The sequence below is a fragment of the Triticum aestivum genome, chromosome 6D (genome assembly GCF_018294505.1).
Source record: "Triticum aestivum cultivar Chinese Spring chromosome 6D, IWGSC CS RefSeq v2.1, whole genome shotgun sequence".
Lineage (NCBI taxonomy): Eukaryota > Viridiplantae > Streptophyta > Magnoliopsida > Poales > Poaceae > Triticum > Triticum aestivum.
In genome coordinates this window covers 393555903-393627371 of record NC_057811.1, presented here as the reverse complement: position 1 = coordinate 393627371, position 71469 = coordinate 393555903, and the positions used below count along the sequence as shown (strand labels likewise).

The window sequence follows — 71469 nt, the reverse complement described above, 5'->3', positions numbered from 1 at the left end:
GGTGTAGATCGCGGTGATGATGATGGCCCCCGGCGGCGTTCCGGCGCCACCGGAAGCGAGGGGGAGAGAGCCCCCCTCCTTCTTCTTCTTCCTTGACCTTGTCCCTAGATGGGAGAAGGGTTTACCCTCTGGTCCATGGTCTCCATGGCGTGGGAGGGGCGAGAGCCCCTCCGAGATTGGATCTGTCTCTCTGTCTCTCTTTGTTTCTGCGCTCTCCTCTTCTGCCTTTTCACCGTTTCGTGTATATATGGAGATCCGTAACTCCGATTGGATTGAAACCTTCGCCCAGATTTTTCTCCGAAAATTAGCTTTCTTGCGGCCGAAGAAGAGCAGTAACCGCCTTATGGGTGGCCCACGAGGGTCAGGGGCGCGCCCAGGGGGGCAGGCGCGCCCCCTGCCTCGTGGCCACCTTGGGCACCGTCTCGCATTGATTCTTCTTCCGGAATTCTCCAAATATTCCAAAAATATTCTCCGTCCGTTTTTATCCCGTTTGGATTTCGTTTGATATGGGGTTTCTGCGAAACATAAAACATGCAACAAACAGGAACTGGCACTGGGCACTGGATCAATATGTTAGTCCCAAAAATAGTATAAAAAGTTTCCAAAAAGTATATGAAAGTTGCATAATATTGGCATGGAACAATCAAAAATTATAGATGCGACAGAGACGTATCAGCATCCCCAAGCTTAATTCCTGCTCGTCCTCGAGTAGGTAAATGATAAAAAAGATAATTTTTGATGTGGAATGCTACCTAGCATAATCTTGATCACATATCTAATCATGGCATGAATATTAAGACACGAGTGATTCAAGGCAATAGTCTATCATTTGACATAAAAACAATAATACTTCAAGCATGCCAACCAAGCAATTATGTCTTATCGAAATAACATAGCCAAAGAAAGCTGATCCCTACAAAATCATATGGTCTGGCTATGCTCCATCTTCACCACACAAAGCATTCAAATCATGCACAACCCCGATGACAAGCCGAGCAATTGGTTCATACTTTTTAACGCGCTTCAGCCTTTTCAACCCTCACGCAATACATGAGCGCAAGCCATGGACATAGCACTATAGGTGGAATAGCATATGATGATGGAGGTTGTGTGGAGAAGACAGAAAAAGGAGAAAGTCTCACATTGACGCGGCTAATCAACGGGCTATGGAGATGCCCATCAATTGATGTCAATGTGAGGAGTAGGGATTGCCATGCAACGGATGCACTAAGAGCTATAAGTGTATGAAAGCTCAAACTAGAAACTAAGTGGGTGTGCATCCAACCTGCTTGCTCATGAAGACCTCGGGCATTTGAGGAAGCCCATCATCGGAATATACAAGCCAAGTTCTATAATGAAAATTCCCACTAGTATATGAAAGTGATAACTCAATGAGACTCTCTATATGAAAAACATGGTGCTACTTTGAAGCACAAGTGTGGTAAAAGGATAGTAACATTGCCTCTTCTCTCTTTTTCTCTCTTTTTTTTATTTTTTTCTTTTTTTCTCTTTTTTTGGTGGGCTTCTTTGGCCTCTTTTTTTTATTTGGGCTTCTTTGGCCTCTTTTATTTTGATAAACTCACATGGGACAATGTTCTAATAATGATGATCATCACACTTTTATTTACTTACAACTCAATATTACAACAAGATGTCTAGAATAAAGATATGACTCTATATGAATGCCTCTAGCGGTGTACCGGGATGTGCAATGATCTAGCGTAGCAATGACATCAAAAAAAACGGACAAGCCATGAAAACATCATGCTAGCTATCTTACGATCATGCAAAGCAATATGACGATAAATGTTCAAGTCATGTATATGATGATGATGGAAGTTGCATGGCAATATATCTCGGAATGGCTATGGAAATGCCATAATAGGTAGGTATGGTGGCTGTTTTGAGGAAGATATAATGAGGCTTATGTGTGACAGAGCGTATTGTATCACGGGGTTTGGATGCACCGGCGAAGTTTGCACCAACTCTCGAGGTGAGAAAGGGCAATGCACGGTACCGAAGAGGCTAGCAATGATGGAAGGGTGAGAGTGCGTATAATCCATGGACTCACATTAGTCATAAAGAACTCATATACTTATTGCAAAAGTTTATTAGCCCTCGAAGCAAAGTACTACTATGCATGCCCCTAGGGGGATAGATTGGTAGGAAAAGACCATCGCTCGTCCCCGACCGCCACTCATAAGGAAAGCAATGAAAGAACACCTCATGCTCCGACTTCGTTACATAACGGTTCACCATACGTGCATGTTACGGGACTTGCAAACCTCAACACAATTATTCCTCAATTTCACAATTACTCAACTAGCACGATTCTAATATCACCACCTTTATATCGCAAAACTATTGCAAGGAATCAAACATATCATATTCAGTGATCTACAAGTTTTATGTAGGATTTTATGACTAACCATGTGAATGACCAATTCCTGTCATCTCTCTAAATAGATATAAGTGAAGCAAGAGAGTTTAATTCTTTCTACAAAAGATATGTCCACGCTCTAACAAATATAAGTGAAGCAAAAGAGCATTCTACAAATGGCGGTTTTCTATGTGAAGAGAAACAGGCAATCCAAACTTCAAATGATATAAGTGAAGCACATGAAGCATTCTATAAAGCCATACTCAAAAGATATAAGCGAAGTGCAAAGAGCATTCTATAAATCAACAAAGGACTATCTCATACCAGCATGGTGCGTAAAAGAAAAAAAAAGGAAAACTAAATGCAAAAGACGCTCCAAGATTGCACATATCGCATGAACGAAACGAATCTGAAAACATACCGATACTTGTTGAAGAAAGAGGGGATGCCTTCCGGGGCATCCCCAAGCTTAGACGCTTGAGTCTACTTGAATATTTACTTGGGGTGCCTTGGGCATCCCCAAGCTTGAGCTCTTGCCTCTCCTCCTTTTCCTCATATCGAGACCTTCTCGATCATCGAACACTTCATCCACACAAAACTTCAACAGAAAACTCGGTAAGATCCGTTAGTATAATAAAGCAAATCACTACTCTAAGTATTGTTTCAAACCAATTCATATTTTGTTTTGGCATTGTAGCTACTGTAATATAACTTTTTTATGGCTTAATCCACTGATATAAATGGATAGTTTCATCAAAACAAGCAAACTATGCATCAAAAACAGAATCTGTCTAAAACAGAACAGTCTGTAATAATCTGAACATTCAGCATACTTACGATACTTGAACAATTATTCCAAAATTAGGAAAAATAAAAAATTTGTACAGAAAGACAATACAAAAAGTTTCAGAACCGTTTGTCGTTCTAGTAAAAAATTAAAAATCGCGCACTACAGCCAAAGTTTCTGTCCTGCACCGTACAAACCAACAAGCATTGTAAACATCCTAAAGGCAAACCTTGGCATATTATTTTATTTTTAAGCTTTATAAAAGCACATAACAGAAATAAATGACTCTCTAAAACTTCCGGGTTGTCTCCCTGGCAGCGCTTTCTTTAAAGCCATTAAGCTAGGCATATAGTGCTCAAGTAATGGATCCACCCGGATCCCAAGGTATATCAAAGCCAATTTGAATTAGCAATGATTTGTAATTTAGTAATGAGCACAAAGCAACATATATCATGTAATGACGAAGTCTAACTCTCTTCCTATGCATTGGCATGTCATAAAGGAACAATTCATGCACACAAAGTAAAGGCCAATGCATAGTATAAACAGTTTCTTGCAATTTTATCGTGTTGGAAACATAGAGAGGTGGAGATATAATTCCTCTCTCATAATAATTGCAAGTAGGAGCAGCAAGCACATGCATATTATATTCATCAAAATCATCATGTGCAACGGTATAAGGCAACCCATCAATATAATCCTAAATAAGGGTAAACTTCTCCGATATAGTGTAGTTTGGAGAATTCAAAAAGATAATAGGACTATCATGTGTGGGTGCAATAGCAACAATTTCATGTTTAACATAAGGAACTATAGCAAGTTCATCTCCATAAGCATAATTCATATTGGCACCTTGGCCACAAGCATAGCAAGCATCATCAAAAAGGGATATTTCAAGAGAATCAACGGGATCATAACAATCATCATAGCATTCATCCTTCGGTAAGCACGAAGGGAAATTAAAAAATGTATGAGTTAAAGAGTTACTCTCACTAGAAGGCGGGCACGGGTAGCTAATCCGCTCTTCCTCCTTTTGTTCTTCGCTCTCCTCCTCATCTTTTTCATCCAATGAGCTCACAGTTTCATCAATTTCTTCTTCCATAGATTCCTGCAAAATATTAGTCTCTTCTTGGACAGCGGAGACTTTCTCAATAAGCGCATCAATATAGGAATTATATTCATAATTATCATAGCAATATTTCAATATAGCAAAATTTTCAGGTCTATAAATATCATCATCAAAAGCTTCATACTTTTCAAACAAAGATTCAATTTCATAAGCACCCTTAAAAGCAACAAATTCTTCTATTTGTTCCACATCATAGTAATCATATATACCATTAGCATAAGAAGCTAAGGTTTCATTATCATTAAATTTGCATGAAAAGGGAAGGTGTGGAGCCTTCATCCTAGAGCAACAAGTATAATCATATATCAAGCATACTTGCCGAGCATACCACTTCAAAATATAAATTTGATCCCATAATAGTTTCCCTTTTTGTGTCAAGCGATAATCCCTAAAGTATTCACGTTGATCCAACGTTACTCCCATTACCAAATTGAATGGGGTTTTCTCTGGATTATCAAAGTAGTACATAATATCTGTCACATAACGAGCATCGAGGGTTTTAGGAGGTTCCTCATCTCCATGAGCAGCAAGTACACCTAATTTTTTTTGGTATTTCGTGTTCCAAATCCATAACTAAAGATAGAGAACAACTAAGAACAGCAAATAAAAATTACTTAGTGATACAGCAAACAAGCACACACGAGAATATTCACCCCACGCTATTGCTCCCTGGCAACGGCGCCAGAAAAGGTCTTGATAACCCACAAGTATAGGGGATCAATTGTAGCCTCTTTCGATAAGTAAGAGTGTCGAACCCAATGAGGAGCTAAAGGTAGAACAAATATTCCCTCAAGTTCTATCGACCTCCGATACAACTCTACGCACGCTTGACGTTCGCTTTACCGGAAACAAGTATGAAACTAGAAGTACTTTGTAGGAGTTCTTGGATAGGTTTGCAAGAATATAAAGAGGACCAATAGCGAGTGTGGAAAAGTAGTGGTAAAAACTAGGGGTTGTTTAGATAAAGACACAATAAAGTAAATATAGCGAGTGTGGAAAAGTAGTGGTAGGAGTTGCGAAATTGTCCCTAAGCAATCGACTACTTTACTAGACCAATATCAAGTATTATGTGGGAGAGGCCACTGCTAGCATGTCATCCCTTCCTTGGAATTCTATGCACTTATGATTGGAACTATTAGCAAGCGTCCGCAACTACTAACGTTCATTAAGGTAAAACCCAACCATAGCATTAAGTTATATTGGTCCCCCTTCAATCCTGTATGCATCAATTTCTATGCTAGGTTGAAGCTTCTGTCACTCTTGCCCTCCAATACATAGTCCTATCAACATACAACTAACCCTATGGTGTGATCCACGCACGCGCTCACATGATGGGCACCAAAGGACAGCAACATAACCTCAAGCAAATTAAATCAATCATAGCAATTCATCAACCACCGATAGGACAACGAAAATCTACTCATACATCATAGGATGGCAACACATCATTGGATAATAATATGAAGCATAAAGCACCATGTTCAAATAGAGGGTACAGCGGGTTGCGGGAGAGTGGACCGCTGTATATAGAGGGGGGAAGGTGATGGAGATGTTGGTGAAGATGGCGGAGGTGTTGGTGTAGATCGCGGTGATGATGATGGCCCTCGGCGGCGTTCCGGCGCCACCGGAAGCGAGGGGGAGAGAGCCCCCCTCCTTCTTCTTCTTCCTTGACCTTCTCCCTAGATGGGAGAAGGGTTTCCCCTCTGGTCCATGGTCTCCATGGCGTGGGAGGGGCGAGAGCCCCTCCGAGATTGGATCTGTCTCTTTGTTTCTGCACTCTCCTCTTCTGCCTTTTCACCGTTTCGTGTATATATGGAGATCCGTAACTCCGATTGGATTGAAACCTTCGCCCAGATTTTTCTCCGAAAATTAGCTTTCTTGCGGCTGAAGAAGAGCAGTAACCGCCTTACGGGTGGCCCACGAGGGTCAGGGCGCGTCCCCCCTGCCTCATGGCCACCTCGGGCACCGTCTGGCGTTGATTCTTCTTCCGGAATTCTCCAAATATTCCAAAAATATTATCCGTCCGTTTTTGTCCCATTTGGATTCCGTTTGATATGGGGTTTCTGCGAAACATAAAACATGCAACAAACAGGAACTGGCACTGGGCACTGGATCAATATGTTAGTCCCAAAAATAGTATAAAAAGTTGCCAAAAAGTATATGAAAGTTGGATAATATTGGCATGGAACAATCAAAAATTATAGATACGACGGAGACGTATCAACTATCGCTATCGCTTAGTGATAAAGTAAAGCAATTACAGGGCGATTGCATTGCATACAATAAAGCGACAACCATATGGCTCCTGCCAGTTGCCGATAACTCGGTTACAAAACATGATCATCTCATACAATAAAATATAGCATCATGTCCTGACCATATCACATCACAACATGCCCTGCAAAAACAAGTTAGACGTCCTCTACTTTATTGTTGCAAGTTTTACGTGGCTGCTACGGGCTGAGCAAGAACCGTTCTTACCTACGCATCAAAACCACAACGATATTTCGTTAAGTATGTGTTGTTTTAACCTTCACAAGGACCGGGCGTAGCCACACTCGATTCAACTAAAGTTGGAGAAACTGACACCCGCCAGCCACCTGTGTGCAAAGCACGTCAGTAGAACCAGTCTCGCGTAAGCGTATGCGTAATGTCGGTCCGGGCCGCTTCATCCAACAATACCGCCGAACCAAAGTATGACATGCTGGTAAGCAGTATGACTTGTATCGCCCACAACTCACTTGTGTTCTACTCGTGCATATAACATCTACACATAAACCTGGCTCGGATGCCACTGTTGGGGAACGTAGTAATTTAAAAAAAAAATCCTACGCACACGCAGGATCATGGTGATGCATAGCAACTATAGGGGAGAGTGTGTCCACGTACCCTCGTAGACCAAAAGGGAAAGCGTTAGCACAACGCGGTTGATTTACTCGTACGTCTTCACGATCCGACCGATCCAAGTACCGAACGCACAGCACCTCCGAGTTCAGCACACGTTCAACTCGATGACGTCCCGCGAGCTCCGATCCAGCAAAGCTTCGCCGGAGAGTTTCGTCAGCACGACGGCATGATGACGGTGATGATGATGCTACCGACGCAGGGCTTCGCCTAAGCACCGCTACAATATGATCGAGGTGGATTATGGTGGAGGGGGCACCGCACACGGCTTGGAACAATCAGCTTGTGTGTCTTTAGGTGCCCCCCCCCCCGCCCCCGTATATAAAGGAGCAAGGGGGAGGCCGGCCAGCCTTGGTGCGCCCCAAGGAGAGGAGGAATCCTCTTCCTACTAGGAAGACGATTCATCCTTTCCTAGTCCAACTAGGAAGAGGGAAGGGGGAAGGAAAGAGAGGGAGAGGGAAAGAGGGCCCCCCCTCCCCTAGTCCAATTCGTACTCCTCATGGGAGGGGTGCGCCACCTCCTGGGCTGCTGCCCTCTCTCTCCCCTCAGGCCCACTAAGGCCCAATACTTCCCCGGGGGGTTCCGGTAACCCCTCCGGCACTCCGGTTTTCTCCGAAATCACCCGGAACACTTCCGGTGTCCGAATATAGTCGTCCAATATATAGATCTTTACGTCTCGACCATTTCGAGACTCCTCGTCATGTCCGTGATCATATCCGGGACTCTGAACTACCCTCGGTACATCAAAACATAAAAACTTATAATACCGATCGTCACCGAACTTTAAGCGTGCGGACCCTACGGGTTCGAGAACTATGTAGACATGACCGAGACACGTCTCCGGTCAATAACCAATAGCGGAACCTAGATGCTCATATTGGCTCCCACATATTCTACGAAGATCTTTATCGGTCAAACCGCATAACAACATACGTTGTTCCCTTTGTCATCGGTATGTTACTTGCCCGAGGTTCGATCGTCGGTATCTCAATACCTAGTTCAATCTTGTTACCGGCAAGTCTCTTTGCTCGTTCCGTAATACATCATCCCGCAACTAATTCATTAGTTACAATGCTTGCAAGGCTTATAGTGATGTGTATTACCGAGTGGGCCCAGAGATACCTCTCCGATAATCGGAGTGACAAATCCTAATCTCGAAATACGCCAACTCAACAAGTACCTTCGGAGACACCTGTAGAGCGCCTTTATAATCACCCAGTTACGTTGTGACGTTTGGTAGCACAAAAAGTGTTCCTCCGGTAAACGGGAGTTGCATAATCTCATAGTCATAGGAACATGTATAAGTCATGAAGAAAGCAATAGCAACATACTAAATGATCAAGTGCTAAGCTAACGGAATGGGTCAAGTCAATCACATCATTCTCCTAATGATGTGATCCCATTAATCAAATGACAACTCATGTCTATGGCTAGGAAACATAGCCATCTTTGATCAACGAGCTAGTCAAGTAGAGGCATACTAGTGACTCTCTGTTTGTCTATGTATTCACACATGTATCATGTCTCCGGTTAATACAATTCTAGCATGAATAATAAACATTTATCATGATATAAGGAAATAAATAATGACTTTATTATTGCCTCTAGGGCATATTTCCTTCAATACATACCATCAAAATATCAAACACATATCGAGTTCACATGATTACTTGCAACAAGATTTCTCTCGTGACCTCAAGAACAAAAGTAACTACTCACAAATGATAATCATGCTCAAGATCAAAGGCGTATTAAATAGCATAATGGATCTGAACATATAATCTTCCACCGAATAAACCATATAGTAATCAACTACAAGATGTAATCAACAGTACTAGTCACCCACAAGTACCCATCTATAATTTCGGTACAAAGATTGAACACAAGAGATGAGCTAGGGTTTGAGAGGAGATGGTGTTGTTGAAGATGTTAATGGAGATTGCCCTCCCCAAGATGGGAGAGTTTTTGGTGATGATGATGATGATTTCCCCCTCCAGCGGAGGGCAAAATTGCTCTTGCCCAAGTTCCGCCTCGAGACGGTGGCGCTTCGTCCCGAAAGTCCTCTCCTAATTTTTTCTAGGTTAAAATGAATTATATACCAGAAGAGGGGCACCAGAGGTGGGCCGAGGAGGGCACAACCCACCAGGGCGCGCCCAGGTGGGTTGTGCCCACTTGGTGGGCCCCCTCTGATACTTATTTGCTCCAATAATTCTTATATATTCCATAAAAAAATTCATGAAGTTTCAGCTCATTTGGAGTTCTGCAGAATAGGTAGCCTGACGTGGCTTTTTCGGGTCCAGAATTCCAGCTGCGGGTGTTCTCCCTCTTTGTGTGAACCTTGCATATTATGAGAGAAAGGCATTAGAATTACTTTAAAAAGCATTATTATGCATAAAAACAATATAAATAACAGTAGGTAAATATGATGCAAAATAGACGTATCAGTCACTTGCCAAATGGACTCTTGACATGGTGATGTCCGTAGGATGCTCCGCATCAGGGAGGGTGCTTCCGTGGAGCTCAGGTGGGTTTCCAGGATGGTCTAAGATAAAGGAAAACCGGTCGGGTAACCGGCAGTGCCCTTCTTGGGACCCAAGCGGCGACGACCCCCCGTGTTCTACTTCTACTCGATGATGACGACGGGCGCGGACGGGCGGGCCGCCACCTCGTCCACATCCGCGCAGCCGGCTTCTTTCTCTGCATGCATGGCGCCGCTATGCGCGTGCCGATGGCAGATGGCGTGGTCGCAGGCACTGGATGGGGCGATGCCCGTGCCGCCATGCTCCCCGTCGTGCTGGTGTGGAGCAACTCGCCATTCCTCATCGAGTTGGCCTGGAGTGGCAAGTTGCCGAACTACGCGGCGGCTTGGAGCGACGGCTTGCTTCGTCGGGTCAGGCATGGGAGATGGAGTAGCGAGCTGCCTCGCTCATATCCCGCAGGCTCGGCGGACCACCCAACCGGCTTGTAGGCCGGAGAACTGCTCTTCGGAAGCCATCGGAAGAGTGAAAAAAATGATGAAGGAGGAGATGGGGAAGCTGCGGAGGGGTGCAATTTTTCCCCGGCGTCTGGCTGTGACGCCCGGATAATTAAGCTACAGTAACTTTCTACTAATGATGCCACGTCACCTCGATTACTGTTGCTAATCTCATGTTAGTTCGAAACTGATTCAAATTCAAATTCAAATTCAAAATCAAGCAAACAATAAAAGTTTTCAAATATTAAAATTTAAATGTTCGGGGTGAGCCAAATAATCCATACTAAATATTGGTGTAGAAACCACACTCCTCTAAAGTATTTAAATGCACCGTAGTAGTTAAAACAGCGGCAAGACTGTTATTTAATAAATACTTTTAAATAATAAATAATTACAAAACTATTTTATTTAGGTGCCAAAGTTAATGTGGCAGTAGTATATTTATAAATACAAATTTAGGTGCTAGTGTTAATTTTTATAAAACTGAAATAAAAAGGAACAAAAATAAAACAAAAAAAGGGAAAAGTCTAAACAAAGAAATAAAGAAAAATAAGAAAAGGAGAAAAGCAAACCCCCCCTCTCACTGGGCTTCGGCCCAGCTGGCCACCGGGCCAACCAGGCCGGCCCAGCCGCCCCCTGCTAACCCCCACCCCACCCCGACCGAACCCTAGAGCCCAACCCCCCACTCTCCCCCCGCACGATCCCCTCTGCCTTCCCCCGACTTGATCCAGATCGGGGCAACGGCCTCCCGACCCCCATCGCCGATCCCGCCGCCCGTCGCCCCACCTCGCCGGCGCAGAAGGCCACCCCACGCCACGGCCTCCTCCCCGCTGCTCCCCGCGGCCCCGGCGAGCACGCCCACGCCCGAGGGCTGCCGTCTCCGCCCTGCAGCTCCTTCACTGCCTCGACCACCGCGCGACCCGACATCGCCGCCGCACGAGGACCCGAAGCCGCCTGACACTGCCCCGCCGTCGCCGCGTCCCCGTCCTCCTCCCCGCCGGACTGCGTCCGCCTCCCCAACGCGGCGACGACGCCTCGTCCCCATCCTCCTCCACAACGGTCGCCCCCGAGCCTCGCCGCCCCGCTTCTCTCCAACGCCGGTGAGGCCACCTCCGGCCTCCACTCCCTTCTCCCTTCCCCGTGCCGTACCCGCCCGCTGCCCGCCTCGCATCGCCCCACCGCGCCTATTCCGGTAGCCGCCCGTGCCGCCGCGGATGTCGACTCCGCCGTCGACGCCGGCCAAGTCCGGCCGCCCCGCGACCACCGGTCGACGTGGTCGACCACCAGCTACCCATCGGTCCCCTTCGCGCATCGAACCGACGCCCGTAGCGCAAGCCCGGTGGGTTCCCGCGTTGCTGTCGTCGCCGGCGCACTGTAACTCCTCGCCGGTGTTAACCACGATGACGTGGACGTCATTAACCCCCTAACCAAATCCCTAACAGCCACTGACATCGGACCCCACAGTCCTAATTAATCTCATCGGTTTTGTTTAAAAGTCTGTTAAACAAATCACTCAATGACACTCGGGCCCCACTGGGCCCTTTGACCAATCAAACTACTGAGTAGGACTAGCCCAGTCAATGGTAGGTGGGACCCCGTGGCCCACGTTGACCAGTCAACAGGGACCAGTCAACTGCTGACTGAGCAGTCAACTGGGACCCACTGTCATCCTCACATACAAATAGCTAGGTACACTCTCTATCTACCCGTAGCAATTTAACATTTAATTTCGAATTAAAACAATTTAGAAAATGTTTTAAAACTTTAAATATTAATATAAAATAATCTGTAACTCGGATGGAAAAACTTTGTACATGAAAGTTGCTCAGAACGACGAGACGAATCCGGATATGCAGCCCGTTCGTCCGCCACACATCCCTAGCATAGCAAACACGCAACTTTCCTCTCTGATTCATCTGTCCGAAAACGCGAAACACCGGGGATTCTTTACCGGATGTTTTCCCCACTTCACCAGTATCACCTATTACTGCGTTAGGTCACCTTTAGACCGCGTATTGCCATGTTACGTTTTGTGATGCTTTGATTGCTCTGTTATTTATTGTGTTCCCCCTCCGTTACTTCTTTCCGGTAGACCCCGAGACTGTCGGCGACCCCCAGTTCGACTACGGTATTGATGAACCCTCCTTCATGCCAGAGCAACCAGGCAAGCCCCCCCTTGATCACCAGATATCGCCTATTCCTTCTCTATACTGCTTGCATTAGAGTAGTGTAGCATGTTACTGCTTTCGGTTAATCCTATACTGATGCTAGCCTATCATTGTTGCTACAGTTGTTACCCTTACCTGCTATCCTACTGCTTAGTATAGGATGCTAGTGTTCCATCAGTGGCCCTACACTCTTGTCCGTCTGCCATGCTATACTACTGGGCCGTGATCACTTCGGGAGGTGATCACGGGTATATACTATATACTTTATATACATGACACATGTGGTGACTAAAGTCGGGTCGGCTCGTTGAGTACCCGCAAGTGATTCTGATGAGGGGGCTGAAAGGACAGGTGGCTCCATCCCGGTAGAGGTGGGCCTGGGTTCCTGACGGCCCCCGACTGTTACTTTATGGCGGAGCGACAGGGCAGGTTGAGACCACCTAGGAGAGAGGTGGGCCTGGCCCTGGTCGGCGTTCGCGGATACTTAACACGCTTAATGAGATCTTGGTATTTGATCTGAGTCTGGCCATTTGGTCTATACGCACTAACCAACTACGCGGGAACAGTTATGGGCACTCGATGTTGTGGTATCAGCCGAAGCCTTCGTGACGTCAGCGACTGAGTGGCGCGCACCGGATTGGACTGGAACGCCTGCTAGGCTAGGTCTGCTTCCGGCCGCGTTCGCAACGTGCAGGTGTGCAATGGGCGATGGGCCCAGACCCCTGCGCCATAGGATTTAGACCGACGTGCTGACCTCTCTGTTGTGCCTAAGTGGGGCTGCGATGTGTTGATCTTCCGAGGCCGGGCATGACCCAGAAAAGTGTACCCGGCCAAATAGGATCGAGCGTGTTGGGTTATGTGGTGCACCCCTGCAGGGAAGTTTATCTATTCGAATAGCCGTGTCCCTCGGTAAAAGGACGACCCGGAGTTGTACCTTGACCTTATGACAACTAGAACTGGATACTTAATAAAACACACCCTTCCAAGTGCCAGATATAACCCGGTGATCGCTCTCTAACAGGGCGACGAGGAGGGGATCGCCGGGTAGGATTATGCTATACGATGCTACTTGGTGAACTTACCATCTACTCTCTTCTACATGCTGAAAGATGGAGGTGGCCAGAAGCGTAGTCTTCGACAGGATTAGCTATCCCCTCTTATTCTGGCATTCTGCAGTTCAGTCCACCGATATGGCCCTTTACACTTATACCCATGCATATGTAATGTAGCTCCTTGCTTGCGAGTACTTTGGATGAGTACTCACGGTTGCTTTTCTCCCTCTTTTTCCCCTTTCCCTTCTACCTGGTTGTCGCAACCAGATGCTGGAGTCCAGGAGCTAGAGATCCCGAGGATGATTCTACATGGAGTTCGGCTTCGAGGAGTAGTTTGGAGGTCCCAGGCAGGAGGCCTTGCCTTTTCGATCGTTGCTACTTTTGTGCTAGCCTTCTTAAGGCAAACTTGTTTAAGTTATGTCTGTACTCAGATATTGTTGCTTCCGCTGACTCTCTATGATCGAGCACTTGTATTCGAGCCCTCGAGGCCCCTGGCTTGTATTATGATGCTTGTATGACTTATTTATGTTGTAGAGTTGTGTTGTGATATCTTCCCGTGAGTCCCTGGTCTTGATCGTACACATTTGCGTGCATGATTAGTGTACGGTCAAATCGGGGGCGTCACACTGGCCTCGTTTAAATAGAGGACGGACGGGAGTGGGTCGGCCGACGTTACGTTTAATGCCGGCCAGCTCATGAGCGGGCGTGTGGCCGAAGTAGCTTTCTCGGCTTTCGCGCGGGTGTAATGAAGGTGTATGAATGTGACGAGAAGCCATGTTCAGCCGGGCGTGCAGTGGGCGACGTTCTCGGCCGGTGCGCTGCTTCAATGACGAAAGCAATGAGAGGTCGCGTCCGCTCTGACCCGTCTTCAATGTAGAGCAGCGCGCTCGGCATAAATGCGGGCCGCCGGGGGAAGCGCAGCGAGAGAGGGGAAGGATTTTTGGTGGGGCAGGCGATCACAAGCGGGCTTGGAATCTGTCCGGACTCCCACAAATCTCCTCCATTTTTGTCTCCGGTTTATTTGAGAAATTGCATGCGGACCACTTCTTGAACCCGATACAGCCCCACGGGTCCGCCCTCGAGATGCCTTGGTGCGGCGCTAGGGTATGGGGAGATCGATCGAAACCCTAATCCCCAATCCCCACCAAAAATGTCCACGCCGCCGTCGGAGGAGGGAGGAGGAGGAAGCCTTCCACTACCGGCGGACTGCGAAGGCTTGATCAGCGAGAAGACGTGGGCGTTGCTGGGTGAGGAAAGGCGTCGTATGATCATGGATACCCTGCACCGGACGGAGGCGGATAACGTGGAGGCACCGCGGGGACGCTTCGACGGTACCCTCCTTCCTTCTCCTCGCCGCGCGCGCTTCCATTAATCTCTGATCCGCTTATGCGTGGATGGGCGCAGAGTTCCACTTCTCTCCTGTCTCTCCTGGCTTGGGTAAGGCCATGATGCCGTCCGATGGTTACTGGGAAGCCGTGCGCCGGCTGAAGGAGGAGGATGCGCGCCGGCAGGAAGAGGAGGATGATCGCCGCGAGAAGAGAGAGGAGCTCGCACGCCAGCAGAGGGAGGAGCTTGTGCGCCAGCAAATGGAGGAGCACGCGCGCCAGAAGAGCGAGGCGATGCTGCTGCAGACTAAGCCAGTCGATGACCCCAGCCATTAGCGACAGCCAGGTCTAATAAGCCGTAACACTGGAGATGGACCAGAGGAGAGGATCCATGTACGTCAAGTATGACTTGTTTAGGCTCGTTAATTGATTATTCTTCTGTGAACAAATTTCATATGTTCTGGGGATTATATAAGATTTGAATGTCCAGTGCAAATTTAATCTCCTTTTGGATTTAAGTGGGAGAAGATGGAGAAAGAAGAGGGTACTTTCATTTTAGTATGGAACGGTTTGTTTTTCTTGTCAATCTGTCATAGTTGCCATGTTTGCTGATGCGCTTATGCTCTTGCTTTTTTTATCAGGATTACAAGGAAGCTAACGGTTTACTTCTGTTTACTGCTTCGTAGTTGGCTTTGATTATATCAAATATGTGCTTACATTAGTGGGTAAGAAGTGTAGAACAACGTTTTCCCCCTTAACACGATTCACTACTATTTCTGGGATGGAAATCAGTAGTGAAAGATATCCCTGTCACCGGTTTGGTACGGATTGTTTTGTTGAGCAACGTTAGATGATAACAGTTTTCAGGCAGTCACTTTGTGCATTTAATTATGTATTGGTGCCATGCTGTGTATTGAAACTTGATTAGACTTAAGAATTGTTCATTTGCTCAATGCTTTTACTGCCAATCTTAAGTTTGATAATGTATAGAGAAGATAGCTGTAGTTGAGCTCAACTTTGAAAAGTAGACACCGCATGTTAACTGAAGTCTCTTTTCAACCATGAACAATCAAGTATGAGACTGGCATAACTTCTACTACCTCCGTCCCATAATATAAGAACGTTTTTGGCACTAGTGTAGTGTTAAAAACGTTCTTATATTTTAAGACAGAGGGAGTACCATACTATACACCCTTTGTTCCTAAATGTAAGACATTTTTGCAGTTTTTATGAATGGAGGTAGTAAAACACGTTTTTTTACAATGTGTGTCCAGTTAACCAAATTTTGGCTTGCAGTTGTCACATTAATGAAGTTTGCCACCTAAGAAACCCCAACATTCTTGTTAGATATTTTGGTCCTGCACTTGAAGTTCATGTTGTGAATGGAGCATGCCAGAACGGGCAAGCAATGTTGCATCCGTTTTTTGCATCCCATTGTTGATTGTAACACCAGTTCTAACTTCTAAGCAAGCAGCAAATAAATATGCCGTGCATGTACCTTTGGCTTCTAATAATTTTTACCAATTAGTAACATAAATCCGAAATCAGTTTATTGCCATGTTTAGACAAGAATGATTTAGCAACTGCTAGCATGCCAATAATTGCAAGGGATCATTGATCATGTTCGGATAAATAGGCAGTGCAGTCAGGCCAACTCCAACAGGCGACCCCATTTGGTCTGGCCCTGTCCGTTTGGGTCGAAACGAACAAATGGACGGCCTAACGCACCGGAGCAAGGCCAAATCTTGTCCGTCGCGACCCAAATTCGAAGCAATTCTGGGCTAGATTTGCGACAAACCGGACAACGAACGCGCATACTCTGCTTCTTCCTCCCCTGTTCTAATTTTACCAATATCATGTTGCCTGCAAGCTGTTTGCTGAAATGTGCATGGGATCTTCACCCTGATTCGCTCGAACCTCACAGCTGCGGCGCGCCATGTAGCTTGCGACGACCGTCGCATTCCCTGTGCTCGGCCGGCCGGTCACCATGATCCTTAGTTGAGCAGTGTTGGCGGTGGAGAGCAGAGGCCATTGAGTACTGTAGATGCCACACATAAATTGGTTGGGTATCTCTGCAAACTCGGTTGCATCTGATCTGACAGTCACTGCTGCTCTGAAATGCAGGGATGGAACTAAACATTTCTTGCGCTGCGCCGTCTCTTCTGTCCTCTGCTGACCATACTCTTAACCTGGTAGAGAGGTTTCTAATTTGGCAAAGTTTGGCACTGTAATCCTCAAGTGAACAGCAACATACGACGCTCAGTCAAGTCTGAACGACAAGACATCAGCCCACAATACCTGCATAGGGCGAAGATAAGAGGCCGCATTTAAATAGATTGATACTATTATCTACGCTTAACAGTCCAAATGGATTCCTATAGAAAAGGTCCAAATCAGTTAGAGTCCACGATGTCGTCACAGGAAAGCGACATCGTCTCCGCCTCCACCATCTCCACTACGGCTGCCACCTGCTCAAAATCGCCGGCTACTCGCAGAGCAAGCAGCTCGGCAATGGCGCGAAGCTGCGATCATGCGAGTTCGAGGCAGCCGGGTGCTCGTGGTGCATCGTGTACTACCCACGGCCCTTGAAAAACACCGAGTACGTCGCCCTCGCCCTCAAGCTCACCACCGAGCGCGTCAGCCAGCCGATCAACGCCGCCGTCCGGCTCACGCTGGTCCCTCACCACGGCAAGCCGGCGCCGGCCACGCCGTACCATCTTAGCCACCGGTCGAGCTTGGATCACACGGGCGATTTCTGGTTCTACCCGCTCATCACGAGGGAGGAGCTGGAGAGCTCCGAGTACCTCGTGGACGACTGCTTCTCCGTCCGGTACGACATCCATGTCATCAGCACATCGGCGGTGGCGGATGAGGTCGTGCAGGCGCATGACCTCGAGAGGATGGGGCTGGCCTGCGCCTGCACGGACGAGCTTTGCACGCGCCGCCACGCGTCCAGCTGGGCCTTGCAGAAGGAGAAGCCTTCCGCCTCAGGGTCCGCGACGACGACGTCGGTGCAGCGCCGCATTAAATCAAAGAGAGAATTTCTTATTTAACATTGTCTTAAAAAAATTTGCCCTATTCGACACTGAAAAACTTTTTCTTCCTTATATAACACAAAGTTTAAATTTTGTTTCTTTTGTGACATTTTCATCCATTTTGACAACTAACGGTGTTAAATGGCACCTGAAAATATGACTTTACCCCTGATGCAATTTGTGACAAGAATTATTCAAATGACCAAAGAAGCCGTTATTTACATGGTCGTGGAAGGTGGCGGACAAAAGCAGAGACGTTTTTATACCTGATGCACACGTACAAACACACGTACATGTGAAACTGGCATGTACTGCATGAACCGGATCCATGAGGTCGATAGCCTCGCTAGAGAGCAAGCTTAGCCAGCCCAGGCTACGTGCACGTATGCAAAGTTTATGATGTTGCTTGTGTGTGCTATTGATACAGAAATCAGTCAAGCTGCTTGCTAGTCTGCTTCTTTGAGCTAACTTTGCACGCACACAATTTCCAATGACTTGATTTAGAGTTTTAGAAACCAACATGCCCGTCCTCCGTCCGGCCGGTTCCTGTCCTTCTGTACGTGGCGGCAGCAACTATACGGTTCCGGCCACTATCGGCATTGTACATGGGACCGGGCTAATTAGGCCAACCAAGCTTAATAATGGCTATCGAAACGTGACGCCGGGCAGCTTAGTGGTCGAGTAAACAAAACAAAGTTGCCAACATAATTTAAGCTGGATGTTAGTTTTCGCGTGTGCAATCAGGCAGTCAATGCAGTACATTTCTTGTTGTTAATTAGCCGTTCAAAAACAAGTCAACCAACCTATATATTGGTGTCTTGCAAAGATGCAGAGGCGCCTGCATGCACCAAGCGACCAGCACATCAGTCCATAAGGGCAGGAGATGATAGAGCTCAAAAGGTATGCTCTACACTCGTAGAAAAAAAGGGTTTGTCTATTGTCCTATACTACCTCAGCATCTGCACATATACTCTTTCTCCATGTAGCTGAAATATCCGACGGTGTCATGGCGCACTGAAACTTCATTGTTCATGTAACCACAAAAAGTATATATTGCCTTTTTATTCCTGTGAATAATGCACTAGGGGTAAAAATCGTCTTTTCACATGTCAATTAACACCGTTAGTACTTAAAATGGATGAAAGTGTCACAAAGGGAACAAAATTTAGATTTGGTGTTATATAAAGAAGGAAAAAATTTCCAGTGTCAAATAGGGAAACAACATTTAAAATAGTGCTATATAAGGAATTCTTTCTTAAATCAATCTGGTTTCGCCTCTTCGGCCGTAAACATTAGTTTCTGTTTCCATGATACAGTACACGTTAGTAGTAATTTATAAGTATTATACACGGTTTATTTGGACGATGACGGTGAATAATGCATGAGATCGCTGTAATCAGAATCAGATCACCCATGTCTCTTGCTGTTATAGTAAAGACAGTAGTACTTGTCTTGCATTGCATGTACTCTTTCCGTTTCTTTTTTACTTTCATTGATCCTTAGTTGAGCAGTGTTGTCGGTGGAGAGCAGAGGCCATTGAATTTGAGTAGATGCCACACTAATTATTATTTTTTGAGACGGATGCCACACTAACAGGTATGTGGTGCATGTAATGGTTCTACCACATTAAGTTGGAGGGGCTATCTATACACCTGATTAAATGACAATATTTGTAGATACTTTTTGGATAAGATTCAATTTTGGGTGTGACTCCTGACCTTAGTTGTGCAATTTAAAAAATTTGCTCAGTTTTAGATAGGAAATATGTACGAGTGCTCAGGATGTGCACGTTTTGGATTCAATACATTGCGGTCCTAAATAGTTTCCCCATTTTCAGTTGAAAAGAGTTTAGATAAGCCAAGGTTGCTTTTGGGTCTCCCCGCAAAAAAAAGTTGCTTTTGGGTCTTAGTAGAAACAATATTGTGTGGATTCAGATATTCTTTGTAGATGCGAATTTCGATGGTTACTACATCATGTGTGGGTTCAGAAACTGTGATAAGAATCGGAATGTCGAGGCTTAAAAAAAGGTGTCTTTAGCATGATGCTCCCCTGTCATGTCATCGCCGTTAGATATACAATAGGAAAGCAACTGTGAGCAAGCATAACCATAAACCATAAAACTACTATGGTTCAAAAGTTATATTCTATAATAATTTTGGATGGATGATAGGTAAAATTTATGAATGTGTTTCTCTGCTTTTTTTTCACCAAGCTTCTCTCATGAACATCATAAATTTGTTCTACCCAGAAACTATCAAATATTGTGTCAAAAATAATATTCTCTATTTATTTGGTGTGGCTTGATTAATCAATATGATGTTGCAATGTATTATATTACTCTCTCCGTTCCCAAATATTTGTCTTTCTAGAGATTTTAACAAGTGACTAGATACGGAGCAAAATGAGTGAATCTACACTCTAAAATATGTCTACATACATCCGTATGTTGTTGTCCATTTGAAATGTCTAAAAAAACTTACATTTAGGAACGGAGGGAGTATTTGTGAGCACCACATATATGTTCAATTGTGTTTTCTGCACTATTAACTTCCAATTTGTCCTTTAACGACATTTTTTCCTCCAGTTTTTTTACTACATAATTTTCAAAGGTATTATTACTGTTCTAATAGTAAGGAAATTACTTGTTGCTTGTATATTGCAGAACTTGGATGGGAAGTTGAGCTGTTGTAGCGTACAAGGTGTCCTCGGGCAAGCTATCTCATGGCAGTACCCAAGTTCAACGCAAGCTATCTCATGGCAGTATCTCAATGCAAAGCGAGACATTTAAGGATAATAGGCAGACCACACATAACAGATCCAGAGTACAGGAAACAGTGCAAACATAACATATACAATGGAGGAGCCCCACACAACAAAATTTACAGCAGCAGCATCATGTATGCTACTCAACAAACAAATAGTTGCTACACCAAAGAGATCTTTTAAGGGCACATACAGAGATGACATTCATGTTTCCACAACAATGAAGTAAAACATACCCAACCACACACAATAGGAAAGGAAAATTCAGCAAGGTAAACTAAGAAGAAAGGCAATACAAGTCACCGAATTCAGTCAAATGAGAGGAACTTCTGAACCACATGGTTCATGCTCGGTCTCTGGCTCTTCTCCTTCTCCAAGCACATAGCAGCCACCTCCAGCATCAACAGCACCTCCGAACACATGGCAATTTATACTTTTCCATGGCAAATTTACGTTTAACATACATGTCGAAATTTTGCCATGAAAAATTTAGTTTAGTGGATCATGGCAAAAATAGTAATTGGCCATGGAAACTTTTTATCATCCCGAACATAGTACAATTATCTACTTTTTATGGGACGATGGCGAATTTAGTTGACGGTCATGGGCTCATGGCAAATTTATCTTATGCATCATGGCATTTTCTAGTGCATGGACCATGTCAATTTTTTTAAACTGTGGCCATGGCAAATTTATTTCATATATTTTTAATATACATATATCATTTTGCATTTTCTGGTGATGATTTGTGTTATGCTTATATGCATGACAAATTTCTTTATACAAGCATGGCAATTTTACTTAAAATACCATGGAAATTTTTAATGTCCATATGCCATGGCAATTTCTAGCTCATATTTTAATGTCCATACGCCATGGCAATTTTCATGTCATTTTTCTGCTTTCAAGCATTTTTTTGTTTTTTCCCAGAAAAAGAAAACAAAATGTGGGTTTTTTTTCTTTTTTTGGTACTGGGCCTTTTTTTTCCTTTTTGTTTTTATAGGGAAAAGGCCATGTAAGGGCCTTGGGGGAGGGCGTTCGTGATTTGGGCAATTCCACCCGAACGAAATCGTTCGTCGTAACGAACCGCTCGTTCGGTCTGGCAGGTCCCCAGACCGGACGTTCGGGGGATATGGACGTCCAAATTTTCTAGGCGAGTTTGTTAGATTTCGCGATCTTCCACCACCGTTTTTCTAGTCTAGGAATAAGGCATGCATGTGGACGTGCGTGTATATAAATCCACTACGTATATATCCTTATCGTTGGCATCTTGTTCGCCTTTGGGTTGGTAGAAGAGCCCACCATGTCGCCACAGGAAAGCGACATCATCATCTCCGCGACTCCGCCTCCACCATCTCCACGACGGCGGCCACCGGCGGCGGCTGCCACCTGCTCAAAATCGCCGGCTACTCGCAGAGCAAGCAGCTCGGCAACGGCGCGACGCTGCGATCATGCGAGTTCCAGGCAGCCGGGTGCTCGTGGTGCATCGTGTACCACCCACGACCCTTGAAAAACACCGAGTATGTCGCCCTCGCCCTCGAGCTCACCACCAAGTGCGTCAGCCGGCCGATCAACACCATTGTCCGGCTCACGCTGGTCCCTCACCACGGCAAGCCGGCGCCGGCCACGCCCTACTCTCGCAGCGACCGATCGTGCTTCAGTCGCACGGGCGCTTACTGGTTGTATCCCTTCATCAAAAGGGAAGAGCTGGAGAGCTCCGAGTACCTCGTGGACGACTGCTTCTCCGACCGGTGCGACATACATGCCGTCGAAACGTCGGCGGTGGCGGACGAGGTCGTGCAGCCGCATGACCTCGAGAGGATGGGGCTGGCCTGCGCCTGCGCCTGCACGGACGAGCTTTGCACGCGCCGCCACGCATCCAGCTGGGTCTTGGAGAAGGAGAAGGAGAAGGAGAAGGAGAAGGTGAAGGTGAAGGAGGAGGAGAAGCCTTCCGCCTCGGTGTCCACGACGTCGGTGCAACCGGGACGTCGGTGCAGCGCTGCATTAAATCAATCTGGTTTCGCGTCTTCGGCCGTAAACATTAGTTTTTGTTTCCAGGATACACGTTAGTAATTTATGAGTATGATACGCGGTTTATTTAAACGATGAGGGTGAATAATGCATTAAATCGCTGTGATCAGAGTCTCTTGCTGTTATAGTAAAGACAGGAGTTATTTATCCAAAACCACCACACTTGGGGCTAGGGTAACCACTTGATACCATATTAAAGGCAGATCACAAAAAACCACCGGAAATGTGCCTAATGCGTATCGCGGAGCACTGATAGTCGGATAACCTCGCGAAAACAGTCAAACTGACTGGTTGGGCCCACCTGTAAGGCTGACGTGGATTGCCTATGTGGAAATTTTGCTGAATTGGACCTAGGTCCCACCTGTCATTGACTTTAAGTGTTTTTTTTTCACATTTTCTTTTTATTTCTCTCTCTTTTTCTCTGTGGGCATTTGACCGAACAGGTTGCGGACGAGCATTGGACACAGACATCACCGGCGCCGCCACCACAGAGGACATGTGCAGCGGTAATGCCTGGCCAGCACCACTCCTAGCTGCCGCCGGCGAGCTCCTCCGGGAGACCAGCTCGCTTCCGCTGGCCGCGTCATGGAAGCCTGGCTGCTCGTCCTCCGGTGGACGCGGACATGGCTAGGGCGGGATCTCGCCCGAGCTCAGCGCACGGCCCCGCCTCCTTGCTTCCACTCCCGAGCGCCGCTGCTGCTGCGGAGCTCCACGCCGCCAACACCGACCGCCGCCACCGGCATGGAATGAAGGGACGAGGCAGAGACACAGCAAGCGGGAGCAGCGCCGGCAGCAGGACGTGCGAGCTTGCTCCGCGCTCGCATCGCGCTCTCCCTGCCGCGCGACCCTGCCTCCTCGCTCCCACTCCTGAGCGCCGCCGCCGCCGCGGAGCTCCACGCCACCAACACCGACCGCCGTCACCGTTCGGTGATCGGAGCGCCGCCGCCACGCGCCTGCCATACTATTCCTCTTCTGGCCAAGGGGGTGAGGCGGACGAGCACCACTCCACAACCAGAGTGGCCTGCTTTTTTCAGTTATGGGAGCGCGGTGGCCTGTACCGCTCCAGGCTGCCGCCGGCGAGCACCTCTCCACCGGAGCTCCCGTCCTCTGCTTGACCGATTGAAGAGATGGGGAGGAAGAAGACAATGGATGGATGACAGGTGGGACCTAGGTCCAACTCAGCAAAATTTCCACATAGGCATTCCACGTCAGCCTTATAGGTGGGCCCAATCAGTCAGTTTGACTGTTTTCGCGAGGTTATCCGACTATCAGTGCTCCGCGTTACGCATTAGGCACATTTTCGGTGGTTTTTTGTGCTCGACCTTCAATGTGGTACCAAGTGGTTACCCTAGCTCCAAGTGTGGTGGTTTTGGGTAAATAACTCTAAAGACAGTACTCGTCTTGCATTGCATACTCTTTCCGCGATAATCATCTTCTGAGCCCAGGCTCCTCTTTCCGTTTCTTTTTTACTTTCATTGATCCTTGGTTGAGCAGTGTTGCCGGTGGAGAGCAGAGGCCATTGAATTTGAGTAGATGCCACACTAAATTGGATGGGTATTTCTGCAAACTCTGTTACATCTGATCTGACAGTCACCGCTGCTCTAAAATGCAGGACTGGGACTATACATGTCTTGCCCTGCGCCGTGTCTTCTGTGGTAGAGAGGTTTCTAATTTGGCAAAGTTCGGCACCGGAATCCTGAAGCGAAACAGCAATGTATATTTATACGACGCTCTGCTAACTCGCTCAGTTAACTCTGAACGACAAGACATCGGCTCCTGTTAATAATCAAAAATTGAGATAGTGTGTGACTGTACCTTTTTTTTTATGCAATTGAGGAGGATGGTATTCCATACTGATCAATACCTGCATTTTGTGTAATAATATGGTCTTCAGTGCCTTGGTAACTTTGTTGGCCAGTACTATGTTGTTTTCAAACAGGTATGTGGTACATGTAATGGTTCTACCACATTAAGTTGGAGGGCCTGTCCACACACCTGATTAAATGACAATATTTGTAGACCCTTTGAGGATAAGATTCAATTTTGGGTGTGACTCCTGACCTTAGTTGTGCAATTTAAAATTTTGCTCTGTTTTAGATAGGAAATATGTATGAGTGCTCAGGATGTGCATGTGTTGGATTCAATACATTGCGGCCCCAAATAGTTTCCCCGTCTTCAGTTTAGATGAGCCAAGGTTGCTTTTGGGTCTTAGTAAAAAAAATATTGTTCTGGATTCAGATATTCTCTTTAGATGTGAATTTGGATGGTTACTGCATCATGTGGGTTCAGAAACCATGATAAGAATCGTAATATGTTAATATTTAAACAAAAGGTGTCTTTAGCATGATGCCCCCCTGTCGCCGTTAGATATACAACAGGAAAGCAACTCTGAGCAAGCATAACCATAAACCAGAAAATTACTATGCTTGAAGAGTTATATTCAGTATAATATTTTGGATGGGTGGTAAGTAAAACTGATGGATGCATTTCTCTGATTTTTTTTTCACCAAGTTGTGATCTCTCAAGAACATCATAAATTTGTTCTACCAAGACACTATCAAATATTCTGTCAAAAATAATATTATCATATTTGTTTGATATGGTTCGATTAACCAGTATGATGTCGTAATGTATTATAAGACAATATACAGATTATTTGTGAGCACCATATCTAGGTTTATTTGTGTTTTTCTGCACTATTACTTTCCAATTTGTCCTTTCACAACATTTTTTCTTCAAGTTTTCTTACTACAGAATTTTCGAAGGTATTATTATTTGTTTTAACAGTAAGGAAATTACTTGTTGCATGCATATTGCAGAACTTGGATGGGAAATTGAGCTGTTGTAACGTACAAGGTAGCTCAGGCAAGCTATCTCATGGCAGTACCCAAGTTCAACAAGGTATCCTGAAGAAATTGAACTATAGGTTTCAATGCAAAGCAAGATATTTCAGGATAATAGGCAGACCACACATAACAGATCTAGAGTACAGGAGGAGGAGAGGACAACAATGCAAACATAACACATAAAATGGGGGAGCCTCACATAACAAAATTTACAGCAGCAGCATCACGTATGCTACTCAACAAACAAATAGTTGCTACACCAAAGAGATTTAAGGGCACATACATAGATGACATTCAGCAAGGTAATAAGAACAAAGGCAACACAGTACAAGTTACCGAATTCAGTCAAATGAGAGGAACTTCTGAACCACATGGTTCATGCTCGGTCTCTGGCTCTTTTCCTTCTCCAAGCACAGAGCAGCCACCTCCAGCATCAACAGCACCTCCGAATACACGAAGTCACCCTCCAACCTAGGATCCACAAAGCCATCAATCCATGTCAGGTCGTCACTTTCCATCTTCTCTTTGATTGTCCACTCTAGCTGCCGCAGTGCAGCCTCTGCATCCTCGCGGCCATCAGTAGCCCGCTCGGATACTCGAGACCCCATGACTAGCTCCAGCAGCACCACCCCGTAGCTATAGACATCCACTTTTTCAGTTAAGGGGGCGGTGGACACCCATTCTGGGGCCATGTAGCCTCTGGTTCCACGAACCTTGGACATGCTGCCGGGATCGGCCTGGCCTCTCTGCAGCAGCTTTGCGAACCCGAAGTCGCTGATCTTGGGATCGAAATCCATGTCTAGAAGTATGTTCTCAGGCTTCACGTCGCAGTGAATGATCCAGTCCATGCACTCATGGTGAAGGTACGCGAGGCCTTTGGCCACACCAGCCGCGACCCTGTACCGCTGATGCCATTGCAGTGGCCCTTTGTCGCCGAACAAGAACATAGCCAGTGAGCCATTCTCTACATACTCGTAGACCAGCAGCCGGTGACTGCGCTCTGAGCATACACCCATCACCCTCACCAGGTACATGTGGTAGATCTTACCGATCACGCTCACCTCGGCCTCAAACTCGTCTTCACCTTGCTTCACGTCGTTGAGCTTCTTGACTGCGACTACACGGCTGTCGTGCAGAATCCCCTTGTACACAGAGCCATGTCGCCCATGGCCAAGCTCCTCCTTGAAATTCTTAGTGGCCCTCCGCAGTTCCTTGTGTGTAAAACTACGGAAATGGTCCGTCACCACCCTGTAGCCTTCCTCTGCTGCCCAGATCTCTGATCGTGCCGAGTGCTGTCTTGACATGAACCACCAGCCAGAACCAATGAAGCAGACCTCCACAAGAAAGAACACAGCGAGGAACCAATAGTAGTAGTGCCACATTGTTCCCTGTCCGTCATTGGTGTGTGTGGTATAGCTCACGGTCTGCTTGTTTGACGCATCACAAGCATGACCATGATGGAAAACAGAGTCAGATGTGTGCGGCTGCGACAGAAAGCTCTCGGGAACCTTGAGATATGCCGTGCCGGGGTATCCTGGAAGCGTCTTGCCATTGAAGAGAGCAGACTTGAGGAAGCAGGCGTTTGGGAACGTTTTGTACTCGAATGCCACACATGCACAACTCCCCAAGCACATCTCCTTGCAAGTGTGCATGGACGTTGACATGGTGTAGTTCAGATCGGAGCCCCAAAAGTCGGTCTCAGGAATGCGCACGAAGCCCGTACGCTGGCCGCAGGTGAGGTTGAACACCGGCTTGCAGCCCTTGCTCCAGTCGCTTGGATCACTGACCACATAGCCGGGAGGACAAGAGCAGCGTGGTGTTGGTGAGTACTCACATATTCCATTCCAACCACATAGGCCATGTATGTCACAGGGCTGGGAGAAAGCCACCCAAGAAACATACCAGCTCCGATCAAATTCATCGAGGCTGTAAAGCCTGAGATTACCATCATAATCTAGTGTTAGCCTCCTCTTGATCTCCAAGCCCCAATCAGAGGCACGAAAGGTGGTGTTGTCAGTAGCCACAAACTGACCCAGCTTATCAAGCACAGCCCTCCTACTACTGTTATAGGAGATTCTATAGTTCATCCAGCTACTGTGGTCAGGGTTAGGCCAGTAGTGGTTAGAAAGATCCGGCCCCTCATACGCGAGCGACAGGACATATCGGTTGTCGAAACACAATGTATAGTAACTTGAAGGGTGTGAGAGATCTTTTGATACCAGCTTTGCAGTGGCCGTCACTGGCTGGCCTGGTAGCAGAGTGTCGGTCGGGTGGTCGAAGCTTTGCCACAGTATGTTGCCACCTTGATCCTTCATCACAAGGTTCCCGGAGTCCATGAGCTCCGCGTGATCGGCCTCCGCGGACAGCGCGTTGGTTCGCCACACGACCGTGCCATCGTAGTCCGTGAGGACCATGCTTCTTCCATCGGTGTTCAGCTTGACCTTGGACCCGACCCCGTGTACGGGGCGGTCTCGGTTCGCGCTCCAGGCGACGGTCCTGTCAGCCGACTTGGTGAACCAGATCGACAGGGTGAAGGCAGTGGATGAAAGGTTGTAGAACCCAAATGAGAAGGTGCCATCAGGCGACTCTATGACATCGGAGGCATGCTTCACGGCTAGTGAAGATCCTTTGTGCAGGTAGTTAACACGGCCAACTGCTGCTATAGTGGGAGCTACTCCCTCCGTTCGGAATTACTTGTCGCGGAAATGGATGTATCTAGACGTATAGATACATCCATTTCCGTGACAAGTAATTCCGAACGGAGGGAGTACAATGGAAGAGACCAAAAGAAATGCGAGGTTCAAGATCCAAAATGAAGCTGCCATAATGGCATGAAAGGAAGCTGCTGCTGCTCCTGCTGCTTGATGATGAGAGAGGAGATAAATCACTTTCATGTATGGTATTTTCGTAGTTTTGTATAATCAAGTTGCATTCAAAGTGTTAAACAACACAGTCAGCACATGCAAGTGATTAAGAAGAGTAATTACTAATCATAACCTAATCAGTTGGACCGACTTGCAACATGATCATTTTGGACTATTGTCCCATTCAGTATTTCTCCCCTTGGATTTCCACAACCTCTGTATGATTGATTTCACACATCTCCATCATAACTATTTTTTTACTCGACCAATCCGGCAGCCCCCTAATAAGCGGTGACTTTTTAAGTTCAGGACAGTTTGGTCTTCATCTTGGTTCTACTTAAATACTCCCTCCGTTCCTAAATGTAAGGTGTATTAGTTTTTCAAAAAGTCAAATGGTGTCTATGTTTGACCAACTTTATAGCAAAACATATAAATATTTACAATACTAAATATACAAAATCTAAAAATACATTTCAAGGTGAATCTAGTGACAATGATTTGATATTCTAGATATTGATATTTTTGACAATCAACTTGGTCAAAGTTAGAGAAGTTTGACTTTTAATAAAAATAATACACCTTATATTTAGGAACGGAGGGAGTATATTATTACATTGCTATAGATCCAAAGGCATGGTTGGCTGATAGTATTGGAAAAGTACACATGATTTTATATGGGGAACGTAATATATGGAGCGGGATTAACAATGGATTTTTTGCGCTATCAACAAGTCACGATCTGTTTTAGTTTCTTCCATCCATTTTCGTTACTTGACTATTATGATGGTAGTCTTTGTGTGAATGTGTGACCGACGGATTTTGCATTCAATGATAGTCCTGTAATAATACATTAAAGAAGTTTAGGGGAAGATGGCTCACCTGTACGTCCATTGCTAAAAGTTTTATATACCCCATTGGTGCTGAGGTTGGTGGCAACCTCTTGCCATGGTAGTATGATATTCCCTCTGTTTATTTTGGCAATCAACTACAACTATTTCAACCTCACTCATTTTTAGTATGCCTTTTTTTTGTCAAACTCCCCCTATCATTGGCTCAAACGTTTGTTGCTCTTGGTGTAGGTTCAAATCGGTGGGTTTCACATTGGAGGGGATACTTCCTGCGATCGTGATGTATTAACATTCTCAGGGAATGCGATTGGTTGCAGAGATGCACTACCTTGTTACAGTTTGAAATAATTGGATGCTCCTATGGGCAAACAGCTAAAATGTTGCTGTGGGTTAAGCATTGATGAGAAAACTCCACCGAAGACGATGTCTTAAAAAAGCATTGCTCCTCTGTATGTTGCGCATATGCAGCTCAAGCATATTGTAGACTTGACCCTGGTTCTTGTTGCTTCTCATTGTCTTACTTACTTTGTTCCATATTATTCCTTGAACTACATTTAACTTCATTCTTGAACACACACTCTGAAATCTGAATAGATAAATCACCAAAATCAGGGTACAGATAGCATTTTGGAAGAAGCATGTCCTGATGATATCCTTCCCAAACTGCCAACGTTGAATCAAATAGGTAGGGGTTTGTTGTTGTTTTATGAAAAGTTGGCATGCCATTTTGCTAGAAATCTTTGGGTAGTTTGTGCCACCTTTCGTGACAATCCACTTTCTTATTAAAAGGTTAATTTGATTTGTTAAACATGATAGTATATATTTTCAAAATGCCAAAAAATATTACCGAAGATAACTGGAGACTAGAAACTGAAGATGTATGTAATTTAAGCACCGGGGTTAAGCCCATGTATGCATGAACGAGGAGATTTGGAATGACGCATATTCTTTCTTGTGGAGAAGCTATTGGATGGGTGTATGCATCTATTATTGTATTTATTTCTTGTTTGGCTACTTGAACTTATGTATGTGTTACGTTTCCGGTCGACTTTAAGAAAAATATCCTTTGCGGGCATTTCAGGTTTGGATACTTTTAATGTTTCATTTTTGTTTCCTAAATATTCATTCACTTTTGCAGTGCTGCAAAAATAAAACTATTAGGCAAGACGTTGCATTCATTTGTGTTGTTACTATCATAGAAAATTACTTTAACTGTGATGAAATAATAGCAAGTCCATGACATACTATGTTAATAATTCGATTCCATGTGGGGAAAAAAGACTTGCAACTACAGCAACACTGAGACCAAAGTATAGTTCAGCATATTTATTTTTTAAATGTTGAGCTGACATCACATCCTCCGTCTAATAGTGGATTTACAACATTTATCATATTATGCTTTTGCAGAGTCTGCAAGTTGTGTTGCTAAAAAGAAGGGAAAGGCGGGAGCGACAATTGAGGATAGGGTGGACAAGCTGCAAGGGAACGCTATGGCAGCGCGGAGCAACATGGCAGTGGGAGGAGGAGAGGGAGGTGGATAAGAGGGTTGGGTGACCGGGATACAGGGTCAGTTTGGTTCACATCCTGGGTATTTGATGCCTGGCCTGGGACCTCCCTGGGAGCTGCCTGGGTGCTGTTTGGTTGAGATCCTGGTGATCAGGGAGCCAGCCTGGCCACAAAATGTGACAATGCAATTAGCCTGACCACAAAACGAGGCAAGTTGGTTAGCCTCGTCCAGGCAAGCGAATTTGGACGCCTGGGCCTGCCTGGAGCAGCAGTCTGGACTTATTAATTATAGGGCTCAAGGAACGAGGCATCAGGGAAGGAATCAAATCGCTGTGTCAGAGAAGAGATTGCTTTTTAGCGCTCACCAGGCGAGGTTGTGAACCAAACGGGGCTTCGCTCTACTTGCCTGACCAGGCAATTTTTTGTAGTTTCTCGGGCGCATGCCAGGCATCGATATTTCCCAGGCGTGTTGTCGAGGACACCAACCAAACTGACCCTGAATGCCGGAGAGGTACCGACCATTTGCAATCCTCAACAGATTCAGACGTGGAATTGAATTATTATGCGTAGTAGTGATTCGGAAGTCATATCGAAGCCATGGGATATGCTGTTTCTAACTTTGATTCTGCGCCTTTGTTACTTTATTGGGTAAGTCATAATAACTCAAATGCACAAAATTTTATTTCTATTAGTCAAGACATGCTTGCGTATTCAAATTTTGAATTCTATAACAAGATTGTGCGCATACGCTAGCTAGTGTAAATAATTCGTGTACTTCTTTTCCTGTTTTGTTACCTTAATGGAAGTATAATCAGCTTCTTTCGACAGATGGAGTCAAGGATGTTGCCATGGTTATCCATAGGGCAAAGGCAACATCTCTTGTAATTTCCTTTTCTGTTTCTGTTTCACATTATTTCGTACAAATTATTTAATGAATAGATAAAATTTACAATAGTACGCTGTCCTGCTATTTCAGGTAAAGAAAATCCGAGCTCCAAATGCAGCGAGTTTTATTTAGCTGCCAAATGCAGCGAGTTGATGCTAAACAAACAGACACAAGTTCAGTAAAGAAAAGCCTCAATTTACCAACCACAAAATTGTACACCCAGATAAGTAAAAACGACGCAAACCTGCAAGAGCCTCTTTTACTTTCAAGGAATGGATTAAAGCTAGACATCTAGTACAACTACTCAGACGTTAGGATACCACCACTAACCGATTACAAGATTCGACATCAGATAACCAAACTCCAGTTCTGAACCTACCAAGAAATCACTACAAAAATAGTACAGAGCAATCGAACGAGAAAGACGCAACAGTTCATGGTGAACAAGGGACTGGATCAGCGTCCGTGTGCTGAATGGGCGTGTCGTCTTCTTTCACTGTTGCAGCTTCATTCGGGGAAGCTGGTGTTTTCGGCTGTGCCGCCACAGCAGCAGCTTTCTTACCAGCAGACCGGGAACTCTTGCTCTCGTTCTGCTGAGTGCTCATCGAGAGCCTTCTACCAGGGGACCCGTTGGCCACGCTGCCGTTGGGCTTTGGACTAGGTACCTTCTTTGCACTGGCCACTCTATAGGGACTGACACGTGTCCCGAACGGCCCTTCACGGTCGATGTTCAGTAACTGCTCAGTGTAGCGCTTTTGTTCCTGGAATGTGAAAGGAACAGAACTATGACAGCTGATTGCAGTTGCAACATTTGATCAAAAGCATGGATAAGTATCACTTCAACACCCTTGTTGGTTTATATGTGAACGTTACATATCTTCAACCAAACACAAAGTAACTCAGAACTGTGGCAAACTGGCAACTGAGAGAGAAATTTTAGTACGCAAAAGAGGTAGAGACAGAAACTATGCATATTGGCCAGCGTGGCAGGTTGACATCTGGAAAACGCAAGCAAGCAACTACTGTAACTACATCACAGTTAACAGAAAGCAAGAACATTATATAACTAGAAGGACACAGGTACATTCAGGTTCAATATCTAGTTTCTACTTGGCATTTAAATTCTTTCAAGAGTGCAATAAAGGAAGTAACACTAACCCGCATTTTTCTCTTCTCTTCTTCCTTCTCTTGCCTAAGCATCACATACTCATCCAACATAGCTAGAAGAGGAACACCATCATATGTGAAGGATAGACCGTGATTCTCTTCCCAAGCCGTTGTCTTGGCCACCAGAGTTTCAACAAGGCCTAGAAGAATGCTTACATCAGCAAACAGACAGGAAAATAAAATAAATCAAGAAGAAAAGCATTTGCCTATTCTGCATTTCCCCTCAAAGAATCTCTTCTACACTTGGATTGTAGTAAATGCATCAAAAGAAGGCATAAGTTTATTCAGTGTCACAGCAAAGATTATTTGCTTATGCGCCAACAAAAGCACCTGGAATTTTGTTAACTTGAATACGAGCCTTTTCAGCGCGTTTGAGATTCAGGTGGGCACCTCGGCCTGAATTATATCTGTTATCATCCTGCAAAAGAAATTTGCTATAAGAAAAAAAAGTTCCAGAAAGGAATAACTTAGTCGCACCAGTTCACAGAGAATACAAGTATGATCATGATTTACTAGAACTAGAGACTAGCATACTCGGTTATAATCTTCAAGCCAGCTTTCTTCCTCGCATGCAGATATCCATCTCTCAACTTTATCTAAAATTTCTTTCCTGCTTAGAGCTTCTTCCTTTGCTTTCAATATCTGACTATCCATATCAGCAATCAATTCTGTAGGTTCCATGCTCCCTGATTCGATCAGCGCAAATATTTTATCATGGGCAGCTGCTGTGTCTATTACGATGTGAGCACTCGCATAAATGTCTTCCAGTGTGGTTTGCTTCTTAAAAGCTATTTCTTTCATCTTGCTGTATTTGAGCTCATCCAATCTTTGAACCTCGACCTCAGCCTGAATATTGGGGGGAAAAGGTCAAACAAGAATACTAGAGGAATAAAATGACGATATTGCTTCATCTCACTTGATTAATTATGTCTAGAGCAAGTGCCCCAGGTGCGGTGACTTCCTCAGCACTCGCTGTTCTGTTACAGGTAACGTGATCAAACAAGCTTCTTTCTTCCGTTGGTGTGTCCATGAGATCCCAGAGATCATTTAGCTGAGTGGCAAGCTCTTGAAGCTGGAAATGATATTTTGAACATATTCACAAAACTGAATGTAAAAATAGAGTGGCTATTGGTTGGCAAGTATATAATTGGACATATGCCTTACCTTCTTTAGCCTCAATGTTTTGTCCTCATTAAGAGTAGCTATTGTCCTATCAAGTTTTGACAGGGTATCATTGCTAATGCTCTTGTGGTCTTTACCAACAGAGTCGTCTAGACTCTCATGAACTTCAGTTATTATGCTAAAATGTTCCATCTTCAATACAGAACAGAGATCTTGTACTGTACTCACATGCTCAAGTACCTTCTTCAGCCTCTCCCTCTGTAATGTCAAGAAAAATGTATCTTATCTTCTCCATGAAACCAAAGATATGACAATCAATAAGCACTAAAACACTACTACAAAGCAAATGAAACAGAGAAATGCATACCTTCTTTTTCTCGAGCTCTTGGAGCTGAGACTGGAAGTCCCGAAGTTTCTCATCTGTCAAGTCATCCTCATTGATTTGTGGTATTGCTACCTGCTGGCCTATCTCGAGATTGCCAGCAATCTCACCCCTTATTTGCTCGATTCTTGACATTATATCAGCAAATTTATTTATTCTCTCCTTTTTCTGCTTGCCCAGTTGTTCAAGTGTTGGAGCTAAAGCAGCAAGCTGTTGCTTGATTGTTCGTGCTGTTTTCTCAGGCTGCAAACATAAAGAGCTATCAATCTTACACCCTTTTGTAATCATTATGAAAACATGTGAAAGTATCATCTGACATCTGGCATGCAGCAAACCAGTAACTAGTAAGATCAACTGCTTCTGAACTGAACTTATGGGGAAGTAGCAACAAGGCAAGCACTGAAATTAATCTAGCATAGCAGAGCAGAACTACAAGTCCAACAAAGAACACACGACAAAACATTGCTACACGACACTGAGAATGCTGAAAACTCTAGTTGGTCAAGCATGCCTCATTTCTTCAGAGTTACAGACAGGCTGAATTAGCCTAACATTATTGAAAGCAGACATGTATTTTCACTTACACTTGTTGCTATGGATTTCTCTCCAAGGGCAGAAGCGAGCCTGGCTAACTCCATCTTTGAGTAGTCCAGTGCTTGGAGAAGAAGGTCCCTCGACTTGAGTGCCTGATCAACTTTCCTCTTGTACACATCCAAGCATTCCTGATCCAGCTGAAACAGAACCTTGTCGCGGTCCTCATCGCTCTCACCAACTTCATCCCATACTAACTGAAAATCCGAAAACAAAACAAAGAAGAAATGTCACCTTGCCAACAAATCAGATGCCAAATGAAAGAATCGGCTTTTTTATGGCATTATAAAGTAACGAGCAGTCTGAGCATGTACCTGCAGTTTTTGTAGCAATGATCCACACGAGGTTTGGCCGTGCAAAGCGTCCATTCCAGAACAGACGAATCCTTTCGTTGAGGGTTCAAGGATATATGATTGTAGAGAAGTCTAGCTTATGGTTACGGCGATGACGAAATGTGCTTCTGAACTTCCCAACACCAATGCTTAATCGAACGGCACCTGCTGGTTGAGCATTCAAATCAGTCAGAAACAAATAGATGGTGAAACTAAGACACACGTGGGCATACCAGCTAGTACTACCGAACTTGACATGTCCACCCTAAATTGGCAGGCATTCGGTTAAAAGTTAATTACTTTACTTCAACAAGACAACAACTAATGGCCCAAGCAAAACTGTAGTACCACGTGATAAATAACTGCCACACAGCAAGCGAAACAGGCAGTCTACATTTGGGAGTTTCAACAGCCAATGCCGGTCCAAAACCTAAAGGATCCACCGGCGCAATGCGGCCGGAGACCGAGAGGGAGCGGCGTCGAGAACATGACGACGGGACGAATCACGTAGGTCGCACAAATCCAAAACCGCAAACATGGCAGAGATTTTCACCAGTTCCACTACCGGAAGCACCTCCTAAAACCACCAGAAACACCGGGCAATCTGAACCAGTGGGGGACAAACAGAAGCGTTCCTTGGCCGCGGCGATCGCATCTCCCAGGCCGAGGCCGTCCCCTGGATCCCACATTCGCGCGCAAACCCTCCGCTCACCCACGCTAAGCGCCGCCTCGCTAGATCTCGGCGTGAACAGTAGAGAGGCTTACCGGTTACCAGATCGCGCGAAGGAGAAAGCAGGCGGCGGGCGAGGGCGAGGGGGAGTCGGGGAGGCGGCGGGAGCTGGCCGTCGCTGAGCGGCGCCCGGAGAGGGGAATGGCGGAGGGGGAGGGGGAGGGGGCGGTGGTCGGTGGCGGCACTGCTGTGTTGCTGCGCCTTCTGGTGTGGCAGTGTTGGCTGTGGGGTGTGGCCGTAGTGGAGTTGGTGTGTGGGATCGGCGCGACGTGGCGGTCGACGAAGCGGTCACCGGACGGTGCGGCCCGGGCCAAGGAGGAGGATGCGGCCGTCGCCGCTTGACTCGCTGACCAGATAACACGACTGAAATCAGAATTTTTTTTTAAATCAGGATTTGGAACTGTGGATTGGCAGAGTTTGGACTATGGGGCCGTGAAATCTAAAGAACATCCGTATCACGTTAAATAATTCAAGAAGGTACATGTGTTACCTCCATTTCAAATTATTTTGTTTTAATGTGTTTAGAGCATCTACAGCCAGACGCCCTATATCCGTCTCATACGTCCGGGCAGGCGGTCCGGCATTGACCGGTAAAAAAAAGACCCAACCGAAACTCTCAGACGGGCCTCAAACGCCCGGACCGGCACTTCTCATATTCGTCTCAAATGTAGGGCGGATATGAGACGGCCTGTGCACGCTTGAGAGCGTCCGCCACGTCAGTCCGGCCCACCGCTGGCCCACCCTGACCCCATAAAAACCTCCGTCTAGCAGAAACCCTAGCTCACTCCGCTCTGCTCCGCTCCCTTCCCCGAGGCTCTCATTTCCCCAATCCGCCAAATCCCTAGCGCCAGCGACCATGTCCAGCACTGGCAGCCACTCCAACGGCAGCTCCGGAGACGAGGAGGAGCTGGTGCTCCGTATCGCGCTCAAGCGCTCGTGGGTCGATACGGGAGGCAGCTCCGGGTTCGGTGTGACGCCACCTGTCGCACGTCGCCACAGCACCGACGCCGACGCCGGCCCTTCCCGCCCCGCGCGCGTCTCTGCGAGGCATCTACGCTCTGCTCCCCCTCCCACCCCCATGACGGCCTCCTCCACCTCTGGCCGCTGCTCCGCGCGGGCAGCGCTAGGTTCTAGTGCCCGCTCCGGCACAGCCGCAGATGCGGACTCCGGAGTCGGAGGCGCGTGCCGCCCGTCGCGAGAGGCAGAGGGCAAGGGAGATGGCGAGCGGGTCCGACGCGTCTGCGCAGTCCGCCCGCCGCCATCGGGTGCCCGACGAGGACGACCGTCTCCTCGAGTGGGTGTGCCGCCGGTCACTTGCTGAGGCGGAGACGAAGGCCCGGCGGCTCCGGAGGATCAACGCCAAGCAACTCTGGCTTGGCATTGAGCAATCCGAGCGGGAGGCAGCGGCAGAGGCAGCGAGGGTGGCCAAGCTCAAGCGCAAGCAAGACCGTGTCGTCCGGCGCTTGCAAGGCTACATCGTCATCTCCGGTTCCTCCTCCGACGATGATGGGTCCGACGGCTCCGACGTGGATCCACCTCCTGTCGCGGACTCCTACAACTGCGTTGGCGACCGGAAGGGCAAAGGGCCGGCGAGGAAGTGGTGAACATCCGTCTTAATTTCAAGTTTTTAGTTGTAGTTTGAACTTGTCCGCCGGATATGTGTAATATGTGAACTTTGGCTATCTTTTGAAAATCCCGTTGAGATCTTTTGATGAACCAATTGTGCATTTATATGTCCGCTCATGATCTACGTAGTTTTTATCAACGTTGCATGGTTTAATATGAATATAAGGGACGGAATTTGAGATATGTGGGTGTGAAGGCGTGTACATAGGGAGTGCCCGGTCAGTATCCGTGGGCGTGCCCGGACGCGTCTACGGACGTATAAGGGGCAGGATTTGTCAAGTCCGGCTGTAGATACTCTTAGATACGGATGTATCTATCTAGACACCGAGGCGAGGGAGTATGAAATTCCTACTCTAGCAAGTTGCATTTGGTAAGTGGGTATATGCCTTTGGTGAGTTGAAAACGCAACCTCAGAGCAACTCTAACAGGTGATTTATAATAGTCTTGGTGATGTAAAAACTAACTTTTGATTCTGGGGCTCGCTCCCACCTTGCTGTCAAGTATGGATGGTCTGATAACCGGGACCTTGATATTCCTCACCCTTTCGAATCTAATGTTCGACACCACATTGCCAAGGGGCTTGAATTTTTCCGATCAATAACCAAGGTGCATATTGGCAATAGTATGACCACCGCCTTTTGGCTGGACCTTTGGGTACAGAACTCCACCCAAAATCTCGCAACAACTTTCCCTGCTCTTTTCTCCCATACTCTCAGACCCTCGGCCTCAGTTGCCCGGGTACTAAGCATTCCTACTTTTAACCTGGATTTGGCACCGCGCTTTTTCTCATGTCGCTGAGCTGGAACTAGAAAACATACGCGCTATGCTGGCAACTGTCTCCTTGAATGTGCAGGTACATGACAAACAAATTGGGCGTATCAACGGGACTTGCAACTCGGCTTGCAAGGCTATTTGGAGTGACAAGCCTCTCGACTACTTCGCTCTAGCCATTTGGAAAAATTATGCACCCAACAAATGCAGAATTTTTCTATGGCTCGCAAGTAAAAATCGACTCTTCACCAACGAAAGACGCTTCAACATGGGCCTACCTGACTCCAACTGCTGCCCGTTCTGCCCAGCCTCTGAATTAACGAGTCACCTATTCCTTCAATGTCCCGATCTTCGCCCTCTTTGGCACGAACTGAGCTCTCTTTCTGCTACAATACCGTCGGATTTTCAGCATGTTTGGGGCATGGACCTGGCCAACAGACCACGATCAACGGTCATCATTGCTATTCTCTGGAATATCTGGAAAAGAAGAAATGCAAAAGTTCTTAGGCAGGAACTGCAACCTATCCACCTCATCGCCGCTCAGCTGTAGACGACCTCATGCTTTGGTCCAACAGATGCTCCAACGAGCAGGCCGTGAACCTTCTGTGTGATTGGTGTACTATGTTGTTCCACTTATCTATGAGATTGTAACCCAACTGTTTTTGTAATCTCACCCTCGTCCCCAACTCTCAACCTTTGTAAATGTACTCTATCTTATAATGAAATGCATGGTTCAGGCTGGCGTAAGCCCGCCGTAGCACCGTAAAAAAAATGTAAAAACTAACTTGTATATCACATGGGGCCAAGAATGCCTCTCCAACGGGTGATCTAGACCTATATAGTGATGTGAGTATAATTTCGGGGCAAGTGATCTCAATCAAACGGTAAGGGCGTTCGATGGGAGTTCCTTCCCCGTGAGCGTCCACCAGTTAGCGTTGTCATATAAAAAAGTTGTCCATTATTCGAGCAAAAACAAATACGAGTGGACTGGTTGTTCTCTTGACCTTAACCTGCGGTTCTCGTCACTGGAGCTTTAGCCTAACTCTTCTTCTTCTTCTTTTGCCGTGCAGCGACCTTTGAGAAACTAAGAGCCTTCAAGGGCGTGTTTGGTTGCAGTTTGCAACAGTAGTTGCATTGCATGTCCATCTTCAGGCAGTCTGGTTCTTGAAATGCAGCCTCATATGTAGCAGATGCAACCTGTTTGGTTGCCTGCAATGCATGGAGGGGCACTTACCCTCCTGCTGTTTGGTTGCCGTTTTTGTGCTTAGGGTGTGAGCAGATGCAAACTTCAGCTGTTTGGTTGCAAACATCGTTTGTGTTTTGCTCACCCCATTCAAATGTGGTGGTATGTGGTGGTCTTACCACCACATGATAGCACAACAGCAAGATCAAACAAAGCAAGCAACCAAATGAAATCAAACACAACAAGCAAGGAAATGACAGCAAACTACTTAACTACATAGTATAAGTCTAGATTAACAGCAGGGGCATCCTCCTTCCCTGCTCCATGCCAGGGTGCTGCTCCTGGCCAAAATATGAACAAGTTCCCAGCACAAGTCTCGCCACACACCATAAAAGTTCAACACTAACACCTTACTTAACTACATAGCATGCTCGATGTCACCAACGAAATTTTGCCTGCTGCAACGAAACCTGCACATGACCGAGGAGTCGTGGTTGTAGATCTGAACCTTCAGTCCGAGTCCTGAGATGCGCACAACGACGAGGTCGCCGGGGACGATCCGGTGGCGGCGGCAGAAGTAGTTCCAGCCCCGGCCAAGCACCATGTGCCCCTCGAAGTTCTGGACCTGCACCCAGAACACGCACCGCTTGTTCACCGACAGCCTAACCACGCGCGGGAGCCGCTTGATGACCAGCCAGGTGTTCATCACCTCCACGAACTTGCGAGGGACGACGAGCATGGCGAGGTCCTCGTTGTCCTTGATCTGCTGGTAGAAGCGCAGCGGCTCCCGGGCCCCCTCCTCGTGGCCCTGCCTCGGAGATCGTCCCCTTGAACGAGGCAGGCTCATGAAAGCGATCCTGCCAGGCAGGTCCACCGTCCTGAGCCACCTGTTCGTGGGGATGAAATCCTCGGCGCCGTCAGCTCCGGCCACCACCTGAGCTCCTCCACCCGCCACATCCCAGTCAGTCTTCAATACCTTGTCAAATAAGATGACGAGTATTAGTGCACAAAATCTTTGCAAAATGGCACTGATCAGAGACATTTGCCTTGGGCAAGTCTCTAATCAGTGCACAAACTCTTTGAGAATGCCACTGATCAATGGAACTTGCTGTTGGGCAAATGCCACTAATCAGTACTAATCAGTGTTACTGATCAGTGGACTTGCCCAAAAGCAAGTGCCATTGATCAGTGGCATTGTATGGGAAAATGCCACTGATCAATGGCACTTGTTGTTGGGCAAGTCCACTGATTAGTGGCACCTGCTTTTCTGCAACTGCCACTCATCAGTGCACTATCCTAACCATGGAAATATCTAAAAATAGCAACAACAAGTGCCAATAGCACCCATGTGCACCCATGCACATTTGGCAGCATCCTAAAATGGTCCTACTACATGCATGTATAACAATCAACACAAACCCTAGCTCGAACATGTATGTACCAACATGAACAACAACATGAACATGATCCATGCATGTATGTAGCAACATGATCCTTGCATGTGTTGGGGAACGTAGCAGAAATTCAAAATTTTCTACGCATCACCAAGATCATCTATGGAGTAATCTAGCAACGAAGGGAAGGGGAGTGCATCTACATACCCTTGTAGATCGCGATGCGGAAGCGTTGCAAGAACGCGGATGAAGGAGTCGTACTCGTAGCGATTCAGATCGCGGTTGATTCCGATCTAAGCACCGAAGAACGGTGCCTCCGCGTTCAACACACGTGCAGCCCGGTGACGTCTCCCACGCCTTGATCCAGCAAGGAGAGAGGGAGAGGTTGGGGAAGACTCCGTCCAGCAGCAGCACAACGGTGTGGTGGTGGTGGAGGAGCGTGGCAATCCTGCAGGGCTTCGCCAAGCACCGCGGGAGAGGAGGAGGAAGAGGGGTAGGGCTGCGCTATGAGGGAGATGTGTTCTCATGTGTATGGCAGCCCCAAAAACCCCAATATATATAGGGGAGGGGGAGGGGCTGCGCCCCCATCTAGGGTTCCCCCCCAAAGGGTGCGGCCAGCCCTAGATGGGACTTGGGGCGGCCAAAGGGGGGAGAGAGGGGGGCGCCCCACTAGATGGGCCTTAGGCCCATCTGAGCCTAGGGTTTCCCCCTTCCCCCCTTTCCTGCGCCCTGGGCCCCTTGTGGGAGGCGCACCAGCCCACCTAGGGGCTGGTCTCTTCCCACACTTGGCCCACGCAGCCCTCTGGGGCCGGTGGACCCCCGGGACCCTCCCGGTGGTCCCGGTACGTTACCGATAGCACCCGAAACTTTTCCGGTGACCAAAACAGGACTTCCCATATATAAATCTTTACCTCCGGACCATTCCGGAACTCCTCGTGATGTCCGGGATCTCATCCGGGACTCCGAACAACATTCGGTAACCACGTATATTTATTCCCTATAACCCTAGCGCCATCGAACCTTAAGTGTGTAGACCCTACGGGTTCGGGAACCATGCAGACATGACCGAGACGTTCTCCGGCCAATAACCAACAGCGGGATCTGGATACCCATGTTGGATCCCACATGTTCCACGATGATCTCATCGGATGAACCACGATGTCGGGGATTCAATCAATCCCGTATGCAATTCCCTTTGTCAATCGGTATGTTACTTGCCCGAGATTCGATCGTCGGTATACCGATACCTTGTTCAATCTCGTTACCGGCAAGTCTCTTTACTCGTTCCGTAACACATCATCCCGTGATCAACTCCTTGGTCACATTGTGCACATTATGATGATGTCCTACCGAGCGGGCCCGGAGATACCTCTCCGTTTACACGGAGTGACAAATCCCAGTCTCGATTCGTGCCAACCCAACAGACACTTTCGGAGATACCTGTAGTGCACCTTTATAGCCACCCAGTTACGTTGTGACGTTTGGTACACCCAAAGCATTCCTACGGTATCCGGGAGTTGCACAATCTCATGGTCTAAGGAAATGATACTTGACATTAGAAAAGCTTTAGCAGACGAACTACACGATCTTTTGCTAGGCTTAGGATTGGGTCTTGTCCATCACATCATTCTCCTAATGATGTGATCCCGTTATCAACGACATCCAATGTCCATGGTCAGGAAACCGTAACCATCTATTGATCAACGAGCTAGTCAACTAGAGGCTTACTAGGGACATGGTGTTGTCTATGTATCCACACATGTATCTGAGTTTCCTATTAATACAATTCTAGCATGGATAATAAACGATTATCATGAACAAGGAAATATAATAATAATAACCAATTTATTATTGCCTCTAGGGCATATTTCCAACAGTCTCCCACTTGCACTAGAGTCAGTAATCTAGTTCACATCACCATGTGATTAACACTCATAGGTCACATCACCATGTGACCAACATCTAAAGAGTTTACTAGAGTCAACAATCTAGTTCACATCACTATGTGATTAACACTCAATGAGTTCTGATTTGGTCATGTTATGCTTGTGAGAGAGGTTATTAGTCAACGGGTCTGAACCTTTTAGATCCGTGTGTGCTTTACGAATATCTATGTCATCTTGTGGATGCTACCACGCGCTATTTGGAGCCATTTCAAATAACTGCTCTACTATACGAATCCGGTTTACTACTCAGAGTCATCCGGATTAGTGTCAAAGTTCGCATCGACGTAACCCTTTACGACGAACTCCTTTTCACCTCCATAACCGAGAAAATTCCTTAGTCCACTAGATACTAAGGATAAGTTCGACCGCTGTCATGTGATCCATTCCCGGATCACTATTGTACCCCTTGACCAACTCATGGCAAGGCACACTTCACGTGCGGTACACAGCATAGCATACTGTAGAGCCTACGTCTAAAGCATAGGGGACGACCTTCGTCCTTTCTCTCTCTTCTGCTGTGGTCAGGTCTTGAGTCTTACTCAATACTCACACTTTGTAACACAGCCAAGAACTCCTTCTTTGCTGATCTATTTTGAACTCTTTCAAAATCATGTCAAGGTGTGCGTTCTTTGAAAGTATCATCAGGCATCTTGATCTATCTCTATAGATCTTGATGCCCAATATGTAAGCAGCTTTATCCAGGTCTTCCTTTGAAAAACTCCTTTCAAACAACCCTTTATGCTTTCCAGAAATTTTACATCATTTCGGATCAACAATATGTCATTCACATATACTTATCAGAAATGTTGTAGCGCTCCCACTCACTTTATTGTAAATACAAGTTTCTAACAAACTTTGTATAAACCCAAAAACTTTGATCACTCCATCAAAGCGTATATTCTGACTCCGAGATGCTTGCTCTAGTCCATGGAAGGATCGCTGGAGCTAGCATACCTTTTAGCATCCTTAGGATCGATAAAACCTTTCTGATTGTATCACATACAACCTTTCCTTACGAAAACTGGTAAGGAAACTTGTTTTGACATCCATCTGCCAGATTTCATAAATGCAGCTAATGCTAACATGATTCCGACGGATTTAAGCATCGCTACGGATGAGAAAATCTCATCGTAGTCAACTCCTTGAACTTGTGAAAATACTCTTTGCCACAAGTCGAGCTTCATAGACGGTAACATTACCGTCCACGTCCGTCTTCTTCTTAAAGATCCATTTATCTCAATGGCTTGCCGATCATCGGGCAAGTTCACCAAAGTCCATGCTTTGTTCTGATACATGGATCCTATCTCGGATTTCATGGCTTCTAACCATTTGTCAGAATATGGGCCCACCATCGCTTCTCCATAGCTCGCAGGTTCATTGTTGTCTAGCAACATGACTTCCAAGACAGGATCACGTACTACTCTGAAGTAGCACGCATCCTCGTCGTCCTACGAGGTTTGGTAGTGACTTGATATGAAGTTTCATGATCACTATCATAAGCTTCCACTTCAATTGGTGTAGGTGCCACAGGAACAACTTCCTGTGCCCTGCTACACACTAGTTGAAGTCATGGTTCAATAACCTCATCAAGTCTCCACTATCCTCCCACTCAATTCTTTCGAGAGAAACTTTTCCTCGAGAAAGGACCCGTTTCTAGAAGCAATTACTTTTGCTCCAGATCTGAAATAGGAGGTATACCCAACTGTTTTGGGTATTCTATGAAGATGCATTTATCCGCTTTGGGTTCGAGCTTATCAGCCTGAAACTTTTTCACATAAGCATCGCAGCCCCAAACTTTTAAGAAACGACAACCTTAGGTTTCTCTAAACGGTGCCCTATTTAAAGTGAATGCGGTTGTCTCTAATGCCTAACCCATAAACGATAGTGGTAATTCGATAAGAGACATCATGGTATGCACCATATCCAATAGGGTGCAGTTATGATGTTCGGACACACCATCACACTGTGGTGTTCCAGGCGGTATTAATTGTGAAACACTTTCCACAATGTCTTAATTGTGTGCCAAACTCGTAACTCAGATATCTCTATGATCATATCATAGACATTTTATCCTCTTGTCACGACGATCTTCAACTTCACTCTGAAATTACTTGAACCTTTCAATAATTCAGACTTGTGTTTCATTAAGTAAATACACTCAGCATCTACTCAAATCGTCTGTGAAGTAAGAACATAACGATATCCACTGCGTGCCTCGGCACTCATTGGACTGCACACATCAAATGTATTACTTCCAACAAGTTGCTCTCTTGTTCCATCTTACTGAAAACGAGGCCTTTCAGTCATCTTGCCCATGTGGTATGATTTGCATGTCTCAAGTGAGTCCAAACGATCCATCTGCATGGAGTTTCTTCATGCATATATACCAATAGACATGGTTTGCATGTCTCAATCTTTTCAAAAACGAGTGAGTCCAAAGATCCATCTACATGGAGCTTCTTCATGCGGTCTATACCAATATGACTCAAATGGCAGTGCCACAAGTATGTGGTACTATCATCACTATTTTATATCTTTTGGCACGAACATGTGTATCACTGCGATTGAGATTCATTTTAGGTGCAAGACCATTGAAGGTATTATTCAAATAAACAGAGTAACCATTATTCTCCTTAAAATGAATAACCGTATTGCGACAAACATAATCCAATCATGTTTATGCTCAACGCTAACACCAAATAACAATTATTTAGGTTTAACACCAATCTCGATGGTAGAGGGAGCATGCGATGCTTGATCACATCAACCTTGGAAACACTTCCAACACATATCATCATCTCACCTTTAGCTAGTCTCCGTTTATTCCGCAGCTTTTATTTCGAGTTACTAACACTTAGCAACCGAACCGGTACCTAATACCCCGGTGCTGCTAGGAGTACTAGTAAAGTACACATTCATATAATGTATATCCAATATACTCCTGTCGACCTTGCCTGCCTTCTCATCTACCAAGTATCTAGGGTAGTTCTGCTTCAGTGACCGTTCCCCTCATTACAGAAGCACTTAGTCTCGGGTTTGGGTTCAACCTTGGGATTCTTCACTAGAGCAGCAAATGATTTGCTGTTTCATGAAGCCCTTTTGCCCTTGCCCTTCTAGAAACTAGTGGTTTTACTAACCATCAACAATTGATGCTCCTTCTTGATTTCTACTTTCGCGGTGTCAAACATCGCGAGTTGCTCAAGGATCATCATGTCTATCCCTGATATGTTATAGTTCATCACGAAGCTCTAATAGCTTGGTGGCAGTGACTAAGGAGAACCATCACTATCTCATCTGGAAGATTAACTCCCACTCGATTCAAGTGATTGTAGTACTCAGACAATCTGAGCACATGCTCAATGATTGAGCTTTTCTCCTTAGTTTGCAGGCTTAAGAAACTTGTCAGAGGTCTCATACCTCTTGACGTGGGCACTAGTCTGAAATCTCAATTTCAGTCTTCGGAACATCTCATATGTTCTGCGACGTTTCAAAAACGTCTTTGGTGCCACAATTCTAAACCGTTAGCATTACGCACTGAACTATCACGTAGTCATCAAAACGTGTATGTCAGATGTTCCGCAACATCTACAGACGACGCTGAGGTTCAGCACACCGAGCGGTGCATTAAGGACATAAGCCTTCTGTGCAGCAATGAGGACAATCCTCAGTTTACGGACCCAGTCCGCATAATTGCTACTATCAACTTTCAACTAAATTTTCTCTAGGAACATATCTTAGTAGAACTAAAGCGCAAGCTATGACATAATTTGCAAAGACCTTTTGACTATGTTCATGATAATTAAGTTCATCTGATTATTTAATGAACTCCCACTCAGATAGACATCCCTCTAGTTATCTAAGTGATACATGATCCGAGTCAAACTAGGCCGTGTCCGATCATCACGTGAGACGGACTAGTCATCATCGGTGAACATCTCCATGTTGATCGCATCTACTATACGACTCATGTTCGACCTTTCGATCTCTTGTGTTCCGAGGCCATGTCTGTACATGCTAGGCTCGTCAAGTCAACCTAAGTGTTTCGCATGTGTTCCGAGGCCATGTCTGTACATGCTAGGCTCGTCAACACCCGTTATATTCGAACGTTAGAATCTATCACACCCGATCATCATGTGGTGCTTCGAAACAACGAACCTTCGCAATGGTGCACAGTTAGGGGGAACACGTCTCATGAAATTTTAGTGAGGGATCATCTTATTTATGCTACCGTCGTTCTAAGCAAATAAGATGTAAACATGATAAACATCACATGCAACTCATAAAGTGACGTGATATGGCCAATATCATCTTGCGCCTTTGATCTCCATCTTTGAGGCGCGGCATGATCACCTTCGTCACCGGCATGACACCATGATCTCCATCATCATGATCTCCATCATCGTATCTTCATGAAGTTGTCTCGCCAACTATTACTTCTACTACTATGGCTAATGGTTAGCAATAAAGTAAAGTAATTACATGGCGTTTTTCATTGACACGCAGGTCATACAATAAATTAAGACAACTCCTATGGCTCCTGCCGGTTGTCATACTCATCGACATGCAAGTCGTGATTCCTATTACAAGAACATGATCAATCTCATACATCACATATATCATTCATCACATCCTTTTGGCCATATCACATCACAAAGCATACCCTGCAAAAACAAGTTAGACGTCCTCTAATTGTTGTTGCATGTTTTACGTGGCTGCTATGGGATTCTAGCAAGAACGTTTCTTACCTACGCAAAAGCCACAACGTGATATGCCAATTTCTATTTACCCTTCATAAGGACCCTTTTCATCGAATCCGATCCGACTAAAGTGGGAGATACAGACACCCGCTAGCCACCTTATGCAACTAGTGCATGTCAGTCGGTGGAACCTGTCTCACGTAAGTGTACGCGTAAGGTCGGTCCGGGCCGCTTCATCCCACGATGCCGCCGAATCAAGATAAGACTAGTAAAGGCAAGTAAATTGACAAAATCGACGCCCACAACTACTTTGTGTTCTACTCGTGCATAGAAACTACGCATAGACCTAGCTCATGATGCCACTGTTGGGGAACGTAGCAGAAATTCAAAATTTTCTACGCATCACCAAGATCATCTATGGAGTAATCTAGCAACGAAGGGAAGGGGAGTGCATCTACATACCCTTGTAGATCGCGATGCGGAAGCGTTGCAAGAACGCGGATGAAGGAGTCGTACTCGTAGTGATTCAGATCGCGGTTGATTCCGATCTAAGCACCGAAGAACGGTGCCTCCGCGTTCAACACACGTGCAGCCCGGTGACGTCTCCCACGCCTTGATCCAGCAAGGAGAGAGGGAGAGGTTGGGGAAGACTCCGTCCAGCAGCAGCACGACGGTGTGGTGGTGGTGGAGGAGCGTGGCAATCCTGCAGGGCTTCGCCAAGCACCGCGGGAGAGGAGGAGGAAGAGGGGTAGGGCTGCGCTATGAGGGAGATGTGTTCTCATGTGTATGGCAGCCCCAAAACCCCCAATATATATAGGGGAGGGGGAGGGGCTGCGCCCCCATCTAGGGTTCCCCCCCAAAGGGTGCGGCCAGCCCTAGATGGGACTTGGGGCAGCCAAAGGGGGGGAGAGAGGGGGGCGCCCAACTAGATGGGCCTTAGGCCCATCTGAGCCTAGGGTTTCCCCCTTCCCCCCTTTCCTGCGCCCTGGGCCCCTTGTGGGAGGCGCACCAGCCCACCTAGGGGCTGTTCCCTTCCCACACTTGGCCCACGCAGCCCTCTGGGGCTGGTGGCCCCACCTGGTGGACCCCCGGGACCCTCCCGGTGGTCCCGGTACGTTACCGATAGCACCCGAAACTTTTCCGGTGACCAAAACAGGACTTCCCATATATAAATCTTTACCTCCGGACCATTCCGGAACTCCTCGTGATGTCCGGGATCTCATCCGGGACTCCGAACAACATTCAGTAACCACGTATATTATTCCCTATAACCCTAGCGTCATCGAACCTTAAGTGTGTAGACCCGACGGGTTCGGGAACCATGCAGACATGACCGTGACGTTCTCCGGCCAATAACCAACAGCGGGATCTGGATACCCATGTTGGCTCCCACATGTTCCACGATGATCTCATCGGATGAACCACGATGTCGGGGATTCAATCAATCCCGTATGCAATTCCCTTTGTCAATCGGTATGTTACTTGCCCGAGATTCGATCGTCGGTATACCGATACCTTGTTCAATCTCGTTACCGGCAAGTCTCTTTACTCGTTCCGTAACACATCATCCCATGATCAACTCCTTGGTCACATTGTGCACATTATGATGATGTCCTACCGAGTGGGCCCAGAGATACCTCTCCGTTTACACGGAGTGACAAATCCCAGTCTCGATTCGTGCCAACCCAACAGACACTTTCGGAGATACCTGTAGTGCACCTTTATAGCCACCCAGTTACGTTGTGACGTTTGGTACACCCAAAGCATTCCTACGGTATCCGGGAGTTGCACAATCTCATGGTCTAAGGAAATGATACTTGACATTAGAAAAGCTTTAGCAGACGAACTACACGATCTTTTGCTAGGCTTAGGATTGGGTCTTGTCCATCACATCATTCTCCTAATGATGTGATCCCGTTATCAACGACATCCAATGTCCATGGTCAGGAAACCGTAACCATCTATTGATCAACGAGCTAGTCAACTAGAGGCTTACTAGGGACATGGTGTTGTCTATGTATCCACACATGTATCTGAGTTTCCTATTAATACAATTCTAGCATGGATAATAAACGATTATCATGAACAAGGAAATATAATAATAATAACCAATTTATTATTGCCTCTAGGGCATATTTCCAACAGCATGAACACACATCCTAGCAAGACCCTACCATGAACACAGATCCTAGCAAAGCACACTACCATTGGGGATTCTAGCATGAACACAGATCCTAGAACACACTAGCAGTAGCAGAAGAAAATTATCCTAGGACACACACTGTACGAAACAAGAATAGATCGGTCCGATTGGATTCGATTGGGATCGCATCCAATCGGATCTACTCGAATCCTATCTAATCCTATCGAATCCACTAACTACTAGCACATGCCTAAGAAATAAACCCTTAATCTACATCTACGAGCAAGCATTGAGGGGGTTTGACTCACCGGAGCACGCGCAGTCGCAACGAATCGAGGCCGGGGTGAAAACCCCGGCGGGAAGAAGAGAGGCGGCGGAGCAGAGCAGGAGCCGGCCCTGGCGACGGCCTACGGCATCGGCCCCGTGCTCATCGCCATGCCGGAGGTCGAGGAGGACGCCCCGCCGACACCAGAAAACCCTTGAACGGGGGTCAAGAAAACCCCCCTGCCCAATGGGGTCCCAAGAAGCGGCGGCTCCGTGGACGGCGCCGGCGCCGAGCCCAGACCACGAGGTCCGGAATCGGCGGCGGAGCAGGAACGGCCGGCACCGCATTGGCCGACGCTTGTGGTGGCCGGCAGCAGATGGGGGACGGCGCTCGCAGCGCCGACGCCAGGTCTCGGCCCGAGTTCTGGAGCCCGGCCAGCCAGCGCTCCTGGATGCTGGCGATGCGCTGATCGACGGGGTCAGAGGACGGCGTGGCGGTGGGCGAGGCGGAGCCATCAGAGGAGAGGAGAGGGAGGGGCGGTGAGGAAGAGAGGGAGCGGTGGGAACAGGGTGACTGGGGCGGTGGCAGGAGAGTGGGGCGAATTATGAGACGTCCCCTCCGTCTCCCGCGCTGCCCGAGGCGTGCAACTACCTCGCACGCGTGGCCGCGCCGATCCAGGCTCGCGAGTCGGCAGTTTCCACCGGGCCAAGCTGCGGCCTGCTTTAAGATCCGTGCGGGCCACAAACCGCATGCAGTCCAGGCAACCAAACAGGCCACGCACATCCCGCGCGGGGCTGGTTGGGCTGCATGCGGGCAACCAAACACGCCGCAAGCTACACAACCTACCGTTCTCGTGGCTGGAGTACTGGACTGGTTGTTCGAGACAGCTCCCTTTATAGCCAACCAAGTATTGCAAATGACTCGTTTCATCGTGTGTCGCTCTTCGTCTTACCACACATCATGTCTTTCGTCTCCGCTACGAGCCACCGGGCGGCCGCCGCCGGCATTTTGTTTCTGGCCGCTGCCATGCATCAACACGTCGCAGGACCGCACCCGCTGCTGCCGTCCACCACGTCGTCGGAGGCGACCCGGGCTGGGCCGTGGCCTCCGACGTCCTTGCCTGGTCGGCGGGCAGGCTCTTCACGGTCGGGGACACACTCTGTAAGTCCATCCCACACGTCTTCAAAAATCAGCATATTTCAGTTAAACGATAACTTCGCCTGTCGATCTCAGGGTTTGCGTATGAGGCGGCGGAGGTCGCCGGCGAGGCGGAGTTCGAGCCGTGCGAGGCCGGCGACCCCATCAGAACGTACACGGACGGGCTCAGCAGGGTTAGGGTAGGCCTCGACGACGAAGGCACGAGGTATTTCCTCAGCGCAGACCCCGCCAAGTGCAAGGGCGGGCTGAAGCTGCGGGTCGACGTGCGGGCTACAGTGTCGGTGTCGCCGCGGTCGGTGGACCGAGCTGCCGCAGCGGCGCCCGCGCCGCCCGCGCCGCCCGCGTCGAGTGGCACCCAAGCTGTGGTACCGCTGGTGCGCCGTGCGTTGTGTCTGGTCTCCGTGTGGTGCTTTCTGTTCCTGGGTGCATGAATGCGACGATCGTGCTGTGTTTGATCGGGTTATGATGGGGAACGCCATGATTATACGCATATGTGTGGCAACCTATGTGTACGTCATGTATTATAAATCAATCAAATCAAATTTTATCAAAACCTTAGCAAAATCAAAAAAAAAAAAGCCTTCCCCTACCCATACCTAAATCAAATCATATCTTACCAAAACCTCAACTAAATCAAAAAGCTTCTTAGCCTTCACTTACTCATACTCAAAAATTAAATTACCAAAAACTAGAATATGATAGGTACTCCCTCCGTTCCAAAATAGATGACTCAGCTTTCTACTAACTTTAGTACAAAGTTGAGTCATCTATTTTGAAACGGAGGGAGTATAAGGTTTATGTCAGACATGATTAATGTTTAACCATTAGATTATGGATGCCCATGTTGCAACAACAATTCGCTAGTACAGGTAGCGACTCACTTCATAGCTCAATGTCAGACGAGTTGTACTAATATAACATTGCGGTGTTTTCACTTTGGTTCATTTCATCACCTTCGCATGGATGCAGTCAAGGTAAAGCTCTCGTCTCCTTGGCACAAGTTGATCATGACGGCAAATGTCATTATTATGACGCAAACGATTCAGTCCCCAGTCAAAGCATGTCTAATTACAGCATCGCAGATTAACACGGAGCAACAGAACGAATCAGCTAACTAGAAACGCAAGTACAACAACCTCACGAGGCACCAAGAAGCTCCGGGCATCTGCATAAATTCAAGGGAAACCCGTGTCAGCAGAAATGAAGAATGAGCTGGGCGATGCCGACAAACTCGTGTAATAATAACCTATCTGATGAGCGTGTTTCATTCAAGGGGCAAACCAGTCAAGAACACAGATAGAAGGATTTTAAGAGAGGTCGGGGTGCAGAACAAACCTCGACGAAAATGGTTGTCCATCACTAATAAATCTAAATAGGTGATCCAGGAGAATGAAGAGAGCATGGCTAATCACTGATGCTAGCTGATCTACTGGTGCATCCTTCATGCCCCCCATCTGTTGAAGATTAAACATAAGGTCAGGTACAAATTGCTATATCTGAAAGGGTTTAGCAATTACAATTTGAAAAGGCCGATGGGGGTATGACATTTGTTTGCTACACTAGGTCTCATCTGTGAAGCACATACTGGACCATGAGGATTCAGTTAGGCCACAGTTGCATCATAAGATTCTAAATCAGCTATAGAAACAGCCAATTTTGAGTAAATTTTCCACTATGACTAAAACATATTTATTATGATAAGTTAATAACTGGTTGGATTAGAAACGTACCTGCAAAAGTAAATTGGATGCAACCTAATATCTGAATCTAGTTGTTGTCTTCTCTTAGGGCCACACTGCAACCCACAAGGTGACCCTCCTTAGTCTCCTGACTGCATAAAGCTTCATCTGTGGCTGGTAGCACCCCATTTGGAATTAACTGATGGTTGGTATGATGATCTGACATTTCGCTGAAGTTAGACTTATCTATGCATGCCTCTTCATGGCGAGGTACTCCTACTCCATTTTCAGTTGATCCATCTGCTAGTTGTGTGTGATCTGCTTCCAATCCAGCATCGATGGTCATCTCCACATCTTTGACTACAGATGTCGCTTCAGATTGGGGCTTTTCTTCAATACCAACATCGCTTTTCTCATCCATTACTGATGTCATTTCCACATCTTCGATCAATTGTGGCTCAGAGGTTGCCCGAGTTCCAGTATTATCTTCAACAGCGATTTTTCCTTCTATAGCAATGTTGCTGCTTTGACCTATGGTGATTCCAGTGCTGGTAGTCATCTCTACATCATTGATTGTATGTGGTTCAGAGTTTGCTTCAGTGTGGACTTTCTCTTCCACAACAACAGCGCTACCTTGATCTATTGGTTTTTCTGTGTTAGTAATATCCACATCGTTCTCTGTATCTAGCTCTGGCTCAGAGGTTGCTTGAGTCCCCTTATTATGTTCACTGCCAATATTGCTTGCTTGATCCACAGGTGTCACATTTTTATCAACCATTTTCACAGCTCCGCCCAGGGCTTCGGACTGTGCTTCAGACTTGATCTTCGTATCAGCAGCAATAGCAGAAGAATTATCTGGACAATTTGCCCTAGAAGTGACTGTAGATTGCTGCCCGTGAACGGTATCATTGGGTGAATCCACAGAGTGCAAAGATAATTCACTACCAGCAGTGAGTTCGCATCCTGTACTGCTGCATGATTGCTCATTCCATTCCATATCATTAGAGGAGGTTTCAGCATTATTAGCATTTACTTTTGCAGGCCCGGAGATAGAAACTGCTTGTGATTGCGAGAGATCAGTAGCAGCATTCAGAGCCAATACAGGACTGTTTTTTACAGTGTTACCAATTTTCATGGAGTTTGGCTTGATAATGTTTCCATTTGTAGCAAGCGCTTGGTGATTTCCCTTTGCAACCGTATTTCCCCCCACTCGCTGAACAGAAAACTGTGTTCCACCAACAGGTGGACCAGACTGTGATGTTACAACAGTTCTTGTGACCTTGCCATATTTTGGTGGAAGGGGTTTACCCTTGCTCTGTGCTACACATGTTGGACAATGCCAGTCAGCTATAGGAATACCTTTGTTACCATAATGCTGAAGGCACTTCAAGTGTGCTCCCCTCTCACAAGCATCACAAACAAGCAAACTGTTTGCATCCATGATAGCAACTTTGCATATTTGGCAGTCCAAACGAGCTTGCATATACTCAGTTGATGGTGGAGTCCAGCTAGGATGATTAGCAGGTTGTTGCAGAACATTTTGAACACTTTTCGCTATTGCATTGTGGTTGGCAAAAATAGGTTTTGCAGTAACAGAAGACGCTGTCCCTGGTGTAGCCTGATGCCCCATAACAGGGTTTACGGTCACAGCTTGAACTGCCGCTACCTTTGTGTCCTGATTTTTCACGACCTGATTGTTACTCGCAGCGGCATTTGAATTGGACCTAGCAGATGTATCGTGAAACGGTTTGTTCAAGTGGCCAACAGTCGCTGCAGCAGTGGGCAACACAGCCAAATTAGTTTCTGGGCTAGGAAAACCAAAAACAATCACACATACCAAGATTATTTTTAGACATGAGAGGAAGTAATAGTGTGAAACTGAGTACGAAAGCACCTTTAGGAATAATTCTCGAGCAAAGTTTTAAATTCTATATGAAGAGTAGCTAGACAGTTTCAGTTATCCATACCCATCATATTTAAGGAGTTGACAATACAAAACATTTATGTAAAATCATAGGCAAAAGCAAGACATTGTTCCAGAACCAAGCAAACATGTTACAGCATTTAATCTACACTCTAGAAAGAATGGTATTCATGAGCTAAAAACATCAAGTGTTTACTTAAAGAATGAAATGCTGTAGACAAGATGATGGAGCAGTACCTCGTGTTAAATTCAAAGGACCATTAACACCTCTTTCTGACTTAACATGTGGTTGACCAGTATGGGATAGTGCAACAACTGAATGGTTAGTAACTGGCTTTACAGGAGATGATCCATGCTGTTTCAAGGCCATTACAGAGGTAGAAGTTACTGGGACAGTAGCAGGCGAGGCTGCAGCAGCTGGTGGAGTCCTATGAGATCCAACAGCAAACATGGGAGTCCCATGCGGCTGGAATTCAGCTGTTCCACTCGAGACAGTCGTTTGAGGTGTGATTGCTGTTGGTTGAACTGGAGATTCCTTGACTTCTTCCATCTATATAACGAAAGAAGGTAGCCAAAATGATCCATGAGCAGATATATATTGTGTTTAGCATAGACCAGAAATAATTCAAATGAATTCAGCAGCTAGGAGTAAAATGAATAAAACTACACTATAAAATATGTCTATATACATCCGTATGTAGTCCATATTCAAATCTCTAAAAAGACTTATATTTAGGAACGGAGGGAGTAGCTAGCCAAGCGATACATAATCAGTAGATAAAAAAAATATCCATATCCAAATGACCAAGTTAAACATCGCTGTGCTTTAAAGTACAATCATATACACACAGTATAGTAAATGACATCACAAAGATAGAAGCAGTAAGCTTAACAGAGGTAAATTCACAACGAGACCAAAGTCACAGGCGTTAATTTTAGAACCCTGAAAAACATAAAGCTAAATATTTCAAAAAACCACTTTGGCTCCCGAGCCCCAGTGCACTTGTTATCTTGGCCATCTGCTGCTATGTGAGATGCCAAATCAACGCTTGTACAAGGCCTAGTACTAAACCGTATATGATATTGTATTTCTAGTTCTCCCCTCGTATTTCTCTCTCTCTCTCTGCCACTGCCAGGGCGATTAACTGATATCCCAGACCACATGTCCACGTAGCATTGGGTATCTGAGTATGCTTTCAAGGTATTATCACGTAGGCTGCCCTATTTACCTACCTAACATAGAACGTGCTTTGTTACTTATTCTTTTTTAATTCATTATTCCGGTAATTCAATTTTTTCCTTGCTATAATATCTCTGAGATAATTATTTTTGGAAACAATTGCTCATCATAGTAAAAAATTATATTACTTCCCAAATTTAGCTATTTATTATTTTTCCATTTGTACAATTTCTTACAGTTCATCATATAACTTATTAGTATGATTAATGTTTTGCGCACATTAAATTCCACCCAAAGCAATACTGACTTCAGCTAATTACGTGTCCCAATATTTTTGGTCAGGGAGAAAAGAAAGGATCGGGTCCGGAATGTTGATATACGTGATAGAGCTGGGGTAGCACCAATTGAAGAGAAGCTTGTCCAACATCATCTGAGATGGTTTGGTTCGGGCATATACAACGTGCATAGCGGAAGGATAAAGCGTGCTGATGATATCAAGAGAGGTCGGGGTAGACCGATGATATATCAAGAGAGGCCGGGGTAGACCGATGATATCAAGAGAGGTCGGGGTAGACCGATGATATCAAGAGAGGTCAGGGTAGACCAATGATATCGAGAGAGGTCGGGGTAGACCAAACTTGACATGGGAGGAGTCCATTAAGAGAGATTTGAAGGACTGGAATATCACCAAAGAACTAGCCAAGAAACAGGGGTGTGTCGTACGTGGAAAGTTGGGACGACAATGGCCTTTGGCCCCATACCTGCCAAACCCATGGGGATTTCATCTATTAGGGGGTGAGGATTGGCAAAACCCTTCCCCATAGGGATATTTACCAAACTAGTTTATTCCCCATAGGATACGATGGGGATGGGGACGACACCCCCTTCCCCATACCCGATACCATCGGTAACCCGCTTTTTAAATATAACGCTTGGACCATGTACATGCCTATATATACACAACGCGGTCAAACCTAAGAATTTCACAAACAAATTCGCAGAACAACAAAAGCCTTGAAAAACTTTAACCCTACCTTACCTCAGTCTCCGCCATGACGAAGAAGTCAAAATGGACAAGATTGGCTGCAACTTGGACAAGGCAACTCGGTAGCACTAGGTCCAAAGGTAACACATTGTCTTATCCGGGCATGTTGCTGCCTTCCTCAGCCACCACCCAAACACCAGCTAGAGTGCCTCATTATATTCATATATGATTATTATTTTTATGGGGAAAGGGGGCACCAATGGGGTCCCCCAATGGGATGGGATGGGCAAATTTCATCCCCGGTCATGTAAATGGGGATGGGATAATTGGGAATAGATGAGGATGGGGATGTCAGGGCCCCCAATAGGGGATTGTCCCCATTGCCATCCCTGCGTGGAAGTTAGCTATCCACGTGCCAGAACCATAACTAGGCTTTGAGATCTTATGGGTTTCAACTCTAGCCTACCCCAACTTGTTTGGGATTGAAAGGCTTTCTTGTTGTAGAAAAGAAATGCAATACATCCTCAATAAGTTTGGTGTAGACGAATTAGAGGAATGTTGGCTTAAATGAATCAGAACAAGCCTTTTACAATTCGACTGGTGGATTACTTATCATTCCATTTTTACACATCCATGATTTTCGATAACTTTTTTGCGAGGTTAAACATAATAGCTCTGTATAACTTCTCATTTCATTTGTACGCATCCATTAGAACTTTTCTTGCTTACCTTTTATGCAAGGTTAAAAAGCCAGTACAATTTATTTACGTGCCAACATCAGGATCAAAGTGTCATAGCTAAGCCCACCTATCTCGTGTACGCGCACATCAGCCGCTGATGAAATTAATATCAATTGTGCACGTCCTGGACACACTGCAACACGCTGTTTTCCCATACATATCCCTTGTATTACTACTGTATACTCCCATATATATTGATTAAATTACCATTTTAGCACAGATCACAAGTCAATGTCTGTCGGACAGGATTCCAAGCACCAGTGTGCTCGGGAGCCAAAAATCTGATTCACAAATATTTGCTCAATATATGTGCATGACAAAAGCAGCTCTATTAGCATTGTCACATCACGTGCTGGAATATCCGGACAGAGAGAAATCACAGGATCTTCGACTCGGCTTATGATTTGGACCAATCAGTTTGTAGATGTCGCCATAAAAGGCACCTTGCATCCTTTACCGTGGTAAAATGATAATAACGGCTAGATATCCCTACCTCGGGTTTTCTTCCTGTAGTTATATTTCAAGCGTTTCAGATCCTCCCCCCCCCCCCCCCTTCTAACAGTCTTAGGAGAAAGCGCTCTTGAGCAATGACGGGCCAGGCTGATGCATGGGGGTACAGCTCTGCAGCCCCTGATGTTTGTGTCAGCGATGATACTCTGACGAAGGAGGACCAGGTGAGTGAGGCGGGAAGGAGCGTTTGAGCCTCACGCGCTCATTTAAAAGAAAGAGTCCAGTGGACCGGACAGTGATGGTGGGCTGCAGCCCAAGTCAGGGAAGGCACCAGCCGAGAGTATAAGGATGACTGTATGGTGTTTGGCTAGTTTCAGTTTTCGAATTAGTTCAGTCCCTATTTCCATTTCTTGTGTCTGTCTCTGACCTTCCCCAAGTCTATCTATCTCTCTCTACAGACTCAATTCTCCAATGTATCCCAAATTATCTTACCTACACGTCCTACAGTGAAGTTGTGATCCTAAATAGGGTTTGGGATATCACAGTTTGTAACCACAAGGATAGTGATGGTTTAGTGGACAAGATGTTATTACCATACCACAAGCAGTGTTCAAGCCTTGAGTAAGCAATTGGCGTGCAGCTGTTCTGCAACTGATGCTTCAAACATGTTATGCTTTTTTTCTAAGCTATTTTAGTTGCTGGCGCATGATTTTTAATACCGTTTAGGTAACTGAACCTTTTTGGTTGGCATATCTTGGAATCATGAATATATCAGATATTAGAGACGACTGCCAGCCATTGGCAAAGCTTGCACACCGCTCGGCCAAAATCCTGCCTCCCCCAATGCTCATGAGAGCAAATAAAATCCATCGAACTAAAGTACAACAGGAGGGGTTGAACTATATCGAAAAATCAGCAGACATAAAGCAGCATCCACATGGTAATACACATAGCCTGTGCTTCTACTAGCATACAGACTATAGAATTTTGATAGACGCGAGCAGCCTCACATCCACATCGACATCGGCATCACCAAATTGCTTCGATTCCGGTCACTAGTACGACTGCGCCACAAGGCCAGTAAACTGGTAGGAAGCGGGAATCGGGAATCCACAAACCTTGCGCTTAGTAAGCGAGAGCCTGTCGGCGATGGAGGCCTTGGGCGGGCGGAACCCCATGGCGGCGGGGTCCTTGGCCCTGTTGAGGCCGAGATCCTCGACGACGGCGCGCACAGCCTCCCCCGGGAACAGATCCTTGGGCCGGGTCGCGCCCCCGGCGACGGCGGCGGCCAGCCTCTCCCGCGCCTCGGCCGCGAGCGCCCGCTCCGCCGCCGTGGGGTCCCTCCCGCCTCGCATCTCCCCGGCGGCGGCCAGCACCATGACGATCTCCGCCACCCGCCGCATCCCCGCGCCGTCGTCCCCGCGCCGCCGCTTCGCCGGCGCCGCGCGGGGCGACGCCGCCGCGGCGTCCCCCATGGCCGCGCGAGGGGGTCCCGGAGCGAAACCCTAGGCGGGCCGGGCGGCAGAGGGGGCGCCCCGAGGAGGCGCTGGAGGCGGAAGCTCGCGGGGAATTCAAATGGCGCGCCCGTTTGGCGCTTCAATTAGACGGGGGAGGGGGTTGAGAGGGCGTGGCGGTGAGATGGGCGAAGCGGAGGAGAAGTTTCGGTCGGGGGAGACGGGGCGGGGGCGATGAGAGAGGGGATTCCCTTCTAGTCGAGCACCACACCAGCAGAGCACGCAGAGTTTCCGTCGGCTTTTTTATCTGAGCCTTTCTCTTCTGCGTGGGGATTTCTCGGAGCGGTGCGGTGGGTTGGTGTGTGGGGTACTCCGGGGTCCGGGCCCGGGGTCAGATGGACGGCGTGGATGACAGCGGAGGGTTTGGAAGGTCATGTCGATGACGTTGGCTTTGGCTTTTTCCGGATGACGCAGGTTTTTTTTTTTTTCCTTTCTTTCTTGGGACCCGTTATCTGCCGAACGTTTGCTCAGGAGAAATTGCCAGCGAACGCTCAGTTGCCATGGCAAAATAATTAAAATTGGCATGCATTTCTCGGGGACTGGCCATGTATAAAATGAAAAATTGCCATGTTTGGAGAAAAAAAATCATGCATTTGATCACGAACCGACGGCTTTAAGGTTGTTCGTTGGCAGCTCCCTCCCAGCAAACGTTCGCCATTCAAATATACCTTTGGGGGGGGGGGTAGCCTGTCAAACTAGAGGCTTTCGTTTGTTTAGCATCAAGTCTTTCGTTTGTTTAGCATCAAGTCTTTATTTGTTAGAAAAATATAAATATGGTACCTTGATGAAGAAATAGTATCGTTTTGTTTAGCAAATATCAAGGTGGCAAAACTACTGAAATGAAGATTTCTAGATCTAAAAACTCTTCTGATTTTCTCACTCAAAAAGGTCCGAGGATTTAAAGATGATTAAAATTACACCATTGGTGCCCACCTATCGGGTGTCACTTGCAAAACAAACAACTGGCATGAACTTGGTGAACTCATTATTTCAGATCTGTTTTCCAAATCAACTCATTATACCGTGTTCATACACACAATGTCGAGATTGCCAAAAATAGCTCAATTACATGGTAGATTAGATTTACCAAAAGTGTTCTTGGCATAGTCATCTATCCTGCGTCGCCACCCGACGTCAAAGACATCACCGGCGTGCGCCCGTTTGCAAGAGATAGATGGGGGAGGGAGAGAGCGAGGATATATGAGAGGGGTGGTGTACCTTGATCTAGCCGTTGTCCATTGTTCCAACTCGGAGGGCGCCATGTCAGGAGAAATCAAGATGGGAGGGTCGGAGGAGGCTAGATCTGGAGAGATCGAGAGGGGCATGGTAATTGAGTCATCAGACAGAAGGAACGGGGGAGGGCTTTGATCTGCTTTAGTGGAGGGTAGGAGGTAATTGAGCGAGTGGGTGTGGTTCGCTCCATCCTGCACATTTTGTCAGCTCCGCTCGACCACTGTTTCAGGGATATTTTAGGAATATTGGATACCCCAACCTTCCACATCCCTCTTATCCCCAAACCAAATAGATGGCATTATCCCAATCCGAGGGATAGCTCATAAAGCAGATGCACTCATAAAATAGGAATTTTATCGCTCGACTGAAAATAATTGGATCAAACATATATTTAACCTCCTTCAAGTACCCTTGTTTGTTTTATTTCTCATGGAGTAACATTTTAAGGGAGAGAAACCAAATAAATAACCTCTGACTCGGTTTCAAAGGCTTTGTGAATTGGCAAATAGTTATGCTGGTGTGGAAATTTCGTCCTCCAAGACCCTTTCAAGGTCGGACACTCGTGGACAAGTTGATAAAACCATGCCTATGTCATTATACGTGGAGGCTCACGCAATACAGTAGTCGTTGCATTGTCCCTTCTCTCCCCTTTCATCGTGTTGCTCCACAGGAGGACAACTCCAGTTTGGCAGACGACAAACGATGGGCTTGTCTTCTCTTCTGGAAGATGCTACTCACGATGGAGTTGTTGGATTTCCCTGAAGAGGAATGGTGATGTAGCACAGCAGCAGAAAGTATTTCCCTTGGTTAAGAACCAAGGTTTACCGAACCAGTGGGAGTCACAGAGCTAACATTATTGGTGGTTGCTACTTGTGAGCTGCATTGGGATTTTCCCGAAGAGGAGAGGATGATGCAGTACAGTAGAGATAAGTATTTCCCTCGGTTAAGAACCAAGATTATCAATCCAGTAGGCGAACCACGCAAGACCTCGTGAACAGCACCTAAACACAAAATAACAAATACTTGCACGAACACAAACAAGGGGTTGTCGACCCCTTGTTGGTTAATTGTAAGGATCAAATCTCGTAGTGATAGATAGATAAAAAAACACAAAAGTAAATAAATTACAGCAAGGTATTTTTGGATTTTAATATATGATAAATATAGACCCGAGGCATGGTTTCATTAGAGGCTTCTCTCTCAAACAAAAAGCATACGGTGGGTAAACAAATTACTGTTGGGCAATTGATAGAAAAATGCATAGTTATGACGATATCCAAGGCAATGATCATGTATGTAGGCATCACGCCTGAGACAAGTAGACCGACTCCTCCCTGCATCTACTACTATTACTCCACACATCGACCGCTATCCAGCATGCATCTAGAGTATTAAGTTCATAAAGAACGGAGTAATGCCTTAAGCAACATGACATGATGTAGACAAAGCAAATCCAATCAATTTGAATAAACCCTATCTTTTTATCCTTAATGGCAACAATACAAATACGTGTCTTGTCCCTTTCTTGAAGGAAATATGCCCTAGAGGCAATAATAAAGTTGTTGTTTATATTTCCTTATATCATGATAAATGTTTATTATTCATGCTAGAATTGTATTAACCGGAAACTTAGGACATGTGTGAATACATAGACAAAAGAGAGTGTCCCTAGTATGCCTCTACTTGACTAGCTCGTTAATCAAAGATGGTTAGGTTTCCTAACCATAGACATGTGTTGTCATTTGATAAACGAGATCACATCATTAGAGAATGATGTGATGGACATGACCCATCCGTTAGCTTAGCATTATGATCGTTTAGTTTTATTGCTATTGCTTTCTTCATGACTTATACATGTTCCTTTGACTATGAGATTATGCAACTCCCGAATACCGGAGGAACACCTTGTGTGCTATCAAACGTCACAACGTAACTGGGTGATTATAAAGATGCTCTACAGGTGTCTCCGATGGTGTTTATTGAGTTGACATAGATCGAGATTAGGATTTGTCACTCCGGGTATCGGAGAGGTATCTCTGGGCCCTCTCGGTAATGCACATCACTATAAGCCTTGCAAGCAATGTGACTAATGAGTTAGTTACGGGATGATGCATTAGAGAACGAGTAAAGAGGCTTGCCGGTAACGAGATTGAACTAGGTATGATGATACCGACGATCGAATCACGGGCAAGTAACATACCGATGACAAAGGGAATAACGTATGTTGTTATGCGGTTTGACCGATAAAGATCTTCGTAGAATATGTAGGAGCCAATATGAGCATCTAGGTTCCGTTATTGGTTATTGACCGGAGATGTGTCTTAGTCATGTCTACATAGTTCTCGAACCTGTAGGGTCCGCATGCTTAACGTTCGATGACGATTTGTATTATGAGTTATGTCTTTAGGTGACCGAAGTTTGTTCGGAGTCCCGGATGAGATCACAGACATGACGAGGAGTCTCGAAATGGTCGAGAGGTAAAGATTGATATATTGGACAAAGGTATTCAGACACCGGAAAGGTTTCGGATATTTATCGGGGAACCGAGGGGTTACCGGAACCCCCCGGGGAAGTTATGGACCTCAATGGGCCATAAGGGAGTAGGAGAGGGCAGCCCATAGGGTGGCACGCGCCCCCAAGGGCAGTCCGAATTGGACTAAGGGGAGGGGGAGCGGCCCCCTCTTTCCTCTCCCTCTCCCTTTCATTCCCTCCTTCCCCCTCTTGGAATAGGAAAGGGAGTCCAACTAGGATTGGGAATCCTAGTTGGACTCCCCCTTGGCACGCTCCCTCATGGCCGCCGGCCTCCTCCCTCTCTGAGGGAGTCCTGGATTAGGGGGTCCTCGGACAGCCGGACTATATTCTTTGGCCGGACTGTTGGACTATGAAGATACAAGATTGAAGACTTCGACCCGTGTCCAGATAGGACTCTCCTTGGCGTGGAAGGCAAGCTTGGCAATACGGATATGTAGATCTCCTCCCTTGTAACCGACTCTGTGTAACCCTAGCCCCTTCCGGTGTCTATATAAACCAGAGGGTTTAGTCCGTAGGACAACAACAATCATACCATAGGCTAGCTTCTAGGGTTTAGCCTCTATGATCTCGTGGTAGATCAACTCTTGTAATACTCATATCATCAAGATCAATCAAGCAGGAAGTAGGGTATTACCTCCATCGAGAGGGCCCGAACCTGGGTAAAACATCGTGTCCCCCGCCTCCTGTTACCATCCGCCTTAGACGTAGAGTTCGGGACCCCCTACCCGAGATCCGCCGGTTTTGACACCGACATTGGTGCTTTCATTGAGAGTTCCACTGTGTCGTCATCATAAGGCTTGATGGCTCATCTTGTTGTCAAGGACAACATCACTTCTGCGGGAGCCCTGGCTGTAGGCCAAACTCTCCGACTAGGCGGTTTCGTCATGACCGCCTATTCGGCCGCTGCGCCGGCGATGACTTCTCGGGTCATCGAAAACAGCCTCCACATCGGCTCGGAATTCGCCGAGCAGTTGGATCCAATGGAGCTCTCTTCCTTGAACGAGCTCTTGGATTGCATCGCCTCCTTGGGAGTCGCTACAGACTATGATCAGATCGGGCTTAAACCTGACCAAAGGGAGATTAACTCCCCGCCGGTCACCCATCAGATAGCGGTGGTGGAGGAGCAATGCGGCGATTCTTCCTCTATCTTGAGGACAAACTATGTCCGGATTCCCGAGCTCTCCGAGCCAGATACCCGTCTACGGGAGGACATGGCCCAAACCTTGAACCTAGAATCAGGCAGCGGGTCAGGCCTATTGGGCAACATCTCGGAGCCCGAACTTCCAAGATCGGAAACTCCTTCGCCCCTGGGTCTCAGATCGGGTCAGGGTTCGGACCTAAATCTACCCACCCACCCAGATATAAGCAACCTTTCCCACATAAGACAAGAGCCCCAGGAGACAGTACACCACTATTGGGCTAGATTCCTCCTTGTAATGAACAAGGTCAAGGACTGTCGCGAGGAAGACGCAATTTCATTCTTTTGCAATAATTGCACGAACAAGGGAATCCTCAACGCCATAAGTCACCGTGACATAGCACACTTCGCTGACTTGGCGGCCATAGTACGGAAGTACTGTGCGATGGAAAGCGCCTGGAAAACCCAAACAAAATTTTGGGATCCCCCGGCTCTGACGAAACCCCTAGTCCGAACTAAAAGGGTGCACTCTCGTAAGTCGCCCGACCCAATTGCAAAGAAGCAAAAGCCCACTACAGGGCGTGGAACCGTATTGGAGGGATGGCTTAATGGGCCATGCAAAATTCACAGTACAGCGGATACCATACCAACACACAGCCTTAGAGCATGTTGGGTACTCCGGCAGGTGGCCAAGAGCGGTGAGGATCTCCTCATCAACAATACTGCAGAGCACCATCCCGTAGAGAACAACAATACAATATTGACAGTCTTCGAGACCTTCGCCTCAAATAATAGGCGTAAGCGAGCACTTTGCAGCCTTGCCGAAGTCTGCCACGTGGCAGCAATAAATCCATGGAGCGATACGGCCATCACCTTCAACGCCAGTGATGAACCTAAATTCCGAACAGTCAGAGCACCAGCCGCCTTGGTCCTTAGTCCAATTGTGGACGGCTTCCGGCTTACTAAAGTGCTCATGGATGGCGGCGGCGGATTAAACCTCATCTATGAGGAGACTCTTCGAAAAATGGAAATAGACAGAAGCCGCCTTGAGCAAAGCAGCACGACCTTCAGAGGAATTATCCCTAGTCGGGAGGCACAATGTGCTGGGAAAATCACACTAAATGTGGTATTCGGCACACCGGAGAATTATAGGTCCGAAGAAATCACATTCCAAGTGGCCCCGTTCAATAGCGGATACCACGCCCTTCTAGGGCGGGAGGCATTCACGATCTTCCAAGCCATACCCCATTACGGGTACATGAAACTCAAAATGCCCGGGCCCAATGGAATCATCACTCTAACTAGTGATCCGGACATAGCACTCTGCGCCGAAAATAAAACAGCCGCACTGGCCCTCGAGGCGTTATTCGAAGCCCTCACGGCCGAGGAATTAACTGCGCTGCGCTCTATAGTGGACAGAGACAACGTGATACTTGACAAAAGATCCAAGTCCACCTCTTTTAAACCAGCGGATGAGATAGTCAAATTCCAAGTCCACCCAACGGACCCTACAAAAACAGCATCCATCGGGGCACAGTTAAACCCCACAGTAGACGCCACACTACGGGAGTTCCTGCGCGAGAATTGGGACATATTCGCCTGGCATCCTTCAGACATGCTAGGAATCCCACGCAGGCTGGCCGAGCATAGCCTTAACATTCTAAAGGGGTTCAAGCCGGTCAAGCAGACTCTTCGGCGTTTCTCTGAACCTAAGCGACAAGCCATGGGAGAGGAGCTAGCCAAGTTACTGGAGGCCGGATTCATTAGAGAAATAAAACATCCAGACTGGCTAGCAAACCTGGTGATGGTACCAAAGAAGGATAAATCCTGGCGCCTATGTGTCGATTTCAAGGACCTTAATAAGGCTTGCCCCAAGGATCCCTTCCCCCTCCCCCGCATCGATCAAATTATCGACGCTACTGCAGGACACGACTCATTGTGTTTCCTCGACGCATACTCCGGATACCATCAAATCAAGATGGCGGAGTCCGATCAAGCCGCAACGGCATTTATCACCCCATACGACCCCTTCTGTTTTAACACCATGCCTTTCAGGCTTAAGAACGCCGGTGCAACCTATCAACGCATGATTCAGACATGCCTGGAAACACAGATCGGCAAAACAGTGGAGGCATACGTAGACGATGTGGTCGTTAAAACCAGACATGTCAAATCCTTAATAGACGACTTGAGGCTCACATTCGACAATCTCCGAACATACGACATCAAGCTCAATCCGGAAAAATGCGTTCTCGGCGTGCCCGCCGGAAAGCTCCTGGGCTTCATCGTCTCTAGTAGAGGAATTGAAGCAAATCCGGCTAAAATCCGAGCTCTGTCACAGTTGGCTATCCCAACAAACCTCAAGCAAATCCAGAAATTAACTGGATGCATGGCGGCCTTAAGCCGCTTTATCTCCCGATTAGGAGAAAAGGCACTACCCCTTTATCGCCTTCTTCGGTGCACCGAACACTTCGAGTGGACGGATGCGGCCACGACCGGATTGGAAGAAATAAAAGCCATCCTGGCCACCAACCCAATCTTGGCCGTGCCAAATGTCGGCGAACCGATGCTGTTATATATAGCAGCAACTCACCAAGTTGTGAGCGCAGTGCTCGTCGTCGAACGAGAGACGGACGGACATAAATTCCCACTTTAAAAGTCGGTATACTATGTATCCACTGTCCTCACTCCATGAAAATCACGGTACCCACATTATCAAAAGATAGCATACGCGGTATTCATGGCATCCCGGAAATTACGATACTACTTTCAAGAGTGTTCAATTACGGTGGCCTCGGAAGTACCACTCAACGACATAATAAATAACCGCGATGCCACGGGCCAGATTGCTAAATGGGCTATCGAGCTCCTCCCGTTCGACATAACATATAAACCACGGCGAGCCATTAAGTTGCAAGTACTGGCCGATTTCATCGCCGAATGGACGGAAGCCGAACTCCCTAAAGAGTATGGCGCGTACTCCAATTGGATCATGCACTTTGACGGTTCAAAGATGCTGGCGGGTCTGGGGGCAGGCATCGTCCTGACATCCCCCACCGGAGATACAGTCCAATACGTACTCCAAATATTATACACAGACTCCAATAATGCAGCAGAATATGAGGCCCTGTTACATGGTCTCCGGATAGCAGTCTCCATGGGCATTCAACGCCTAGAGGTGCGTGGGGATTCGAATCTCGCAATATCTCAAATAAATGGAGACTTTGATGCCAAGGACCCAAAAATGGCGGCTTACCGCAACGCCGTCCTCAAAATGTCAGCTCGGTTCGAGGGGCTCGAATTCCACCATGTGATCCGAGAAAACAATCAAGCGGCGGACATCCTAGCCCGCATCAGCACTAAGCGCGACCCTGTCCCACCCAATATCTTCTTGGAAAGGCTGTTTAAGCCATCCGTGGTATGGGAAGGAGAGACCGGCAACAACAGTCCGGATTTGGCCACAACACCAGATACCGAACACTCTGACATAATCGGAGGCTCTGCCACCGAAATAACACCTTCCGCCCACGTGATTATGGTTGTCATTGCCCTGTGGACAGAACCCTTCCTGGCCTACCTAACTAGGCAGGAACTACCTGAGGACCCAAACGAGGCACGTAGCATTGTGCGGCGGTCTAAAGCCTACAAGGTCCACGAGGGAGAGCTTTATAAGAAAAGCGCTACTGGAGTCCTTCAAAGGTGCATCTCCAAAGAGGAAGGACGGCAACTTTTGGCAGAAATTCATGTTGGACTCGGCGGTCATCACGCCGCATCTCGGGCCCTTGTAAGCAAGGCCTTCCGTACATGTTTCTACTGGTCGACGGCCCGAGCAGACGCACAGGACCTCGTCCAACGTTGCGTCGGTTGCCAGCTTTTTGCAAACCAAAGCCATATGCCGCCTACCGCTCTCCAAACAATCCCAATTACTTGGCCCTTTGCGGTCTGGGGGCTTGATATGGTCGAACCCCTCAAAGGGGGAAGCCATAAGAAAAAATACTTATTGGTCATGGTGGATAAATTCACCAAATGGATAGAAGCCAAACCAGTTAAAACGGCCGAATCCGGACCAGTGATAGACTTCATATCCGGGGTTGTACACCGTTATGGCGTCCCCCACAGCATCATCATCGATAATGGCTCGAACTTTACAGCTGACGAGGTAAAACTTTGGTGCAGCAACATGGGCATCAAGCTCGATTATGCTTCTGTCTATCACCCGCAAACTAACGATCAAGTCGAGCGAGCAAATGGTCTTATCATGAGCGGCATTAAACCCAGATTAGTGCGGTCCTTAAAGGAATCAAACACACACTGGGTAGAGGAGCACGACTCCGTACTATGGGGGTTGCGGACCACGCCGAGTCGCACTACCGGATACACACCGTTTTTTATGGTGTACGGCGCAGAGGCGGTACTGCCCTGTGACATAATTCATGACTCACCTTGAGTGCGCATGTATGAAGAGAAAGAAGCCGAGCTTGATCGGCAGGATAGTTTGGACGCCCTGGAGGAGGAGCGTGACGTGGAAAAAACCCGTTCCGCATTCTATCAGCAACAGGCTCGAAGGTATCAAAGCAGTGAAGTACGGGCCAAAACCTATAACATTGGCGAACTCGTTCTACGCCTATCGGAGAAGAAAAAGAACAAGCTCAAGCCCAAATGGGAAGGTCCCTTCATTATTGACCAAGTTCTGACCGGTGGAGCGTACCGTCTGCGGGATGCATCGGAAAATCGACTCGAGCCAAACCCATGGAACGCAGCCAGACTCCAAAGGTTCTACGCCTAGTGCCGGACTCTATGTTCGTCTCCTTACCTCCGTCAATTTTTTACATATCCGTTATCTGTCTTTTATTTCGTTCTTTTTTCCTTTTTCTTCAAGGCCTTAAAAGGCTAAATTGTGTCTTGACTACACAATCTTGACGCGCTAACCGCGCTCATCATACCTGGGGGCTTCTTATACAGAAGCTTAACTATTTTCTGGGCTCTATGCCCCGCACATGTGTTATTCTTCCACATGTACCTTTTTTCGCCATTATATGCATCGATATGACTTAAGTTTTGGCCAAGCTGGGTTGCCTGGCTCTTGTGTTTATGCCCTACATTCCCGTTAATTCGGCTAGGGCATAAGGGGAGCACCTCTGCGATTGTTACTGCCGGGTCAGCCGGATGTGTACCTCAGACTGGGTGAAACCGAAAGCTAGCGTTCTTAAGGGAATACTCGGTCGGTGAACAAAAGATGACTTTTATTTATTTTAATACATGCCCCCAGATGTTTATATCCTGCGTCTCTTTTCGCAGTTCGGACATGCACATTAGGGCATGCGTACCCAGGAAAAGGAACCCTTAACGGAACTATTCCCTGGAAGATGTTTCTTACTATCCATGTAATATAACATAGCTAGTTGGGTACTTGTCTGTTCAAGCACTTATGACCCCTACGCCTGGTTTCCACGCGTACCCCGGTTTTTCATAACTGAGCGGGTATTCGGATACACTCCGGACTGTCGGGTCCAGAGGTTGAAGCGAAAAGGTCCGCCATGACAAATGATTTACAATCCGGCTAGGGACAATACATGTCACTTGAAGTACACAGTCACTTAGACTGACTAAATTCTTCTTCTATACCATCCAACAGGCTGTCTAGCCTACAATCCTGTTGGGAATACTTTGCGGCTAATTCTACTTGGTCATACACCAAACTGACGGGGATTTCTTTCCCATCGGGCCCCACAGGTCCAACCTCGGCCATGTGGTTCGGGTCAGCCTTGGTATATCACGTCTTCACCATGGCCCAGGCTTCCCTTGCACCTTGTCGGCAGGCTGATATCTTCCATAATCGGAAGCGCCGCCGTGCTCCCTTGAGCTTCTCTACGAGCTCCCCCATGCCTCCTGGCTGGGAGGCGGATGTCCACAAGGCTTGGGCAATGCCCTGCATCACCTGCCGAACTTTTTCGTGCAATTGTGAGAGCTCTGGCAGAAGATCACCTGCAGACCCGGGCATTTCCTCTGCGGGACGACCCGTCAGCATACCTACAGATATAACTCTGTTAGCCGGTTTCTTTGCCGAACTCCATAAAAAGTTCGTTCAAGCACTTACTAAAAATGCCGCGTCGAAGCCTCTTATTCTCCTTTACGGAGTCAACAAGTTGGGCCCGAACATCTTTCAGTTCAACACTCAGCCGGATATTGGCATCTTGGAGATCGTTTTTCTCCTGCCTAACCTGCTTAAGCACGCGCTCGCCAGCCTTTAACTGTCATTGAGCATGTTGCTCATCCCCTTGCACTACCTCCGGATTAACCCCGGGATCATCTGCAGAATCTATTGTTAGATTTGCATGCATGCCGCATACCAATCGGTACATGCCATTCTTTTTGATAGAGACAAGTGTTACCAGAGGGGGCCTTCTCGGACTCCTTCATTGCGGCAACTGCGGCCCGTCGCTGGGCTTTGCACCCTTCCAGCTCTTGAGACAATTGGGTATTCTTCTCCATAAGAACCTGCACATATAATGATCCTTAAATCAGTTGTGTCAACTGCTTCAAGTCTCAGGGGCTACTGATATACATAATCATCAGATTTTCTTACCCGTATATCCTTTACATACTGGTCCGTGGCTCGGGCAAGACCATTTTGAGCAGCACGGATGTACGCGTCTCCTGGGTTGAAGGCATCGAACGCCTCTTGGGAGAAACAAGCGTCATGGAGTACGGCCCGGTGACGCCTGTGATTCATAGCGCTCTCCACTTCGGAATGTGTAGCGGATAGCCTATCCGCATCCTCTGTAGGAGGAACGTCCGGCGTTCGCCCCATGTTAGCGCCCGCCTCTATGTCCGGCTCTGGAGCCCGACTGGTGGAGGCGTGACCCGCAACCTCTCCAGATATAGTCCGGCGAGCGTTTTTCCTACTAGGAAACATGGACGTTATTATATTTTAAAAAGACGACAACCATGGAGCGGGGTTCTGTATCATACCTCTGCGACGGCATCTCAGTCCTGACCGCCTTTCTTTTAAGCCTACCCGGCTTCGGTGCCCCTTGTTGGTGAATCACTGCGGGTTCGGCATGGCGTCCCGAGGGCCTTCCCTGCAAG

The 71469-nt window shown here is 46.8% G+C and overlaps 4 protein-coding genes and 3 pseudogenes across 4 annotated transcripts; 4 read left to right on the top strand and 3 right to left on the bottom strand.

Moving 5' to 3' along the window:
* Window positions 1-14416: 14416 nt before the first annotated feature.
* LOC123141713 (uncharacterized) lies at window positions 14417-15305 on the top strand. Its single transcript, XM_044560794.1, has 2 exons — window positions 14417-14725; window positions 14799-15305. Exons 1-2 carry the CDS (start codon window positions 14545-14547, stop codon window positions 15053-15055), a joined length of 438 nt encoding a protein of 145 aa, XP_044416729.1. The 5' UTR covers window positions 14417-14544; the 3' UTR covers window positions 15056-15305.
* Window positions 15306-17128: 1823 nt separating this feature from the next.
* Window positions 17129-17772, top strand: LOC123142635 (BTB/POZ and MATH domain-containing protein 1-like; annotated as a pseudogene).
* A 4048-nt stretch (window positions 17773-21820) lies between these two features.
* LOC123142634 (BTB/POZ and MATH domain-containing protein 1-like) lies at window positions 21821-22562 on the top strand (annotated as a pseudogene).
* Window positions 22563-25555: 2993 nt separating this feature from the next.
* LOC123142633 (putative receptor protein kinase ZmPK1) lies at window positions 25556-29746 on the bottom strand. The gene is made up of 2 exons (XM_044561460.1): window positions 29632-29746; window positions 25556-28020 (listed from the first exon to the last, which is right to left on the bottom strand). The coding sequence occupies exons 1-2, from the start codon at window positions 29744-29746 to the stop codon at window positions 25736-25738; spliced, it is 2400 nt and encodes a 799-aa protein (XP_044417395.1). The 3' UTR covers window positions 25556-25735.
* Window positions 29747-31677: 1931 nt separating this feature from the next.
* LOC123145314 (65-kDa microtubule-associated protein 1) lies at window positions 31678-36068 on the bottom strand. Its single transcript, XM_044564693.1, has 10 exons — window positions 35858-36068; window positions 35075-35257; window positions 34754-34957; window positions 34155-34412; window positions 33830-34045; window positions 33582-33737; window positions 33200-33511; window positions 32996-33083; window positions 32657-32805; window positions 31678-32259 (listed from the first exon to the last, which is right to left on the bottom strand). Exons 2-10 carry the CDS (start codon window positions 35126-35128, stop codon window positions 31933-31935), a joined length of 1764 nt encoding a protein of 587 aa, XP_044420628.1. The 5' UTR covers window positions 35129-35257; window positions 35858-36068; the 3' UTR covers window positions 31678-31932.
* Window positions 36069-50807: 14739 nt separating this feature from the next.
* LOC123142632 (uclacyanin 1-like) lies at window positions 50808-51558 on the top strand (annotated as a pseudogene).
* A 257-nt stretch (window positions 51559-51815) lies between these two features.
* On the bottom strand, window positions 51816-59687 carry LOC123145313 (PHD finger protein At3g20280). The gene is made up of 5 exons (XM_044564692.1): window positions 59082-59687; window positions 54846-55158; window positions 52736-54454; window positions 52341-52459; window positions 51816-52170 (listed from the first exon to the last, which is right to left on the bottom strand). Exons 1-3 carry the CDS (start codon window positions 59436-59438, stop codon window positions 52773-52775), a joined length of 2352 nt encoding a protein of 783 aa, XP_044420627.1. The 5' UTR covers window positions 59439-59687; the 3' UTR covers window positions 51816-52170; window positions 52341-52459; window positions 52736-52772.
* Window positions 59688-71469: the final 11782 nt, after the last annotated feature.

What these genes read in the sequence shown, in the direction of transcription:
- LOC123145314 (XM_044564693.1), bottom strand. Translation starts at nt 35,128, where the DNA reads ATGGACGCTTTGCACGGCCAAACCTCGTGTGGATCATTGCTACAAAAA. An exon ending in AAACATTGAGGCTAAAGAAG is followed by an intron (nt 33,738 to 33,829) that starts GTAAGGCATATG and finishes TATCATTTCCAG; the next exon opens with CTTCAAGAGCTTGCCACTCA. An exon ending in TCAAGTTAACAAAATTCCAG is followed by an intron (nt 32,806 to 32,995) that starts GTGCTTTTGTTG and finishes GCATTCTTCTAG; the next exon opens with GCCTTGTTGAAACTCTGGTG.
- LOC123142633 (XM_044561460.1), bottom strand. Translation starts at nt 29,746, where the DNA reads ATGCTTCTTCCAAAATGCTATCTGTACCCTGATTTTGGTGATTTATCT. An exon ending in AAGGAATAATATGGAACAAA is followed by an intron (nt 28,021 to 29,631) that starts GTAAGTAAGACA and finishes ACCTGCACAAAG; the next exon opens with GATCTTCACTAGCCGTGAAG.
- LOC123145313 (XM_044564692.1), bottom strand. Translation starts at nt 59,438, where the DNA reads ATGGGGGACGCCGCGGCGGCGTCGCCCCGCGCGGCGCCGGCGAAGCGG. An exon ending in TCTCGCTTACTAAGCGCAAG is followed by an intron (nt 55,159 to 59,081) that starts GTTTGTGGATTC and finishes TTCGTTATATAG; the next exon opens with ATGGAAGAAGTCAAGGAATC. An exon ending in TCCTTTGAATTTAACACGAG is followed by an intron (nt 54,455 to 54,845) that starts GTACTGCTCCAT and finishes CCACTGCTGCAG; the next exon opens with CGACTGTTGGCCACTTGAAC.
- LOC123141713 (XM_044560794.1), top strand. Translation starts at nt 14,545, where the DNA reads ATGTCCACGCCGCCGTCGGAGGAGGGAGGAGGAGGAAGCCTTCCACTA. An exon ending in ACCGCGGGGACGCTTCGACG is followed by an intron (nt 14,726 to 14,798) that starts GTACCCTCCTTC and finishes GGATGGGCGCAG; the next exon opens with AGTTCCACTTCTCTCCTGTC.